This window comes from Apium graveolens, chromosome 2 (genome assembly GCF_009905375.1).
Source record: "Apium graveolens cultivar Ventura chromosome 2, ASM990537v1, whole genome shotgun sequence".
Classification (NCBI taxonomy): Eukaryota; Viridiplantae; Streptophyta; class Magnoliopsida; order Apiales; family Apiaceae; genus Apium; species Apium graveolens.
Window position 1 is genome coordinate 309173735 of NC_133648.1, and position 72089 is coordinate 309245823.

The following is a 72089-nucleotide window of genomic DNA, read 5'->3' on the forward strand; positions in this document are numbered from 1 at the left end:
TCCATATCTAGCTTTTCAGCTTTTTCAAGAAGCTTATCAACCTTTTCTTGAGTAGCATGGTGTAGACCTTGAAGATTCTTGGTAGACATAGTATTAATCTTGAGCTGTGTCTTGATATCAGAATTTAGCATCAGTTCATCAGCTTTAGCAATGTGCTCTGTCAGAACTTTAGAACTTGGAATGAAATCAGAACCATTCCACTTCTTGGTCCACTCTACTCCTCTATGAGTTTCAACCCAAGGTACAGAAGCATCATGTTCAACAAATTTCTTGACCAATGCCTCCTTTCAAAGTACAGGAGCTGGAGTATGTACTGAGACACTATCTCTAGAGCTTGATGAAGACTCATTATCCTCTGATAACACAACAGTGTGTGAGGCTATAGGAGTTTCTGATTTATCTTCATTTAAATTCTGATCTTCAGGTTCTTGATCCAGAATTGGTGTAAATGGTATCTCAACATTTAAGATTGGAGAGTTGACTTGAGATGGCTGAGCTGCTGTAGGAGCTTCCAAATACAGAATAGTAGGAGTGTGCAACCTGTTGATGTCAATTTCAAGACTTAAGCCTGAATCTTCAACTATAACATCTTCATGAAGAGGAGAGACTAGAGGTGTAACCACTGTATCCTGAACAATGTCTTTGTCTTTAGCTGGAGGTGGCAGAGATTCAATGATAATTGGCTCTTTTGAGATCAGAGATTCATGATCTCCTTCCTCAGCTTTTTCAGTATTCTCTGATGGAGGCTTAGCCAAATGCCTCTTAGCCCTCATTTTCTTTAATCTCCTTGCAAATGAAGGAGTTGCTTTATCATCAGAGTTTACAGTTCTCTTTCTCTTCAAGGTATCAGAACCTTCAGCTACAGTTGCTTTCTGAGAATCAATAGTTTTAGCTTCAACTGTCACAGGTTCTGATGCATGAACCTGTGCTTCCTCCTCATCATCAGACTCATCCCTTAGAAGCATCCTTCTTCTCTTTATTGGAGAGTTAGGAACAGATTGAGCCCTTTTTGGCCTGGAAGATGAAGCTCTGATGGTATGTGCTGATGGTTGAGGTTGAGATGATTGTTTTGGTTTGAATTATGTTCTGATGGAAGGTTGAGTTGGTTGAGGTTGAGAAGTTTGAGGTGTTTGTGTAGTGGTGGTAGGTGCAAATGAAGGTTGGATTGGTTATATATCAGTATATATGGAGGCGTACGTGTTTGGGTCAGAGTTTACTAAAACTGTTTGACAGATGTCGGAATTTGGAGGGGTCTCAAAAAAGTTTTCTTATTATCAGTAGATAATAAGTCAGTAAATGCTCTCTTAGCAAGTTTAAAAGGTGAAATTAACTCACTTGCAAGTTATGGTGCATCAGAGCAACAAAAACTGTATAATAGCTGACAGAATCTAGCAAAATAGACTGTGTTTCTGTCTTCTGTCATTCTATCACCAATAAAACCTAGTACAACACTAACATAGTCAAAATAAGATTGAGTAATTAGAGCATACCCAATTTGCTGACTGAGGATAGGAATTGCATCAAAATTTGAACACTTATTTGTAAAAGTCTTGGTGATGCAGTCAAAGAAGAAACTCCATTCCCTCCTTATGTAGGGTCTCTTCAACTGTCCCAGCTTTACCAGAGTTTTCTCATAGCCCAGATTGGCCATTAGCTGTTGAAGAACTGGCTCTTCAACTGTTGAATATGTGCAGTTTTTGGGTAGATGAAGAGCTTGTCTAACAGTGGCCAAAGTCACCACATGGGCATCCTCCCCTGTAGTAAAGATAATACTTGGGGACCCATTGGCACCACCATCATCATACACTCCTGACCTCCAGAACTCCAGCACTTGAGTTCCTGAGAATTTGTCTGGTTGGGTCAGTGCATAACCTATCTCAGAGTTAGCGAGAAAGTCCTGAATGAAATGAAGATCTGATGGGGCTTCACTCTTGCTAAGAATAGCCAAGTAATTGTTGGGGACAAACTCAGCTCCATTGAAAACTATGTCTTTTGGTGCCATTTCTGTAAGAAATAAGTGAGAAAATATATTGTGCACAAGGTGTTTGATAAAAGTCATGTATGAAAAAGTGTCAGAGAATATTAGATAGAGAGAGAATAAGAAAGAGTAAGAATAGAAAAGTAGGTAAAAATTAAAAAAACTTTTAACTCCCATATATATACTCTCTCCACTCAACAGTCCTTTTTAGAAGTAAAACATATACTTGTACACCTGTCAGCCAGTAAGTAGTTAAAGCAGAGTTAGTAGGCACGAGAAATAAACAATAATTAACTTGCACATGCAATTTTTCAAGACAAACACGTTTACCACTAATCCAATTGATTATGACTATTTTTATCTCACCTAATTATATTTTGATTAAATATGACCGTTACAGTATTTACCATAAATAAGTCAAGTAAAGAATAATGCCACGTAAGCATCAGAGTTTCCATCAGGATTTAATATCAGAACTTGACTATTATCAGATTTTAACAGTCATCTGAACATGGCTTCTGTACTCAAAAAGTGAATGTTTGTATCTGTGATTCTTCATACAAATACTGACTTGTTTCTTCAGAGTTTAATCATCAGAACTTGTCCTCAGAATTTATACATATGACACTTAACTGTTTATCTAAAACAACTTGATCACCACAGTAATTTTTATCATTCATATGGAGTGAGAGTGTACGCATTAGCAATATATCAGATAAAGATTAAAGTCTGATAAACTTCAGTACATCTTAGAAATAAGGCATAACTAAGAAAAATGCTTAAAATCTGACATTAATAATGAAGTATACTATAGGATAAATTTATGCATGAGTCCACCTCAACTGTTTGTGCTCATTTTATGCATCTTTTAGAATTCTTTTTCACAGTGGCTCCTCAGTGTAAATGATCACAACTACTTATCAGAATTTATGCTATTATCAGAGTATTTCTCCAGTAATCAAAGAATGTGAAAAGTCACCAAGAAAAATTTATTTGATTTTCTAATGCATATAACTTAATACTAGCAATGCACTTGGGTCTTCCCTTCCACATATTTACTCTAGATCTCAAAGGAGTACCTGACTTTAATTTTCTTTTCTTTTCTTTTCTTTAGATAAGTGAGGCTTATCAGCATTTAGTTCATCCTTAAGATTTACTGACATCAGAATTTGACAGATAAGAAGCAAGAATCTAGTTTGTGACTTAGTAATAAGATACACAAAGTAAATTTGACTAAGCTCAAAATCAGAATTTGTTTGTATTAAAGAATTTCCACATAAACAACTAATTCAAACATGGGATTTTAAGTATGTTTAAGACTACTAGGTGAGCATCTAGCACAGTAATCCTCATTGGATTGAATAGTCACAGAACATTCAGATCACTATCAGAGTATATAGATCCACATCAGATAACAATCAGCATTTAATGTATTTTAATTTAAGCACATATTACATGAAGATAAGACAATCTGTAAACACTGATCATAAAGTTTGATGCATGAGAACAAAAACTAAGAAGATTTATAGAAAGAACCTGAAACCATTTCAAGTTCATCTACCACTCTTGTAAAGGTAGCTTCACATAGTGGTTTTGTGAAGATATCTGCTAGTTTTTGGTCTGTTGGAACAAAATGCAATTCCACTGTACCTTCCATCACATGTTCCCTTATAAAATGGTACCTAATGCTTATGTGCTTTGTCATTGAGTGTTGAATTGGATTACCTATCATAGCAATAACACTTTGATTATCACAGTAAATAGGTATTTCTAGAAAATTCTAACCCATAATCCAGTAACCGATTCTTCATCCAAAGAATCTGTGCACAACAGCTTCCTACAGCAATATATTCTGCTTCTGCAGTTGATGTGGAAATTGATTTCTGATTTTTGCTAAACCAAAAAACTAATCTGCCTCCAAGAAATTGGCAGCTTCCACTTGTGCTTTTCCTATCTATTTTGCATCCTGCAAAATCTGCATCTGAGTAACCTATTAGCTTAAAATCTGATTCTCTAGGATACCACAATCCTAGATCAACTATACCCCTGAGGTACTTGAAAATTCTTTTCACAACTATTAGATGGGGTTCTCTTGGATCAGCCTGAAATCTTGCACAAAGACAGGTAGCATACATGATATCAGGTCTACTTGCAGTTAAATAGAGTAAAGAGCCAATCATACCTCTATAGTTAGTAATATCTACTGATGAACCATTATCTTTATCTAACTTGGTTGCAGTGGCCATGGGAGTGGATGAAGTTGAACATGCTTGCATTCCAAATTTCTTCAGTAAATTTCTGGTGTACTTGGATTGATTGATAAAAGTACCTTCTTCATTTTGCTTGAATTAAAGTCTCAGAAAATAACTAAGTTCTTCCATCATACTCATTTGATATCTTGACTGCATTAGCTTTGCAAATCTTTCACAGAGTTTGGCATTTGTAGAACCAAATATGATATCATTAACATATATATGTAAGAAAAGTAAGTCCTTTCCCTGGTTGAGGTAGAACAGTGTTTTATCAATTGTACCTCTGTGAAATCCACTTTCCAGAAGGAATTGAGCTAAAGTCTCATACCATGCTCTTGGAGCTTGCTTAAGGCCATAAAGTGCTTTGTCAAGTCTGTAGACATGATTTGGAAATTTTGAATCTACAAAGCCTGGAGGTTGTTCAACATACACCTCTTCTTCCAATTCTCCATTGAGAAAAGCACTTTTCACATCCATTTGAAAGACTTTAAACTTTTTGTGAGCAGCATAAGCCAAAAAGATTCTTATGGCTTCCAATCTAGCAACTGGTGCAAATGTTTCATCATAATCAATACCCTCATGTTGAGAGTAACCCTTAGCAACCAGCCTTGCTTAGTTCCTTGTAATTATGCCATCACTGTCAGTTTTATTTCTGAACACCCGTTTTGTGCCAATAATGGATCTGTTCTTTGGTCTTGGCACTAGGGTCCAGATTTTAATTCTTTCAAATTCATTCAACTCTTCCTGCATTGCTTGCACCCAATCAGCATCTTGAAGGGCTTCTTTCACTTTCTTTGGTTCAGTCTGAGATAGAAAAGAATGATAGAGGCATTCATTTGATATTGCAGTTTTAGTTCCGACACCTGCTTCAGGATCTCCAATTATTAAGTCAGGTGTATGTGATTTGGTCCACTTCCTTGCAGATGGAAGTTGATTTATAGAACTGAATCCTCCCCCATGATCCATGTTATCTCCATCAGCATTTTATGATGCCCCCCTGTAGTTATACTCTCTGAAACTTCAGTATTTGAGTTGGATCCTTCAGGACATGCAGTATTAGAGTTTCCAGAATTATCAAAATTTGGCTCATCAGAACTTGATGAATTAGAACTTGAAGAGCCACTGACAGGTTTCGATGCTTCTTGAGAGTCTTGAGTTGTGGTAGGATCTTCAGCTTGCTCCCCCAGGACAGGTGCATTTTCCTTTGGAGTTGTTACCACAGTTTCAATGACATCAGAACTTAACCCGTCAGAACTTACAGGATCAGAGTTTAAGTCATCAGTATTTACAGTATCAGAGTTTAAATCTTCATTTTAAAATCTCAGCTGATCATGATCATTGAAATCTTCAAGTCCAGTAATCTTCTTATCATCAAAAGATACATTGATATATTCCATGACAACTCTTGTTCTTAAATTGTAGACTCTGAAGGCTTTTGTGGAAAGTGGATATCCAACAAAAATTCCTTCATCAGCTTTGAGATCAATTTTTGACAGTTGTTCAGGATGAGTCTTAAGAACAAAACACTTACATCCAAATACTTTAAAGTATTTCAGATTTGGCTTCTTTTTCTTCACCATCTCATATGATGTTTTCCATACTTATTTATGAGTGTAGCATTTTGTGTAAAATAAGCAGTCTGCACAGCTTCAGCCCAAAAGAATTTTGGTAGCTTTGCTTCATCAAGCATTGTACATGCAGCTTCATTGAGAGTCATGTTCTTTCTTTCTACAACTCCATGTTGCTGTGGAGTTCCAGGTGCAGAAAATTCCTGTTTGATTCCATGCTCTTTGCAGAACTCTTCCATGATTGAATTCTTGAACTCAGTGCCATTATCACTTCTTATAATTTTAACAGAATCTTTGAACAATTTATCCAGCTGTCTGACATGATCAGTTAGAGTAGATGCAGTTTCATTCTTCTTGTGCAGGAAATACACCCAAGTGTACCTTATGAACTCATCCACTATAACCATAGAATATTTCTTCTTTGCAATAGATATGACATTGACTGGACCAAATAGATCAACATGTAGTAGATGATAAGGCTCAAGAATTGAAGATTCAGTTTTGCTCTTGAAAGAATATTTTCTTTGTTTTGCCTTTTGACATGAATCACAAAGGCCATCAGGAGCAAATACTGATTTTGGCAGTCCTTTCACAAGATCTTTCTTTACAAGCTCATTTATGTTATTGAAATTTAAATGAGAGAGTCTTTTGTGCCAATTCCAGCTTTCTTCAATTGATGCTCTACTCAACAGACAGATAGCAGAACCATCAGAACTTGTTAAAAGTCTGGATTCATAAATGTTACCATGCTTGTAACCTTTCAGAACCACTTTGCATGTAGAATTACTTACAACTTCACAGTGTTCTTCAAAGAAATCCACATGATAACCTCTGTCACAGATTTGACTTACACTTAGCAGATTATGTTTAAGTCCTGAGACAAGAGCTACTGTTTCAATGATGACATTCCCAAGATTGATATTGCCATATTCCAGAGTTTTTCCCATGTTGCCATCTTTATAAGAAACTCCTGGGTCAGCTTTCTCCACAAAGTCTGATAGCAGGGCTTTATTTCCAGTCATATGTCCTGAACATCCACTGTCCAGTACTAGGATGTTATTCTTGTTGCCCTGCAATCACAAAGACCACTAATGGTTAGTTTTAAGGACCCGTACTTGCTTGGATCCTTTGGCCTTTTTAAGTTTGTTAGCATTTGTAGCGGATTTAGTTTCAGAGTTTATGCGAACATGCTATTTATCAGAATTTATATCAGTCTTTGCATCAGACTTAATACTAGAATGAATTAAAGTAATTTCTTCAAAGAAGGTTTTATTTGATAATAATCATAGTACAGATTATAATATTCCTTACAAGTATAAATGGAATGCCATAAACTACCACAATGAAAACAAGGATTTTATGGTTTAAACCTAACAGACTGACTCTTAACTCCTGATCTAGGAGGTAAAGAATTTATATCTTTATTTTTCCTGCAAAAATAAGCAAGATGGTTAGAGTTTCCAAAGTTATAACATTTCTTTCTAGGAGCATTAGGAACATGCATATAATTATTGCTTTTGTTCACACCTTCCTTTCCATTCCTATTTTTCCTAGCTTTCTTTACCTTGTTGACATTCCTAATCTCTTTCAGCTTATGCTTAAGCTGCTTCTTTGTCATTAAGCCTATGTTGACTTCAACTAGTTTATCCTGTTTTAATTTATCAGAAGTTGACTTATCCTTAACTTCTGTCACAGACTCTTTCATCTTTTCAGAATCAGACTTTACAGTTTTTGCTACAAACTTAACAGGATTTACCTTTGGCTTAGCAGTCTATTTAACAACAATTGGCTCAATTTGTTCAGTTCCATTTTCACTTTTATCATCTCCATAACCTAAGCCCTTTTTCCATTTTCCACTACTTAATAAATTATGAGTTGTTCTGCCAGAGTTAGTCCAAGTTCTGATAATCTCTCTTTCCTTTTCTAAGTCAGCTTTTAGAGATGCATTCAATTTTAACACTTCATCTTTAACATATAAAGCATCATCTTTTTCTTTCTCAGTTTGATGAAGAAAAACTAACTCCTTTTCTAAATAATTATTTCTCTTTTTATAAGCTAGATTTTCAGATGTTAATCTTTTACATGTTAAAGTCTGATCTCTATAACTAATGAACATGGTTTTAAGATATAATCTCAACTCAGTAATATTATCAGTATGGAAGGCATAAGTTGTTTGAGGTACCTTCAATTCAGCAGTTTCAGGACTGCTGTCAGCATTTGCCATCAGGGCATAGTTCACCTCATGTTCAGAATCTGAAGTGTCTGTCCAGCTTTTCTTCTTTGTGACAAGTGACTTACCTTTGTCACTTTTTCCTTTCTTGCAGTCAGGAGATATGTGGCCTCTTTCACCACAGTTGTAGCATTTTACATTTGAGTTGTCTCCTCTATCAGACTTTCCTCCCTTGCCTTCAGACTTTCTGAACCCTTTCTTATCAGAACTTCCACTTTTCTTGGAAAACTTCTTGCCTTTTCTGAATTTCCTGTAGGCTATCTTTGTGATACCCTTTACCATAAGAGCACACAATTTCATCATCTCTTCATCAGCATCTATTTCAGGTAAACTTTCAGTTTCTGAATCATCATCAGAATATGATAACTCTGAATCAGACTTTATAATGAGAGCCTTTCCTTTGCCCTTTTTTTGAGGCTGCCATTTTAGGAGATTCCTCCTCATCCTTAAGAGCAATTGTCCTTGACTTTCTTCCATGCCTCTTGCTCCTTTGATCCATCTCAAGTTCATAAGTCTTGAGCATACCATAAATTTTATCAAGAGTAGTTTTAGTAAGGTCATAGTTGTCTCTTATGGTAGTAGACTTCAAATCCCAATTTTCAGGAAGAGCTATAATGAATTTTAGATTTGAATCTTCAAGATCATATTCCTTGTCCACCAGTGACAGATCATTCAAGAGTTTGACAAACCTGTCATATAAGTCAGTTAAAGACTCATCAGCTTTTGAGTCAAAGTGCTCATATTCTTGAGTAAGTATTGTCCTCCTATTCTTCTTGATTGCATCAGTTCCCTGGCATCTTGTCTCCAAAGCATCCCGTATCTCCTTTGCAGTTTTGCAATAAATTGCCCTGTTTGACATGAAATTATCAATGGCACTATGCTGCAAATGCCTTACCCTTGCATCCTTGGCAATAGATGAGATGTCTTCAGCTGTGTACTCACATTTCTCCTTCGGTATGGTCTTTGCTGGTTGATCAGCAACTACAACAGAGAGCTTGGTAGGATTATGTGGTCCTTCATTAATTCTGTCAAGGTATTCTGGATCTGTAGCTTCCAGAAACATAGCAATCTTCACTTTCCATATGGGATACTCAGAAGGTCTCAGTATGGGAACCCTAATAGTCTCATATCGACTATGGGTTTTAGTCTTTTGAGTTTCTTCAGTTTTGGTAGACTTGTTGGAGTTTGTGCTTCTTCAGTAATGATTGTTTGGATCTTTACTGTATTTGTGTTAACTAGAAAAGCTCTGATACCAATTGTTAGGTCACACAACACTGTAGAAGGGGGTTGAATACAGTGTTTTCACAATCAAATCGATTTAACACAAGTATGTAACAAAGATCAAGAATATTGAATAAACTCTGTTACAATATGAACTGTTGTTCTCTCTCAGTGATGAACAAATATCACTAAGAGCTACTAGGTTACAATGTATAATCTTCTCGATAATGATAACACATATAATGTAAACCCTAAGTCTGTGTTTATATAGTACACAGTTACAAGATAACTTCTAATTGATATGGAATACAATTCTGTCTCCTAAAATATATCAATCAGATATCTTCTACAAGTCTTCCAATCTTCTAACTCTTTCCATGCCTATCTTCTTTTGTTTCAGTCTCGATCTTCTACTGTAAATAAGCTTCCTTCCTTATATCAAAGTCTTCCCGCACTTAAGTTCTGATATGACCTTAAGTTCTGACTTCCAGTAAGTCCTGATTTCAGTAAGTCCTGATATGTCATGTTGTTAAGTTCTGAAAACTAAACACAAATCATATTAGACATGACATCTCAAATATATCTAACAATTTATTCTATAGTAGACTTCATTATTAATGACATATTTTAAGCACTTTTCTTAGTTATGCCTTATTTCTAAGATATACTGAAGTTTATCAGACTTTAATCTTTATCTGATATTTTGCTAAATGCACACACTCTCACTCCATATGAAAAAAGAAAATTACTGTGGTGATTAAGTTGTTTTAGATAAACAGTTAAGTGTCATTTGCATAAATTCTGAGGACAAGTTATGATGGAAGTTCTGATGATTACACTCTGAAGAAACAAGTCAGTATTTGTATGAAAAATCACAGATACAAACATTCACTTTTTGGGTACAGAAGCCATGTTCTGATGACTGTTAAAATCTGATAAGAGTCAAGTTCTGATATTAAATTCTGATGCAAACTCTGATGCTTACGTGGCATTATTTATTTATTTGACTCATTTGTGGTAAATACAGTAACGGTCATATTCTATCAGAATATAATTGGGTGAGATAAAAACAGTCATAATCATTAAGTAAGTGGGAAGCGTGTTTTCCTTGAAACACTGCATGTGCACATTTATTACTGCTTAATACCCGTGCCCACTAATAATGTTTTGACTAATGATATGCTGCCATGTGTCTAAAGTCTGTTCTGCTTCAATCATAACAGTTGTCAAAAAGAGAGTATTAATATGGGAGTTAAAAGATTTTATAATCTTTTACCTACTTTTCTTTCTCTAATCTCTCTTATTTTCTCTCTCTAATATTCTCTGAAGCCTTTTTCTTACATGACTTTTATCAAACACCTTGTGCACTCTATTTTCTCACTTATTTTTCACAGAAATGGCACCCAAAGATATTATTTTCAATGGAGCTAAGTTTGTTCCCAACAACTACTTGGCTATTCTTAGCAAAGGTGAAGCTCCATCAGAACTTCACTTTATTCAGGATTTCCTAGCTAACTCTGAGATTGGGTATGCTTTGACCCAACCAGAAGCCATCTCTGGAACTCAAGTGCTGGAGTTTTGGAGAAGTGGCATGTATGATGATGATGGTGCTCATGGGGCCCCAAGTATTATCTTTTCAACAGAGGAGGATGAGCATGTAGTGACTCTGGCTACAGTTCGACAGGATTTATATTTGCCAGAAAACTATGTCTACAGTTCAACAGTTGAGGAGCCAACCCTTCAGCAGATGATGGCTAGTTTGGGCTATGAAAAGACATTGGCAAAGTTGGGTCAATTGAAGAGACCTCACATATGGAGGGAATGGAGTTTCTTCTTTGACTGCATCACAAAGGCCTTTGCCAACAAATGTTCTAATTTTAATGCAATCCCAATTCTCAGTCAACAAATCGGGTATGCTCTTATTAATCAAACTCATTTTGATTATGCAAGTGCTATTTTAGGCTTTATTGGGGATAGAATGACAAAAGATAGAAATACAGTTTACTTTGCTAGATTTTGTCAGCCTATTTATAGTTTTTGTTGCTCTGATGCACCCCAACTAGCAAGTGAGTTAATTGAACCATTTAAGCTTGCTAAGAGAGCCTTTACTGACTTATTATCTACTGATAATAAGAAGACTGTTTTGAGACCGCTACAGATTCCTACTTCTGTCAAACAGTTTTTGGTAAATTCTGATCCAGCCACATATTCTATCATATATCCTGATGTCCAACCATCCCAACCTCCATCAGCACCTACACAACAAACCACCTCTCAACCTCAACCAACTCAACCTACCATCAGAACTTACTTCCAACCATCAACTCAATCCTCACAACAACAACCATCAGCACATACCATCAGACCTTTATCTTCCAAGCCTAAGAGGGCAAAGTCTGTTCCTCAACCCTTACAAAAGAGAAGAAAGATTATTCTCATGGATGAATCTGACAGTGAAGAGGAACAAGTACAGGTTCATGCATCAGAACCTGTGTCTATTGAAGCTGAAACTGTGGTTTTTCAGAAAGAAACAGAAGCTGAAGGGTCAACCCAACAGATAAATGCTGAAGCTCAAAGTTCTGATACTTTGAAGAGGAAAAGAACTGCTAGTTTTGATGCTCAAGCAACTCCTTCATTATCAAGGAGATTGAAGAAAATGAGGGCAAAAAGGCACATGGCTAAGCCTCCATCAAAAGATATTGAAGAAGCTGAGGAAGGGGATCAGGAATCTCTGATCTCACAGCCTATTGTACTTGAAGCTTTGCCATCTCCAATTCAAGCTCAAGACACTGCTCAAGATATTGTGCTCACCCCTCCTGTCTCTCCAATAAAAGCACCAGATGATGCTGAAGAACAAGCAACAAATTCTGAAATAGATATTCACAATCTGAATATACCTACTGTTCTTTATCTGGAAGCTCCTACAGCAGCTCAGACATCTCCAACTCATTCTCCAATCTTAAATGCTGAGATACCATCCACACCAATTCTTGATCAGGAACCTGAAGATCAGAATTTAGAAGAGGTAGTTCCAGAATCTCCCATTGCCTCATATACACTTGTCTTATCAGAGAATGATGAGTCTTCTTCCAGTACTGGAGACAGTGTTTCTATTGATACTCCAGCTCCCATTCTAGGAAAGGAGGCACTAATTGAGAAATTTGTTGAGCAGACAGCACCTATTCCTTGGGAAGATACTCACAGAGGTGTGGAGTGGACCAAGAAGTGGAATGAAAGTGATTTTATTCCAAGCTCTAAAATATTGATAGGCCATATTGGTAAAGCTGATGAGTTGCTTACAAATGCTGATTTCAAGACACAACTCAAAGTCACAGCTATGTCTACCAAGAATCTTTAAGGTCTACACTATGCTACTCAAGAAAAGGTTGATAAGCTTCTTAAAAAAGCTGAAAAGCTGGATATGGAGACCAAGCTTGATAAAAAGAGGTTTATCAGTCCTATTTCTGAAAAGGTTGAAGCCATTGAGAAGATTCAAGAGAAGCAACAGGCCCAAATTGCTGAGGTCCTGTAAAATCAAGCTTCTCAAAAAGCTCAATTGGAACTCCAATCTCCAGTCGAACTTCTTCTCTCTCTCTTATTAACTGATGATGCCAAAAAGGGGGAGAAGATAGTTAAGTCCAAATGCTCTAATGATCAAGTTCTAAAGAAGAAAGATGATGAAGCTGATGACCAGGGAAACCCTAGCAAGGGTAGAGGTCAAGTTCAAGGTAAAGAGCAAAGCAACAAATTTTCTTTTAGGAAACTAATTACTGATGCAAGTCAAAAGAAGACAAGTTCTAAAGCTGTTAAAACTCAAAATCTGATAGCAAGTTCTGATACTCAAAATCTGATATCAAGTTCTGATGAGCAAAGTCTGATGACAAAGCCTGATATTCTGATACAAGGTGGAAGTCAAGACTCTCAAAAGTTTATGCAAACTCTGAAGCTAAAGGGGAAGCAGACTACAGTCTACTACAAAGATCCTAAAATTCAGACACTTGATGAGGAAATTGCTAGAAGATTATTTCTGAAGCATAATCTAGGAATGGATTTAGAAAATCTCAAGGAGGAAGAAGCTAGATTTAAAGCTGAAAAGACAAATCCAAGGCAAAAAGCTTCTGTTGCAAAGAAACCTCTAAGGCCTAAGGTAAAAGGCATTGTGATCAAGGGGAAGTCACATACAGAGGCATCAAAGCCCAAAACAAGATCACAACCTGAGATTGATCCCAAAGACAAAGGGAAAGGTAAAGTTGATGAACCAACCAAGCCACTGGAGATGAATATTCCTCAAATTCTGATAAAACCAGTGTGTAAAATGGTTCAAGTTACTGATAATACTCTTGCTGAAGATGAAGATGTTCAAACTCTGAAAAGAAGGAAGATTTCTGAAGATTCAAAGATAACCTCTGACAGAGCTCAAGTTGTTCAGAGTGATGAACTGTGAGCTATAACAAAATCAGCAAGTTCTAATAGAGTTATCAAAACATCAACCTCTGACAGTGCTCAAGTTGATTTAGACAAGATGGAAGTAGCTGATAAAAAGAAACTTCTGTGGAAAAATGTCAAACCATCAGATCCAAAGAAAAGCCAATTGTGGTCTACTTTCATGACTATTGGGTTAAATGCTAGAGAACCAAGAGACAGGGCTGGACTAGGTTCTGATGAAGCTAAGATCAAGACAGGAGTTGAAGTTGCTACTAAAGATCCATTTATGTTGACTGACAAACCTCTTGAAGATGTTACACAGAAACACCTTGATAAGGTTATCTCTGTTCAAGTGGTACTGGATGCTCATGACAAGCACAATGTCAAGGAAAATCCGATTCTATTTCTTGAAGATGGAAGGACATATCAAATGTCAGAATCAGATGTGCTAAACAAATCACTGAAAGAACTTCAATTCTTTCATTACCTTTTAGAGGTAAAGTTTGATATTATCAGGAGATGGTCAAATTTCATATTAAAGACCATTAGAGATAAAGCAAGAATTTCTGGTTCAAGAGTTACAGAATTCATTCCTAGTATTGTTGAAGATGATGGAAGTGAAACTCTAATGAAGAAGGATTCTGCTAAGCTTGAAGTGTTACTGAATGAGAAATGTATGTGCTACAATGAAGATTCTTCTCATCCTAGGGTAATAAGACTGAATGATGGTTTAGAAAGAAACCATATCTCTGCTTTAAGGACTGCAATCTACCAGATTGGGAGTCAAGAGTGATGAAGCAAGTTAAAGCTACAATGTCTCAAGTCCTGAGGAGTAAAGAAGAAAAGCTGATATCAAGCTTTGTCAAAATCATTATGGATTCAGATTGACTCAGTGAGATTGGTAAAAGCTACAAGGACTGTAAGTTGTAGTTAGTTATCTAGTTAAACTCTTATTTGTATTTGTACTTAAATGTTTTTGACATCATCAAATCTATTAACTTGTATATTTTGCATAATTTACAAGTTGGGGGAGATTGTTAGATATATTTGAGATGTCATGTCTAATATGATTCATGTTTAGTTTTCAGATCTTGACAAACAGGATATATCAGGACTTACTGAAGTCAGGACTTACTGGAAGTCAGAACTTAATATCAGAACTTAAGGTCATATCAGAACTTAAGTGCGGGAAGACTTACAGTCATGGAAGGAAGTTGATTTACAGTAGAAGATCGAGACTAAAATAAAAGAAGATATGCATAGAAAGAGTTAGAAGACTGGAAGACTTGTAGAAGATATCTGATTGATATATTTTAGGAGACAGAATTATATTCCATATCAATTAGAAGTTATCTTATAAATGTACTATATAAACACAGACTTAGGGTTTACATTATATGTGTTATCATTATCGAGAAGATTATATATTGTAACCTAGCAGCTCTTAGTGATATTTGTTCATCACTGAAAGAGAACAGCAGTTCATATTGGAACAGAGTTTATTTAATATAATTGATCTTTGTTACATACTTGTGTTAAATCGAATTGATTGTATAAACACTATATTCAATCCCCTTCCATAGTGTTGTGTGACCTAACAAGAGTATTGTGGAGAAACCCAAAGGTTGAAGAGTCAACCTGGGAATTAGAAAGTGATATGCTAGAAAAGTACCCTATGTTGTTTACTTAGCAGATTCTGAGGACATAATCCTTTTAAGGGAGAAGGATGTAATATCCGGGATATCGCGTGTAATTATTTTATCAATAAATGATTATTATATGATTATTAGGTGATTTTTGGTGAATTATATGTTGATTGATATTGATAAATAGATGTATATATGTGATTAAATGTGAGTATATTAATTTTAGTATGTCCAGAATAAAATATAGATAATTGTGATATTTTTCTGGTAATTTTTGGATCGATATATGATTTTATAATGATTTACCAATTTAATAATTATTTTCTGAATAATTATCAGGAATCGTCCAACCTCAACCGTTTTTTTATATTTTTATAACCCGAAACTCTTCCGAAAACTCCTTCCTAACCCAATCTGGTAATTCCAGACATTTTTCGTGTTTTAACTTTTTCAATCCGGATTACGGTTTGACCCATACGCGTCCCGGCGTACAATTTTCGATACGATAATTGTTTCGATTTATCCACAAAACCTGTATTCTCGAAAGACGAGATAATATTACATTATTTTCATATAAAGTGTTTTATAAAAAGCCCGGTTGGGATAATTATCCAATACGGGTATTAAATCGGATCATTTTTGCAGTTACTTAGCGGGTAAGTAACTAATTTATCGATCCAAAACGATCCAACACGAACCAATATTTCATAAATATATATAGCCCTTTTATTATTTCATTTTATTCGTAAAATCATAATCAATCAGTAAACATATAAGAAATACAGAGAAAAACCCTAAAAATGTTACGTTCTAGAGAATCAACCGTACAAACGGAGGCGTTATCGAACTCCGATTCGGGCGTGCAATATACCAAAACGAAGCTCTCGAAAACCTCTTTCTAAATCAATCATCTGTTTTTGTGCAAGAATCAAGGTATTCTCCTATATTTCGAATTTATTAAAGATTAAATTATGAAAATTTGTTCTTGATGTTGTTGATATGATTTGATGATTCCATCTTGTAGATAATATTTTTCTAGTCAATTTGATACATCATATGTCAAAAATAGAGTTCAATAACATAGAGAAAATGATGTTTGATTCTATAAAACTAAAATTAGGGTTTAAAATGATGAATGTTTTAATCAAAATTGGGAACTTTTGATTCGTTGATGCTGGGTGGATTTGAAGGTTACAGATGTGTAGATCGTGAAGTTTTGAGTCGATTAATGTATTCGATTGTTGTGCTAGTTGTCTATATTGAACTCGCTAGGAAAACGCTCGTGGCGACGTCGGAAAACTTCGGCGAAGTTTTCCGGCCAAACCATGAGTTATTTGTACGTTTTATTCGCAGACTTGGAATCTTGGAAAGAAGAGGTACGAGTCTGCAGTTTTTCAGCATTTTCTGGGCAAGGGGGACGACGGCCGGCAGTGTCGCCGCCACCGGCGCCGCCAGGTCGTCGAAGAAGACGACGAATTTGCAAGTTGGCCCCCGACGTTTTCCATAGTTTGCGTTTTTAGTATTTTAGTTATAAAAACTTTTAAATCAGATTACTGTTGTAATTATTTTCAAAAATAATATTATGTTAATTTTAAAAATCGAAAAATGTATATTTATTTATTATAAATTCAGAATATATTTATTTAATTATTTTAAATTCAGAAAATTGTTTTAATAATTTTTTTATTCAAAAATAAATCAAAATTATTTTATTTATTAATTTTAGTTAGTTTTTAATTATTTTAATTAATCGATTAATTAAATATTAATCGATTAATTATTTAATTAGTTATTAATTAATCTTAATTAATTTAATAATTAGATTTAATTATTTATTTTTGATTTAAAAATTCCGAAAAATAGTTTTGAGTTTTAAAATATTATTTAAAATTATTTTCAAGACTCGATAATTATTATAAAATTATTTTAAAGTCAGATTCGGGTGTTCGAGCCCTATTATTTAATTATAAAATGATTCGGAGAACCGTTTTAATTCCGAAAAATGTTCAAAAATTCGTAATAAATTTCTGAAAAATCATTTTAACCCCGAATCTTCTTCGAATAATTATTTTAACTAAATATCTTACGTGTTACGTGTTGTATGTGATATGATTGATGCGTAATATGAGTGTACGTGCATTGTTTGACTGTTTTATTCATAACTTTCAATCCGTACGTCGGATTTGGGTAAAACGAATGGTAGTTAGAAGCTTGTAGCGAATAAAATGTAATGAGAAGTAGTATTGATAAGTACATGCGATGTTTAACAGAAGAAGCGAGACGTAGAAAAGGAAAACAGGTAGTCAGTGAGTGGGAACCATTTGACAAGTGCGAGTAAAGTGAAAGCGAATTGACAAGGCAAGTGTTTCTATTCTTCTTGATTATATTGCAAGTGTTTTGAACCCCCTTCATTATGTTGCAATTATTCTAAACAGTTCTTATTCTTTATTGCAAGTACTTTGAAGTACTTAACCCAAACCCCGATTCTTATTGATCTTTGGCCATAAGCCTGATTCTTCATAAAACCATTGATTGTTGAATTCTCAAATACAAACCACACCTATACGATACTACTTTACAAATACATATCTACCACATACTGATTCTCGATACGAGATTGCTTAACATACCAACCATTATATCTTGTGTAACAGGAGACCAATTCTTGTCACTCTTGAACCCATGGGTCTTCTGCTTTCTGATTCTTTCCTTGATTAAAAACCCAACCTTTATGATTTCCTTGTTATTTCATGGAATTACAGATCATCCTGCACTTCAAGATAAATGTGGTTTATGATTCAACTATTGATTTACATTGCTTATCATATTGTGATTCTGGAATTGGATTGTTTCTTTAAAACATGGACCAGATTCGTGGTCATAATAGGCCAATGTGTGCCTTGAATCCAATATGTTGAGCAAAGCTGGGAGCCTTGCTCGGGGATAGTGCGTGACTGATCAGTAGCCTAACCTTGGTTTTAAAAATGAAAATGAATATCCAATTCTAATCATTGCTTATCAGTAAACTTGATTTCTTATATCATTTCAATTGATCATGGTTAATCTCAGTTACTGTCATCGTGACTTGCTGAGCTAGTTAACTCACTCTTACAAATCTGTTTATATTATTTTCCAGTGAAAAAGGAAACTGGTGGCAGCGAGGATCCCCAGACAAGTGTGCGAGTTAGGTATCCAGGTTGAGGTGGAGTAAGCTAGCAGATGATGTTTGGCTTAGTTTGTGTTGATAGTTTGTAATAAAGTTTAAACTTCCGTTGTAAGATAAATAAATTGGGATTTGGTACGTTTATTTAATAAATAAGATTGTGGCTTCTGGACATACTTTAAACTGCGTCGATCCATGGATTATGGTAAGTAGGGTCATTTCATATATATTATTATATGCATAAACAGGTTTAAATATGGTGTGTGTTTGTGTGTGTTGTGGGCCCCAAACTTCTGACTCATCTAGCCGTTGGAAGCTAGTGTTTGTTTTTATTTATTTGTAATCTAGCCGTTGGAAGCTAGTGTTTTTTATCTTTGTAATCTAGTCGTTAGAAGCTAGTGTTTGTCTTAAAATAAATTCTCTTTTCCCTTCTATATAAACTAGGGGAGAGCATGGGCCGGTTCGGCTCGGTTTTTGGATAAAACCGGAACCGGAACCATGCATCTCCGGTTTCTAAATTTGAAAACCGTAACCGCAACCACAACCGCCGGCTCGGTTTTGGTTTTAAAAATCCCGGTTCGGTTGTAATCGGTTCGGTTTCGGTTACAAACCGATAAATAAAAACTAATTAATATTACATTGTAGTTTAACACAAATAACCGGAGAGTGTACTTTATGTTCCAACTAAAGGAATCAAGTTAATCTTTTACAAAACATGATATAAAAAAAGGCTCCTGACTAGCATACACAAATCACAAAATGCCTTCTGTAAATTCATTGCAACAACCAACAGGACAAGGCAGAAGGCAACAGACAGCAAGTAGCAGACAACAACAATATAAAAAAGTAGTAGTCCAACTGATAATCAATAAAGCAATAACACAACCTGCTTAGAAAAAGATTAAACAAAATGAGGATTTAGTGATTAAACTACAAGACAAAAAGAAAAGAAAATACTGAAGGCAATTAAAAGATACACCCTGCTAGATTGAGGGCCTATATGATCTGTAACTTTTGTTCATAGTTTGGTAATATGTAGGGAATGATTCAGAGATACAATTCAATGGCACTTCAGATGATCAGAGCTGGTTTTAAATAAAATTAAGGGTAGATTTTCGACGAATTGATTGTGCCATATGGTTAACTAAATAATGGCCTTCACCTCATTGAGATCCAGCCTGAGAAATAATGAACAAAACGCATCCATTGACCATGAACTGGAGTTACAATGCAAAACGCCTGTAACTCATTACACTACTCAATTATTGAATTGAAGCATTAATCCAAAGAATTAGACTTGAGAAGGCTAATTAGATCATTATAGTTGACATAAAATCAAGTGACTCAATTATTGACAGATGCACAATGGTGATATAACAACCTCAGATAATCAAATAGAAATATGCACAACAGAGGATAATAGCAACATAAATGAACAGACTGCTACAGACTAGCATTTTCAGTAAACAAGTAGTAACAGACTAACATGTTAATTATCCAGGGACAGAGTGTAACCTTCAGTCATCAATATCCAGCTTCTCAAACATGGTTTCAACTTTAAGTTCGTCTGCAAATTAAAGGGGTCACATTAGCACATAAACAGACTTAGCAATAACAATCAGACACAATAAAAATGTTTTACCATTTTCCATCTTTTCAAACTGCAGATATTCTTCCGGTTCCCCTTTAAGATCAGTAATAGTTCCAGAGGTTCTCAACCAATCTTGGCTGCAAACCAGTGATTCAGCAGTTTTCGGTGAAAGTGAACTCCGATAGCCATCAATAGTTCGTCCACCAGTGCTAAAAGCTGCCTCGGAAGCAACTGAAGAAACAGGCATACCTAATACATGCTTGGATAACTCGGAAAGTATAGGCAATCTTGTTGAATTTGTTTTCCACCATAGTAAGATATTAAAACCCTCACTTTTTCTTTCCCTTTCATCGGCCAAATATACATCAAGTTCAGACTTTCCTATTCCCCCTTTTTCCTGATCTTTCATATAATTTTCATAATCTTCGTCCCATGTATCACCACCAGCCTGGTTTGTCTTCGAACTAGAAGAATCAGCATGCCCTTTCAGCCCCTTATAATGTTCAAAAAGTTCGAGTAATGTCTTCATAACTTTCTCACACATCATAAAACATCTACTAGACCCTCTCCCATGAATTTTGGCAAACGAAAACTCAATATAACTCATTTTATACCTAGGATCTAACACAACCGCAACATATAACAAAAAATTTGTGTTTTCCATGTTATCCCAATATTTATCGTATTTATCCCTCATTCTATTAGCCATATCTCTCATTAAAATATCTTCATTGAAGCACAACTTAATAATTGCCTCTTGCACTTTAACAAGCTCAATAAAGAACACATTAGAAGTGCAATATTGAGAACCCGACAATTTTAGCGTGACATCATAAAAGATTTTTAAAAACTGAATGAAACGAATAACATTATCAAAATCAACAAAGAAAGGAGCACCTTCCACAAATTTCTTCTTCTTTTTCTTAGCCTTGTCTCTCGAACCTCCAAAATCAGCCCCCATTTCAAAATTTGCCCTCATTCCAAGATCAGCCCCCTTTAGAGCAGCCCCTTTAAAGAATGCTTCGTACTTGGAATCTTCAGTGATCATTCTAATAAATGCCCCTTTATACTTGATTGCAACTTCCAACATCATGTACGTTGAATTCCACCGAGTGTCGACATCAAGGCATACCATTGCATGACACTTTATTTTCTCCCTTTCAACATATTTTCTGAATTTTTCAAGCCTTGCCGGTGAAGATCTAACGTATCTAACGGCATTTCGAATTCTCATAATTGAATCATGTTGCTCTTTTAAACCGTCCTTTACCACTAAGTTCAAAATATGAGCACAACAACGCATATGAAGATATTTGTTCTCCAAAATAGCTTCCGGTCCTCTTAGAAACTTTTTCAAATGTGAGATTGCGGTGTCATTTGAACTAGCATTATCTAGTGTTATGGTGAATATGCGATCTATACCCCATCTTCTAAATAACTCAACTAACATCTTACCAATTGCATCCCCTTTATGGCTTCCGATTTGGCGAAAGTTCAAAATTCTTTTACAAATCTTCCAATCTTTATTAATCCAATGAGCTGTCAAGCACATGTAATTGATATTTTGAACGGATGTCCAAGTATCCGTTGTAAAGGATACCCTTCAGAAACCAAGCACTTCTTTAATTTCACCAACTCCTCACTGTATATCTTTAGGCAGTCCCGTGCAACAGTCCATCTGCTGGGCATCTTAAATTTTGGCTCCGCTTCGTTCATTAATTCTCTAAACCCCTCATGTTCCACTATCCGGAAAGACTGATTATCTTTAATACACATCAATGCAAGCTTTTTCCTCAATTTCAGTTGATCAAACGTATGAGCCTTGAGTGTTTGAAGACTTTCATCATTGGACATTTTTTCAAATTTTAACGTCTTCTGCAGTTTATCAAGATTGGTGCGTAATGGCGATTTAGCGCACACCGTCTTTAAATGGTTCATCATACCAGATGTACCATTTCTGTTTGTGTTGCAACCTATAATCACCTTACAGAACTTGCATTGGGCTTTTTTAAAACCTACTGGGCAGCCTTTAATTTCATCGAAATAATCCCATGCCTTTGAACTCTTTTTGCCCTTTCTATCGCTTTTTCCACCTTCTTTATCATCCTGATCAACACCTTTCACTTCCCCATCTTCCAAGTCCACATGAACCTATAATTAAAAGAGAATAATCAACAAATAAATAGGCATAACGTACAGGAAACAAAATAACTAGTAAATGCAATCCTCAATCATATAACATATAACAAACGTACAGGAAACAAAATAACTAATAAATGCAATCCTTAATCATATAACATATAACAATTAGACACAAAATATACTTAATTTTAATCCCCATTGTCAATCATATAACTAGTAAATGCAGGGCTTATTAGCTAACTAGTAAATACAATATAATAACAGAATAACAAATTATTCATATATATATATATATATAGTGAAAAGACTCATACCACTTCTTTCATGACTACATCTTGTGGAGGTGCTTGTTGAGGAACATCTTGACTAGACATGGTTAATGATGGAATGAACTTCTCCTACGACTTGAGATTGAGAGGGATGATTGATGTTTAATGAGAGGGATGGGTCACCGATTGTAATCGACTAATTGTAACTTGTACTAACCCTAGACTAATTCGTGTGAATGTGAACTGTGAAGTAAGAAGACTGAAGAGTGAATGCGGAAGGATAAGCCCATATCCAATTAGACAGTGGGTTAAATGACAGTGGATTACTGGGTGTTATAGGCCCAAATTAATAAATATTGGCCCTTATTATAAAATAGCATATATTTATTAATTTGTAATTTTTTTAAAATTCATATATATTATATATATTATTTATTTAATTATTTATTTAAATAATCGGTTCGGTTCGGTTTTTTTCGGTTCGGTTTTAATCAATAACCGGAACCAAACCCATGAAGTCGGTTCGGTTTTTAATTTTTCGGTTTCGGTTTCGGCTCGGTTTTTTTCGGCTCGGTTTTTATCGGTTTTTACTGGTTTCGGCTCGGTTTCGGGTTTTTTTCGGTTTTTTGCTCAGCCCTAATATAAACTACCTTTCTCAGTTCTTTGAAATCATTTTCATATGGATCAAACACTAGAAAATTTAATAGAATACTTTATTGATGAGTTTTGCTTCGACGATACTGAAGATAATTGTCGTCTCGAACTCTATCATGAAATTTATGGTCAAAGCTTAATATCTGTGCCTCGGAAAAGTATATTCAGAAACCGTGAAGCGGGCATCAACGTCTAGAGAATGATTACTTTTCAGCAAATCCGGTATATACTGAACAAACATTCTGACGAAGATTTTGTATGGGAAGGCATATTTTTCTACGTATTGTGAATGCTATGTCAAATTTCGATTCATACTTTCAACAAAGGGTCGATGATGTGGGAAGAAAAGGTTTAATACCATTATAGAAATGTACTGCGACAATGTGCATGTTAGCATATGGAATATTCGTTGACGCTGTTGATGACTACGTTCGTATTGGAGAGAGAGAGAGTACTGCGATTGAGTGCTTAAAAAAATAGGATACTTGCGAAAGTGAATACTTGAGAGTGAATACTTGCGAAAGCCAAATTCTGATGATGTTCAATGCCTATTACAGATGGGTGAGGCTTGCGACTTTCCTAATATGATGGGAAGTATAGATTGCATGGTGGCAATGAAAAAAATGTCTTAAAGCCTAAAAGGGAATGTTTATGAGTGTCAAAAGGAGTTGCAACAATTATACTGGAAGCGGTTGTTTCATCTAATCTGTGGATATGGCATGCATTTTTGGAGTTGTTGGATCAATAATGACATAAATGTGTACGGTCTCAAGTATTTGATGATGTGCTAGAAGGTCGTGGTCCAAAAATAAATTATTCTATCAACGGAAACAATTATAACATGGGATACTACTTAATATATCCAGAATGGGCAATATTCATAATAACGATAGCACGTCCGTAAAGTGAGAAAAGAAAACTATTTTCAAAATATCAAAAAAGCCAGCGAAAAGACGTCGAACAAGCTTTTGGTGTGTTACAGTCTCGTTTCACAATGGTACGTGGTCCTGCACGTTTTTGGGACAAAACATATCTTGAAAAAATTATGAGAGCATGCATTATAATGCATAATATGATTGTTAAAAATAAGAGAGACACTTATGCCACACAATTTGGTCATTTATCAATTTATGATGATGCAACAAATGGTTTATCGCAATCAAATTTAGGTGAAGAACCATTTATCCCGTATAAAACGTATATTCGAAATATTTTACATATGCGTGATAAACAGACACATTATCAGCTACAAAATGACTTGGTTGAACACATCTCACAATTCCATAATAGTCGTTAAATTCTTATTATACTATTTTAAATTTAATGTTTGCTCGTGTAATGTTTTTAATTCATTTGAATGTATTTTGTTTTAATATTATTTTTTTAACAACTAATTATTTTAATTTAAACAATTATAATTTAAATATTATTTAATAAATTAAAATTAAAATATAAAATATTATTTAACTTAAAATATAATATAATATGAGAAAGAAGGACCCCGCAAAATGTGGCAATTGGGCTTGCCCAACTTTTTTTATCGTGCCCTGCTTTTCCACATGAACAAGATGAATTGACATAAATATAGAAGGGGCTGCCAAGATGAATTCAAGATGAATTGACATAAAAAAAAGAAGGGGCAGACATAGGGCTGTACAAATAAACCGCTCAACCGCATCCAACCGCTCGCAACCGAACCGTATTTGCCGATAATCGCCAAACGCGGGTTGGTTGTGGCGGTTTGGATGCAGTTTTAAATTCTTAAAAATCGCAAAATTGCAACCGCAACTCGCAACATATATTTATAATACAATATATTTCCAAAAATGTAGTTGATATCATATAAATTAATAAGTATACACATTTATCAACTAATCTTAGGTTAATGTTAAGGCTTTATTCATCAAATTCACAATCATTATAAGATAAATAACCAAACAAATGAAAAATATAATTAACATGTAATTTTTTTTATCATTTTCCTTTTTTTTCTCTCGCATCCACATTTTTGTATGTTTTTAATATCCTTACTTCACTCGGAGCATTAATTTATATTTTATTTTTGAATATAATTTATCACGTAACTTAAACTTCAATTTATTAATATTCCAAATTTATTTTTTTGCAAATTATTAATTATTTTAAAATAAGTGGTTGAACCGCAAACCGATCCGCAATAACCGCAAATTCGCAACCGCAAATGACGCGGTTAACCACATCCGCCGATCCGATCCGAATCGCGTATTGCAGCTGCTCTTGCAGCTATGGGGGTCCAGAGTCCAATGGGGTCACTGGCATCCCTAAATTTCTGATATAAGCCGAGTAGACTTCCCCCAGATAGCATAGGCTAGGGCTGTACCGCTCAACCGCATCCAACCGCTCAACCGCTCGCAACCGAACCGCATTTGCGGATAATCGCGAAATGCGGATTGGTTGTGGATTCAAATTTTAAAAACCGCTCATTCGCGATTTGGATGAGGTTTTAAATTTTTGAAAATCGCAAAATCACAACCGCAACTCGCAACATATATTTATAATAAATTATATTTCCAAAAATATAGTTGATATCATATAAATTAGTAAGTATACACATTTATTAACTAATCTTAGGTTAATGTTAAGACATCATTCATAAGATTCGCAATCATTATAAGATATATAACCAAACAAATTAAAAATATAATCAACATGTAATTTTTTTTATCTTTTTCTTTTCTCTCGTCTCCACATTTTTGTATGTTTTTAATATTCTTGCTCTACACGGAACATTATTTTATTTATTTTTTTTAATCTAATTTATCACGTAACTTAAACTTCAATTTATTAATATTCCAAATTTAATTTTTTGCAAATTATTAATTATTTTAAAATAAGTGGTTGAACCGCAAACCGATCCGCAATAACCGCAAATTCACAACCGCATTAACGCAGTTAACCGCAACCGCATGAAACGGATGACAATTTTCTTGCGGTTGCGAATGAAACGGATGACAATTTTCTTCGCAGTTTGATTCGACTTTTACCCTAAAACCGATCCGATCCAAACCGCGTACACTCCTAGCATAGGCAGTGTTGCCCATTTGGTAATTGTGTTCTGCCTCGAGTCCGAAAGGTCTCTGCACTGGGAATCTATTTGTTTCCAATTTAGTAGTTTTTGTTGATTTTTAACTCATAATTAGTTTACCCCTTTCTCTCTGAAAATTTTTCTTTTCATATATTCTTCATAAATTTTTTACAAATCTAAGTGTTTCCAATTATTATTTAATTAAGTTGTTAGTAATCTAGTGATACGAGTAAAATATTTAAAAAAATATTCAATTTATCGTAGAGTGACTGTGTGAGTAAACTTTTTATTTTTTATTCTTCTTACTATATACACAGAGGAGAATGACAGTAAAATCGGGCTTTGACAAGTAGTTGGCCTCTCCGCGTTGTTGTGCTACTGCCCAACTGGGCTTTTAGATGAAACACATAAGTAGTTGGATATAAATATGAGATGTCAATTAATTAGAAACACTCTGGAACTCAAGTCATTTGTTTTTTCGGGTAAATTTACATTATCATATTTCTTCTCACTTAAAGATTAACAGCAAAAATTAATCGCAAAATGAAGATTAATCGCTCAGTTCAGCGGGGTTTTCGACACGCATAAAACTTCTCATAAGAACAAGAAACTCTGCAATCCGGTCTGTTGAGCTTGAATTTATGTAGTCATCCTCACGATCCTTTTTCTTCACTTAATTAATTTAATTACATAATTTCAATTAATTAAAAAACCGAACACAAAAACAGATTCATAATCATCAGAAAGATATGCTTCTCATCCACAACTACTTTCAGTTGTGTCCAATGGTGTCCTAAGATTATTTTATCTTTCATCACTTGAATTGAACCCTATTAAAACAAGATTATTAAACAAAAACCTAAAAAAATTATCAACAAATAATAGTAAACACTACGATTCAGCATGAAGTTTTAACATCACTTGAAATTTAACAAATTTCTCAGTCCAAGTGTTGGATAATTAAACTATTATGCTTCATCATCATCGCTCAAATTATGAAAAATATATTTTTTTTTAAAAGAAAAATTAAAAAAGGAGAAGGTGAAGATTACTCAGTGTTGGCAGATATTATATGGTTCGATTCAGCCAGCGAGTGTCCTCAACATTAATTAAGAAGAGGGAGCTTAGCTATCATCATCGCAATCTTCTTCGACATACACAATAAAAAAACATAAATCAAACAAAATAATAATTGATTAAAAGAGAGTCGAATCGCTCAGTTCAGCGGGTTTCTCGACACGCATAGAATTTATCGTATTGAGAAATTCCTGCAATCCGGTCTGTTGAGCTTGAATTTATGGAGTCATCATCACGATCATCTCTCTAATTATTCAATAAATTTAATAAACAAGAATTAAATACATAACATATAAATAAATTTACAAAGAAGAGATAGCAGATGATGAGGAGACTATTTACGAGTGATTAAGATGTGAGGGAGAGGCGCTATTTATAACATAACTCGTAGCTTCATTTTAGGGTTTGGATGCGGAAGACTTACTGGGCCTGGGCTTCGGCTTGTTTTTAAAACTCTGTTTTACTTAGATGCTCGTATATGGTCCAGTGTTTAAGTATAAAATATTGTAAAAATGATTCATATTACAGAAATAAAACAAATTAGGTACTCGGAGGAAGAGATAAATCATGTTCATGCTTATACATAAAGTAAGGTTAAAATTTTCCAATACATTTATGACTGGTATCATTATATTTATTTATATTTACTAGTATTTTTGCCTACTACACTCTGGTTTTGTAATTTTTTAATTTTTTATATAAATATGAATAAAAAACATGGAATTTCATTTATATGTAATAATTTATATGACTAAAGTATTTCATTCACTCCCAATCTTTATCACTAATAGAATGGATAAAAAAATGACATTTATTTTGATTTATTTGAAAAGAATTGTTTTTATGTATTAATTAATATAGGTTGCTGACAGCTAGTGAGTTCAAATTTTGTTTTGTAACTTGTGCCCATTAAATGTTAAAATTAAAGCAGGGTAAAACATTATTTTAATTACATGTCCTCCTTGTCATGTGAGAGATATGCCTCTTTTCTATGTTTCATTCTCTTCAGGTATGTACTGCTTCTTTCATAAAAAAACTATAATGCATGTTGTGTTCTTATTCTTCTAGTAATATGAGTTCATAATCTTGAGAATGAGTGTAATATATGACCGACATTTCGACACTGTCGACACACTGCCAACGCATCTTGAAAGTTCTGCTGCATGTACCTTTTTGAACCCAAAAAATTTGCTGGCAGTATAAAACCTTTGTCGGTATTAGCTGTGTCAGAATTGCCATTCTCAACATTCTTCTTTATATTGTTGTACAAATCACTCCTTAGATTTGTTTGGTGTGTTTTTAACCACCACAAACGTGATTGTTCAATGCACGAAAAGGCATCAACAATATATTGTTGGAACAATCTTCCACCCAAACGCGCGGTCATTCCTAACAAATTCAAGATTTCAAAATTTTATAAACATAACAGCCAACAAATGATAGAAACAAACACAAAATAATAAAACTAATAAATTAAACAGACAGCAAAGTACAGAAATAAACACAAAAGAAACAGAACTAATAAATTACCTTTAATTGGCCGTACGTGCTGTGACGTCCTCAGCAAGTAACTAAATGACAGTTCTATGATGCAATAATCAAAATCTAATCACAATACTTTTAAGGCATTCTCTTTTAAAACTCTAGGTGGCAGATTTCTATATTTGGGCTAGGAAAGGTTTATGAAGAAATAGTTGGGTTTTCAAGAATCAAGGTTCAAGATAAAGCGAAAGCCGACATTTATCACAAATCATCAACATGATCTCAAGGATCTTTCAAATGGAAAGCGAGAATCTTTTCTACTATGGGAATCAATTATATGATTGATAACAATATCAGAATCAAAATCAGGGTTCTCAAAGTTGTATGCTAAACAATAACACAATCAATTCATTTTGAATCATTATAAACCATTTCATTTTCAAAGAATCAATTTGCTAAAGCAATGCATTCAATATCCTTTATAAAATGATATGGAACCCTTCATTGGACTACTTCAACTTTTAATTCATAATAATAATACGGGTGATCATCTCGTACCGACCTCCATCTGGTCGTTAAGGTACCTATGGCATAATTTCAACCTTAAATTGGACTAGCCCCGCTAGTCTCTTATATGACTGGACTAGTCCCACTAGTCTCTTACGTTTCAATCCAATCCATAAGGAATTCATTTAGAAAACCTTGTGTTGGAAAAGAAAGGTTTTACTATGTTCATTTTATCATTACCAAGAATATGAAATCATTCAGACTCTTTCAAGTCGAAACTCATTCTTAAGTTCAATTTCAAGAATTCAAAGAAAGTGAATGAATCAAAGGTAAGCAAAGTTTAATGCTAAGGATCTTGATCAAATGATAACAAGGTATACAAGTTAGGAAATCAAAATAGTTCCAAGGATCATCATGGTAAGGTAAACAAAGGAATGAAGGATCACTACGCAAGGGGGTTCATAAAGGTTCTTATAGGGTTTACAAGAATTCAAGGTATCAACAGGTGATCATGATATGAATAAAAAGGTTACTATAAAGGTTTGAACAATAATCATATCAAGTCATTACAAGAATAATAACAGGGTTTCTCAAGAATCAATAACAGGTTCACAGGGATTAATAACAGGGTTTCTTAAGAATCAATAACAGGTTCACAAGTTTTATAAAACATCAATACTCTATCATGGCATCAACAATATCCTTTCAATACACAACTTGTACAAGGAGGCAGAGTTACTTGCGTGAATTCGCTTTCCTGTTTTACAAGGGTTGAACTACTGCCACCTTGTACACCTTTCCCTTTCCTAGCCTGAATGCCCTCACGCTCTGAATCTACAATCCAAAAATCAAAACCCTAATTGGATTCCCATTCGACGTTTCCGGAACGCTTAACAATTTCCCTTTATCGCAATACCCTAAAAGTATATATATTTACTCAATCATATACACAAAGCACGTTTATACCATAAATCGTATACTTTAACCAAATAGCCATCGAATCACATATTGCGATGTAATTACAACACATAACATATAATCCTTGTATCCAAACTCTATACTCGAGTTAAAATAATAATTATACAATCTCATATCAAGACGACTCAATCCTTCCTTTTATTTCACATTAATCGAACCAAAATCACCAAATAAACCAATTAATCCCTAGTAATCTTACATGCATTTACTTTGTGAAGTCCTATGATCAAATCAACCTCTTTTACACCCTTAACTATTCGGCCCTTACAACCAAATACAGTCAAGTGTACTCAATTACAATCATACATAATCAAACACAAATAAATCTCTTTTAGTAACATGCAAGTACAAGAATCACTTACACAATCAAGTCTCATCCTTTTTAATCTAAATACCGAATCAAAATCATAATCAAAACCCTCTTTTAACTATCAAAAATTCGAACCTAAAATCAACACAAACACCATCCAAAATTGACATGCAACCAAGTACTCATTTCGATTATCACTAGTAGCTAAAGCAATTAGCATATAAGCCCACCAAATCAACTTAATCTTTTTCCAATTATAAGACCCATTCGGGTTTTTCAAAAAAACACACATGCATAGATCAATTTTGACATGCAAGGCTTTAAATCACAATTTCAACTCATTTTAACCCTTAACTTAACCATTCACCTCATTTTCTTTACAAATCAAACTAAACTCATTTGATTATACTCAAATCTTACATGCATGCCATGAAACCTTCTTAGAAATAAAGATTTATATTAAATATCAAGTTTAACACTAAAACAAATAAGCAACTCATCATTCAAAATCAAAACCCCCCTTTTTTAACAACAAAATTCGAACTAACACCAAACAAAATCAAAGAAAATACCACATATCATCCGCTATACTTCTTCCATGATCATACACTAAGAAATTGAGATTTTCTTAGGTAAAATCAAAAGAAGTTGATTTCAAAACTAGCTTAAACACTTACATGCAAAAGGTAAACGGAGAGAGAATGAGAAATAAGGAAGATTGATGGTGAAAACTTTGATTTCTAACTAGAATTAAGCTTTGCATGTAAGAGAGAGAAAAAGGGAGTGTTTGAGAGAGAGAGAGAGGGGGGGGGGAGAGTGAGGGAGGGAGAGAGCCGAGAGGGAGAGCTCGCGAGACAAGAGAGAAAAGAGATATGAGAGAAAATAGAGAAAGAGAAAGGAAAGAGATAGAATGAAATGGAAATGACCAAACTTCTCTCCTTTTATACTTACAAGTTAGTGGAAAAGAGAAATTACTCTTGTACCCTTCTCTCATTATTAGCACAAAATGCATGCAAGGATAGTATGGTCATTTGGTTAAGTTGAATGGAGATAGTGGGGTAGGAAATCACACATCTAACCTACTCTCATGTTGTGAGTGGAAATGCATGTAAGGGCAAGTTGGTAATTTAAAAAGAATCTAAATTCTTAATTTCCTTTTATCCTTAATCAAAAACAAATTTGATTAATATATTTTTGAATCAGAAAAGATAAACATGCCACGAATATCACTTTTAGAATATAGATCTTGAAATTAGATTTTTAGCCATATTTTTAAAATAATTTTTGAGAGTACGGTTTATTTGTTATGGATTATAAAAGATTGCGCTCAAAATAGAATTATTACTCAATAAAATCATTTTAAAATACACCGATCATGAAAAAAATCCGTCTATCATTTTTATAAAGTCTCTAGGACTATTTTGAAGATAACCAAATCAACTTCACACCTTGAACATACTCGGATAATTTTATAAAAACATTTAAAGGTTCAATAAACCTTATTTTAAATCAAATAAATACTTTAAAATCATTTAAAATTATCCAGATCACGTAATCATGCATACAGACAAGCAAACACATATATTCACACATCATAACTCATACTTGATCATAAAATTTTCCTTTTTATCATTACTATTTCCCTTTTTCACGTAACGGGTCGCGTCCTGTCCGACGGCCCGACGCTGAGCGTTTTCTATCACGCTTCAACAATCAATCCTTTATACCAATTGACACGCCACTTGTAATAAATATAATATTCTATTAAACTTTTCTACTAAACACAATAGCACATAATTCACATTTAAATACTTTTAATCTCTTTAAAATGGGTCCCGTTCTACCTAACGGCCCGACACCACAGCTTATCCCCTAAGCTGACTCATCAAACATCCCTTTATATAATCACATAATTTATAATTACACCATAAATTATACTTTATTCACTTAATCATGTCGCGAAATTCCCAGTCGTCACAATCTACCCCCCTTAAAAGGATTCCGTCCTCAGAATCTAGTCTACGCAAATAGATGGGAATACTTTTCTAGCATTTCACTCTCTAATTCCCAAGTTGACCCTTCTACTTTAGGATTTCTCCACAACACTCTAACTAGAGGTACAACTTTATTTCTGAGCATCTTTTCTTTACGATCTAAGATTCGCACTGGTTGCTCCACATAGGACAAATCTTGCTGAATTTCTACCGGTTCCGATTCAATCACATGGCTTGCATCAACATTATATTTCTTTAGAAGAGAAACGTGAAATACGTAATGAAGATGTTGCATCTGCGGAAGTAACGCTAATTCGTATGCCACTTTTCCAACTTGTCTAAGTACTTCGAATGGTCCAATATACCTAGGACTCAATTTTCCTTTCTTCCTGAATCGGGATATACCTTTCCAGGGAGATATCTTTATCAACATTGTGTCCCTGGGCTCGAATTATATATCATTTCGGTCTCGATCCGCGTACTTCTTTTGTCGATCCTGAGCATCAATTAATCTCTTACGAATCATTTCCACTTTCTCTTTTATTTGTTGAACTAGTTCTGGACCAATTAGTTTGTGCTCACCAACCTCGTCCCAATATATAGGGGATCTGTATTTTCTTCCATACAACGCTTCATAAGGCGGCATGCCAATACTCGCGTGATAACTGTTGTTGTAGGAAAACTCAATCAATGGAAAATGATCGTCCCAATTTCCTTTGAAATCCATTGCACAGGTTCGCAACATATCATCGATCGTTTGGATTGTCCTTTCATGTTGTCCGTCAGTCTGCAGATGATACGTCACGCTCATTTTCAATTTAGTTCCCAAATGATCATGAAATTGTCGTCAAAATATCGAGTTAAATCTCGGATCTCTATCAGACACGATAGATACTGGAACTCTGTGACGCATCACAATCTCGTCCAAATACGATTTGACCAACTTTTCCAATGAAAATCTTTCATTGATAGGCAAGAAATGCGCTAACTTCGTCAATCGATCAATTATCACCCAAATCGCATCATGATTAGACTTGATCCTTGGCAATCCTACCACGAAATCCACCGCGATATATTCCTATTTCCATTCAGGTATGTCTACTGGTTGATGCAATCCATTTGGTCGTTGATGTTCCGCTTTTACTCTTTGGCACATATAACATTTACTTATCCATTCCGCAATTTCCTTTTTCATGTTTGACCACCAATAACTCTCTTTTAAGTCCTTGTACATTTTCGTACTTCCAGGGTGAATTGAAAATCTTGAGTTATACACTTCGTGCAAAATCTCATGCTTTAGCTCCACAATGTTAGGTATCCAAATGCGCGAGTCAACGCAATATATTCCCTTTTCATCCTTTTGAGCTTTAACTTCCTCTCCAGTCAACTTATCTTTCTCGTGGTTTATCACTTGTTCTTGACAATATCGAATCTTTTCAAAAATTTCTGGTTGAAATGACATTGCACACATGGCTCCTCTTTCTAGCTCTGGAATCTGCACTTCTATTTCCAGCTTTTCAAAATCTCTGATTAATTCTAACCACCTTCTCTGTCTCATATTCAACTTCTTTTGAGTAAAAAAATACTTTAAACTCTTATGATCCGTATAGATCTCACATTTTTCTCCATATAAGTAATGCCTCCAAATTTTAAGAGCAAACACAATCACTGCTAATTCCAAATCATGCGTGGGATAATTTTGTTCATGCGGCTTTAGTTGCCTTGACGCATATGTTATTACTTTTCCGTGTTGCATTAACACACATCCTGACCCTTTATACGAAGCATCGCTAAAGATCACAAACTCTCCGTTTTATCAGGTAACACCAAAACTGGGACGGTTACCAACCTCTTCTTTAATTCTTGAAAACTCTCTTCGCATTTATTCGTCCACACAAACTTCTCGTTCTTCCTTGTCGACTTAGTCAAGGGAACAACAATCTTAGAGAAATCTTGCACAAATCTTCTATAGTATCCTGCTAATCCCAGAAAACTTCTGACCTCCGTAGGGGTCTTGGGCCTTTCCCAATCCATTACAACTTCTATCTTGGCTGGGTCTACTTTAATTCCTTCACTATTTACTACATGTCCAAGAAACTGTACTTCCTTCAGCCAAAACTCCACACTTTGAAAACTTGGCATATAACTTTTCTTTTCTCATAATTTCTAAAGAAATCCTCAAATGTTCCACATGGCCTTCCTTCATCTTGGAATATATCAAAATATCGTCGATAAATACTATAACGAACTTATTCAAATACTGCTTGAACACTCTATTCATAAGATCCATAAATGCGGCTGACGCGTTCGTCAAACCAAACGCCATTACCAAAAACTCATAGTGCCCATATCTTGTTCGAAATGTTGTCTTGGGTATATCTTCCGCTTTAATCTTTAGCTGATGATACCCAGATCTTAAATTAATCTTGGAAAAATAAGTAGCTCATTTTAACTGATCAAACAAGTCGTCGATTCGCGGTAGAGGGTACTTATTCTTAATCGTCAACTTATTCAATTTGCGATAATCAATGCCCAACCTTATACTTCCATCTTTCTTTTTCACAAATAACACCGGTGCACTCCACGGGGATACACTTGGGCGTATTTGTAATAACCCCAATTTTTGAAAATTTTTGAAACCCTGATGAATAGTAATTTTTTTTTCTTATTATGCTGATTAAGGAAAATTATCAGACCACACTATATAGGAGTACTGTTATGGAAATTCTGAGAATGTATTAGTATTCCATAAAGTAAATGAGTATATGTAAAAATCGTCAGAATTCGAATCCGGACACTTTGATTTTTCCCGAAAATCCACCAGATACCGAAAGAATTGAGTATAAGGTAACAGGATTAAAAGGACTTTTATTTAAGGATTATAGCAGAGGATCATTAAAGGAATATAAGATATTAATAAAGGTTCAGGGAAGCCCTAGTAATAAGATCCCAGATATGATCCCTCAAACTATTAACGAGAACGAGAGTTAAGCGAACCGTAAAACAAATAAGTGACCAAGAGACAAGCTTGTACAAGAAGCCAAGGATTATGACATCATCAAACCACAAGGGATTGACACATGGCAAGAAATTGATGCATGATGGATGATGTCATCAAGGGAGAAGATATTTATGCAAGGAAATCAAAGAAGCTTTTCCATTTTTTTCCATTTCATCTTTTTGCTCTCGGCCAAAATGATACCCATAACTTCAAACTGCCATATCTCCTTCAATACTCACTCAAATATTGTGTTCTATAGCTCGTTGGAAAGGTATTGAGATGGCCTACAACTCTTGTTCACAAGTCTCGTCAAAATAATCATGGTAAGACCTTCATTTTATAGTTCCTTAAATCAGACTTTTAGAAACTTTAAAATCTAACTTTGTGTTTTCTTGATTGTTTATGAGATCCAAGCTTGTATAAGGATTGATCAAGGTTTTAAGGATCCCTAGAAACTTTTCACTCACAAATCAAGGTATAAAAACTTCTTGACCTTTAGTACTAAGCTTGATTGTTTGAGTTTTTAGATGAATTGGTAAATGTATAGTTAGATCCACGCTTAGTAGTGATTTTTGTGAAGTTGTGTTGATTTTGAATGGTGAATTTGTAGTGATTGAATGAGTTGGTAAAACCTTGGAGTGTGGACTGATTTTTCAGTGGTTTAAGTTGTATTTGTTGTATTATTGATTGTTGGAGGATGGGAGTGAATTGATGAGAAACTAGAGTGGTACTTATTTTGGGAATCACGTAAACATTGTTGTCATAATGCCCAATTTACCTTAAACTATTTGTGTGCTTAGCTTCAGGACCCGTGAACTCACTGTAAGATTCTGAACTTTTCCATATTTAGCTAGATCATGTCGTAAGATTCGTTTTGGTATATGGTTCGCTTAGATCCGATGTACGGTTTAGGAGAAACGACCGTTTTAAGTAACGGCGTTTTGCGAGTGAACCATTACCCCTCGCTTTACTTTGAAACCTTGTTTAAGGCCCTTAAAAGACTAATTGGATTACGAAACAATTATGTAAGGTGGATTAGGAAGTTGGTAAAGTATTCGCGAAAGAGTCGCCTTAAAATTCGTAACGGTTAATTCTTTAAATTAGTGGAGTCGAGGGTACGCGAGCAATTAATGCAAATCGTTAAGCGTATAAGCAACCGTTTGGGTATGAGTGAGTTTTGACTAGTTTCTTAAGCGACCGTGGTCTAATTCTGGCTTATGTTGTTGTTCATAGGTTACTGGACTCACTCTAAGCTTAAGTCTACCCCGGAACACTCAGGCAAGTTTTTTACCCGTTATAGTGTTGTTCTGATGTAATATATATTCACTATCTTGCGATAAGTGCATGATTGTTATTAGCAAATCTTGCGATATATTGGAGCATGTCAATATGATATATATATATATATATGCATGCCTATTTCGTAATCTTGATATCTCATTATTGATTCAATTGATTATAAACTGCATAATACTTATGCTAATGATAAGCAGTACTTGCGTATACCCTTAGTATAAGGGACCTAGAGTTGAACATTTTTCTAAACCGAGAGGCGATGTTCCCGAGTATATTATACATATATATAAATAGTTTTCAAAACTATTAATTGAATAATGTTTATTCGATAGATTTATATTATAAGTGAATATTAATTTTTTGAATATTCATTTAAGATTCCTATTACGATCAAAGACTAATTTAATCATTTGAATAGAGTTTCTACTTATGAAACTTATTTTATTTCTATTAATAAATGAATATTAGTCTGAATATTCATTCGAGGACTTATGACTCCGCTTATTCTATATTAATGAATATTAGTTTGAATATTCATTCGAGAACTTATGACTCCGCTTATTTTATTAAAAAATATTCTTTATTTTTTTAAAGAATAATGTTTTCATATTCGCCAAGTATTCGGAAAAAGATTGATACTATCAAATCATTCTTACTTTAAATATTTCCAAAGATTATTTTCAAACTTTATCAAAACTATTTTTGAAAGTTAGAGCGGATCCAAAACTCGTTTCCAAATTTAAGATCTTCCTTTCGAAGGGGATTTAAACACTCGCTCAAAAAATCTGAGGGATCCGGCTCCGTGATGTATTTTTATATTCGCAACAAGGTTGTTGTTTTGATAAAAGAGTTTTTGATTACTTACCCAACACTCGGGAAGTAAAATTCTTGGAATAAGTTAATCCATTAACAGGCATCGCCTGGGAAATATCGGTGAGTTTTTCTTTCCAACTAGATGCAACTTTGTGGTGGAGTCGTATTAACAAGTTCCTACTTGGGGAAAGGGGAGACGAGCTTTACGTTTCAGAGTCATGGATTTCATCTGAACTAGGAGTGACGTAAGTGGTCGAGTGGCGCCGGCCCAACCTTATTTATTGGCCCAAATGGCCCGGAAGTTCCGCTAAGATGGTCCATTCCTTATGAGTCCAGCGTTCGGTCGACATGTAAATCCGACTGTTCTCCTCTACATGTAGAAAATTGTGGGGTTGCACTACTGCGACTGATCATCGTGAGTGGTCTTCCTGGCGCGACAAACTCCCGTAATGAGTTCATCATCCAGTTGGATATTTCTGCAACACTACCCAGAGCACTTCGATAGAATGGCTACGGCTGGGCGATTGTTGAGTGTTGGCAGGGTCGAGTTTTGAAAATGATGTTTTTATCAAATGAAGTATCTCGTAACTTCATTTCATTTTGATGATATTTCAAAGATTGATTCTATACAAGTTTTGTCTTGTAGCTTCATCTATGGGATGAACTATTTATACCTTGAACGGTGGTAGTTCAAGTAGTATTTGAAAAAGATATAAGTATATTGGAGTATCTCGTAACTTCATCTTTTCAACTTATATCTAGTTATGATTATCTTATGCATGACAAACATTTTCAGAAAAACGTTGAGACAAGGTAAGATATATGAGATCACCTTGCAATGATATTTTCATACAGTTATAAACTGGAACTCTGTGTATATTATACATGTCAGAGGATTTCAAAGATTTTGAAAAGTATATATGTGTACATATACTGAATATTTTGGCGACGAATTGGTTCATTTCTTCTTGACCAAGACTTTCATGAGTACTATGAGAATGCTCATATATTGTTAATTATTATACATATTATTTCGGTGGGCTTGTTGCTCACCCTTGATTTCTTCTTTCATCAAACAACAACAGATAGACAAGATGAACAAGACCAAGCTCCCAATTCGCAAGCGGATAGGAAACGTTTTGCAGTTTCCTGTAGGCGTTGATGCCGCTGTAGCTGAGGTAGGAACTACCAATAGGCTAGGTTCTCAACTGTTGATGTACCAGACTTATGTATATTATGAATTGTAATAATGGCAAAGAATATGTAAATTTATTCAGAAACCCCTTTTAGGTGTAATGACTTATAATTGTGGAATAAAATGACCTGTGTTATTTTGTTATTCATCTCTGAGACTATAACTTGTGGTGTGTGTGTGTATATTGTGGGGTCACAGTACGCAGTAATTAGTTGTTTATTTAGATTAAGTATTGTTAAGGGAAATGGAACTTGTGACAACCCAGATCCCCGATCCCGGATTTGGGGGTGTTACAGAAATGGTATCAGAGCCCGGAGTTATAAATCTCAGAGATGACGCGTCGTTAAAAAGGATAAGTTCACTAAGATAATAAGAACTATTTCCAAGTTCATAGTCGTACTACCAAACGTAGTACTGACAGTTAAAACCCTTATGGGAACCCTTATAAATATCATGATAGTAATATAGTTCATAATCGTATAGGGCAGCGGAGCACCGAACCCTGAGGTTCAAGAGCATCAGCATGAGGATGTTTTATTACATGTTGGAGATCAGATTATGAATCTGATAGAGTACCCTAACGAGAGACCGGATGAGATTCATATTAAGAATGTTGCGGTTGAGGATGTTATCCCAAAGGGATTGTTGCTGAGGAGGATCTCGTGGAGGATCTTGACGAGAATAAAGAGAGTACCGCTGAGGAATTGATGACCGTAGTCAGGGCGACTACCAGAGCTAGGATGGCCGCGAGGGTGGCACTAGAGGATGACGAGTTACCAAGGGCACAGAGGATAATGAGGGCAGAAGGAGTGGGGTCTTCCACAACACCAATTATACCAATATTAGACCCTCTCCCAGAGGTTCCTGTAGACATCCATGAGGTTCCACCAATTCCTGTTCCCTCCCCTGTACAGAGCCCATCACCTACTGAAGAAATATCACCTTTATCTCCAGCACAATTGTCACCCGATACTGTGCTTGGTTATCCATTCGGATATCCTGGGTCTGTACCACCTGCACCCGATGGACTGCTAGGTGCTACCATTCAGGCTTCTCTTATTTCTGATTATCATATGACTTTGGGTGGCCTGTCTGAGGCCCGTAATGTTAGGAGTGATCTGTTGGATCGACTTACTGCACCAAGGAGTGAGGGCGGGGTACTTCCGGCAGGATTAGCTTATAGCATGGAGAAGATTGAGGCTACAACCCGAATTATAGCTAGAGGCCATCTTGAGGGTCAGATTGATCCAGCTCTACTTGTGACTATCATAGACCTCATCACCTCCTTGATGGATCAGGTTAGGGATGTCGTGCGTGCCCACATTTCTTGATCCATAATAGTGTACAGAGTCAGAGCGATCAGACAAGGATTTTCATGCAGCACCGCTTTTGGAGGATTAGCCTAAGTTATGAATGATTAGTTTTTAATGACTAGATGATTATCCGTGGTAGTACTTTTGGGATAGAATCGATCAGATCAAATGATGTAATTCTTTTTCATGTGTTTAGTTGTTGAACCCTCGAACAAATGGTTATGTATATATTCATTCCTTTCAGTTCAGATCAGTTTGTTTGTGAAAAGTTCATATTGTTAATTGCATTATTAACACTTAAGAATGTCATGAAGTTTATAGAACTTGAGAATTCATAATTTACGATCATATAAGGACCGTACGAGGGAAAGACTTAAGCAAAGTAAGTAAGACAAATATAAAGAGATTCTCAAAATTTTTCTTTTTTTCAAAACATTATGCCCCCACGAGGAATAAGATTTGGGGCAAACCCTGAATGTGATAATCAGGGAGGTCGCAATCAAGATATAAGGAACCCAGAACATAATGAAGTGGAAAATGGGGATTTTAACGTATAAGATAACCTCGATTATGGGAGAAGGATGAAACATTTTATACTGAGAAAATAGAAGTCGAGCAAGGTAAGGAGAATCAGGACTGTACTCCTATGGGGCAATTCATGGACCTGCCTAAACAAAACTTATACTTTTACCCCAACCACCACCTTGAGGAAACAATACGGCGGGAAATTCTTTTAGGACCTTTAATTCGCTAAGCTCTCAGAGTTCCAAGCGACAAGCTGACCCAGTCGAGGCAAGAGCCTGGCTAAAGGAAATATAGGAATCATTTGAGATTCTAAATGATTGACGAATCATAAAAGACTGTTTTTGTCACTTACCCTCCTAAGAGAGAGGCCACCCGTTGGTAAAAGGCCAAGAAAGACACGGAGCTAGAGGTTATAATAAACTGATTAAAGTTCAGTCAATTATTTTCGGGAAAGTACTTCCCAAGGTTATGGAGGTAGTGTAAAAGCTTTAGAGCCAGAACAAAGGCGGACGAGTATGATGAATTATGAATCTAAGTTGTAAAAGTTGTCAAGATTCGTTCTGAGGACAAGAATCCCAGAATGACGTGATGTTTGAAGTCAATAATTAGTGTGTTCATGAAATGATTTTAAGAGAAATGAAAATAAAAAGAAACTGAAGTTGAAAGGAATATAAAGGCAGTAGAGTTTGAGGAATGATAAGGGAGATAAATGAATAGTTAGAACTAAAAGTTCACGTTGAACACTACCAATATCTTCTAGAACATCCCTGTTATCATTACTAAATCAGGCAAGAAAAGCGGATAACCGTTGTTATCTTTTGGAGGCCATATTAATTGACCTCATTTTGAATACATATGTTATTATGAAATTAGGCATATACTATCGAGGTGGGAATGATTGAATAAGATACCCTTATCAGGGATATATGACTTGATTTATCCATGTAAGGATGCAAGTACCTTTTTAAAGGTGGAATTAAGGATATAACCTCGGTGAGGGATGCATAAAGGTTGGCATTTCACCCTTAATAGAGACATTATGAGTATGGGTAGTACAGAATGAAGGACTAAGGCAACAACAACCTTTAAAGATCAGTGGAGAAAGTTTTCAGAACTATATAGACAATGATTCTGGTATTAGTAAATGGTATTTTGATATGCCCTGTACCTAGGGTATACCTGATGAAGGATTTATGGATAACCTTAGAGGTTTTACAAGGAGAAAGGTTATATTCAAAGTTCTCAATAATAGAAATTTTGATAAAGAAAATATGACGTAATTATAATAATGCCAGGTGGGAACATGTTGAACCATAAGAAAGTATAAATTGACCCAATGAAGGTCGAGATTGGTGAAAACAAGAAGGACCCAAGATAAGAGACGTCCTAAGTATGATCGAGAGTCAGTCGTGACAATGTTAACCTCTAAAGACCAAGGCAATAACACATGAAAAAATGGTGATATTTTTTTTCCTCACCAAAGCTTAATGAAGAGTATTTTCACACAAGCAGTGATTGGAAATGAGGTAGAAAATTTAGTTGAAGATCATTCAAAAGTCATTGATTGTAAGGAACTATTACTATCTGGAAAGGCCAATGAGGTGGCCGACACTCTAAGTGTAAGAGAGCAATTATAGGCGCTCGTGCCAGAGGAATACAGTAATGATGGTTAAAGTCGTGAAGGTTGTATTATGGTGTAAAAGATTGACATTCCTTCTGATGATTGTGTGATACTCAACCGTAATAGTAGTTTGGTAAAAAATTAATTCATGTTATCGCCGTGAGCGGGCTACCTATCGTAGAAGGTCCTATCTTGAGATAAGCTAGGATCATGTTACGAAAGGACTAAATGAACCTTATAGCTTCATGTCTCATAATAAAGACACATGGTTAATAATGGTATTAAACTGCTGTTATGGATTAAAAACTAAGATATATAATTATTGTATTTATTACTAAGGAACGTGAGCTTCGAGGCTCAATTCGACTGCTCTTGTGTTTCGTGACTCAATCTGCCTTAACAAGATTACGTACCTTGCTGATTGCCAAGGATTAAGTCAAAAAATATAGTTCTGATTTGTGGGGTGAGACCCCTTATATAGGTGTTGGGAGTCCTAGAATTGGACTTGGGTTAGGAGACTTGGTGGGCAAGTCTCAGAATTAGAATGGACTTTGGAGTCCTAGGAAGTAGGAAGCTGATTCCTTATCCCATGAGGTTCCTTGGAAGCCAATCTACAAGGATTTATGTCCTTATTGGGACTTTTCTTAACAGCTGATTTTTCCCATATTAATTAATTATGAAAATAATTAATATTCAGGGTTTTGGGCCTTCTTTGTTCCATCAGGCCTGATCTGGTCCATCAGGCCTGATCAATGTGTTAACCTTTTTGGTATGAATATCATACATCTTCTTATTGGGCCTTACAGCCCAAATCATGTGTAATTAATACAACATTAACTACGTAATCAGGATTTATTTATTCCCAATTATTTGCCCCCCAACTTTTAGGAAACAGTGACTAGGTTTCGCAGAAGTTAAGTTCATTCGTTCCCTTACAGGGTATCGTTTTTGCGTAAAGTGTGGAGCGACCTACACATTTACAACGATTTACTTTAATCCCTTTTATTTAGGAATTATCTTAATTTCCAGGAATTTTTTCCCTTAATTCTGGGATTTTTTCTTAATTTTCAGGAATTTTTCCCTTAATTCTGGGATTTTTCCTTAATTCTGGGATTCTCTTTAATTTCCAGGAATTTTTCCCTTTATTCTGAGATTTTTCCTTAATTTCCTGGATTTATTCCTAATTTTCTGAAAAATATTAATATTTTCAAAAAATATTTTAAGGAATTTTCTTAATTTTCTGGAAAGATTCAGAATATAAAATTCTTTTTTCAGAAAAATTTTTTTCTTTTTTTTTCTCTCTCCCTTTTTCTCTTCTTTTTTTTTATAAATATTTCGACCAGGAATCCCATTCAACAAGGATCCTGGTCGAATTATCCTTCATTGTGCTTTGCTCAACAGCATTTCGAGGAGGGCACTTTCGAGCAGGAATCCTGGTCGAATTTCGGCCAGGATTTTCATATATTTATTTTATTTTTATTTTTTTTGTCGAGCAGGAAATTTTCGGTCAGGATTTTGGGTCAGAATTTCTTGCCTTGACCGAATTAGCCATCCTTTTAAGCCCTGATCGAAGGAATTTCGACCTCAAGAATTTCGATCAGGATTTCTTTACAGTTCCCGGTCGAATGGGTCTTAATTCTGGTTGAATTAAGCCTTTTATTCAGCCCTAATCGACAGGATTTCGACCTCAGCTCATTTGATTAGGAATATGATATGAACCCTGATCGAATTGGGTCAAGAATTTGGAGTAAATTTTTTTGTAACTCCATATATTTGATTTGGGCCCTAAATTTGGGCTGGATTCCTTTGGGCTCCTCATTTGGGCCTGGATTCCTTTGGGCTCTTGATTGGGGCCAGGATTCCTTTGGGCTCCTGATTTGGGCCTGGATTCCTTTACTGGGCCTTTTCTGGACTATGCCTTCTCTTGGATAGCTGGGCCGTTTTCTAGGCTTCATTTACCTGGGCCATTATATTTTCTATCATGGGATCTTTTTTTTCTTTTTTTATACAAGTTTTAATATCCTAGGCCCATTTAAACTTGGGTTGGGCCTTAATCCTTAAGCCCAACTTCCAGAATATTCTGGAATTTCTAGACTATTCCAGGTTTTGCCATAATTATCTAAAAAAATTTCCAAAATTTTCTGGAACATTCCTGATTCTTCCATTTTTGGGCCAAAATGGGCTTTTTGAGGCCCAATTTGCCTACCATGGGCTATATAAGAGTGAGGTGTGGAGGGTGTGATTTCAAACTTCTCATTTCATTCCTCAATCTCTTCTATCCTCCCAACTCTCTACACCCTTCTTCCTTAATTTTCCAGCCTCCCTTCCTTCCAAGGTTTCCAGGTCCTTTCAAGCTTCATCAATGGCTGATAAGAATTCCGATAGAGCGGCGAAGATAGCCTCGGCTTCAAAACGAGGTAAGGATATCGAAATCCGCTCTTCTTACATATCTCTGATCGATATGATTAATACTAGGGGGGATGAATATCCCTCCACTGCACATCTTGATTCTTTTAATCATTGCAATACTTGGCACAACATAGATTATGATAAGTTAAATGCACGTTATAACGTTCTTCCTTCTCTTAGATTAGTTCCAGTTTCTGGTGGTGACCGTACTTGCCACTGGAAACCCGACACTCTTTTTATTTATACAGATGCCCTCGATGCTGGGCTTAGGTTCCCTTTTCATCCCTTCATTCCTCATCTTCTAGCTGATTTACAAATCAAACCATGTCAGCTTCCTCCAAACGCTTGGAGGAAACATTTTATATTTTATGGTTTGCTGCCTTAGGGAAGGTTTTCCCCTATCCGTAGCTGTCTTTAGGAAAGTTTTTCAATGTTACAACATTTCTTCTGGTAATTGTGGTTGGGTCTATGTCAAACAAAGGCCCAAGTGTAAGCATTTCTTTAATGGTGCCTCCATTCCCGATAATAACCAAAATTGGAGGAATAGTTTTGTCGGGTTAAGTTGGGAGAATGGCGACTGTGGCACACTCTTCAGACCTTCCTTCGGGAAGGTTAGTGATGGTAGCCTCAAATCCATTCACTTAACCCCCGAGAAAACTATCATTTATAATGAGCTTACTCGGGATGACGGTACTACTACCAGTTGGACTCTCTTAGAGGAGTTTTCCCTCATCCATGTGGGGCTATCCTCTGTTTCTCAACAGGGTATTTTTCTTCCCTTCTCAATTTTATTTCATTTCATGCATTATTGACACCACTTATTTTGTTTTTTTATCTTGTCTTGCAGCTGCCAAGGAGATCAACGAGGATAACGTGCCCCTCTTTGAGGAAACTGCTAGAATGAAGAAGGCTCGTCTTGCGGGCCTGGACACTCGAGGAAAGGCCACGGAGCCTATCTTCTTAATGAAACACAAGGAGCCCATGAGAGAGGCTTCAGCTGAGGTAATTCCAATAACTAGAAAAAGAACTTTCTAGTTCTAAAAATATCCAATTTAGATATTTGTGCCTATCACTACTGCTGCCCCTGTCCATGCTGCTACGGGCACTTTTCAGCCTCTCTGGGGATTCCGCCGAGGGGATACCGTGGTTGGATCCACGAAGCACGCCTGGGATTGGTCTTACCACAACGTTACTCCCAAAGATTTCACGGATGTGGTGGCTACTCCTGACTTGGAGAGGATCAAGCTCATGGGAGCTCAGTCCTTAGCCTCAGTATGATTATTTCTTGGAATTTATCTTTCTTACTTGTAGCATTCACTTGCCTTACACATTCATTTATTGTTTCATTTCAGTCTAACGCCTATTTTCAAGGTGCTGTGAGGCAATCCGAATCATGGAAGAGGGCTTCTGACAAAGCAGACAATGCCCTCAAGAGGCAGTAGAAGAAGTATGCTGCTCTAGAGAAGAAGTTCAAGCGTAAGGAGGAAGAGCTCGGAGAGTCTAACGCCGAGCCGGTGGTGCTTCGGGCCGAGAAAGATAAGGTGATTGATAACTATCTAGACTCGGAGGAGTTTACCCAGTCCATGAGGGTAAGGGATGACTCAGTCTTTCCTGGGTTTTTCAGGACTGGTTGGGACAAGGCCCTTGGGACCATGAACGAGGCTTGTCCTGATATTAACCCAGCAGACTATGTCTGCCCTGATGACAAGACTTTGCTGCAGAGGTTTCGTACCCGAGTAGTTGTCTCGGCTCACATCCCTCGCTTCTTCCTCCTCCCGAGTCGTCTTCCAGGCCTGCTGAGGATGACAGGTCTTCCTCCTCCTCCGCGACGACATAGACTTCTAGTGAGAGCGGAGGGGATGACGATATGGATGCCGAGGGCACCTCAGCTCCTTAGAGCTTTTCCAGCCCTGCGTGGCTTATTTACTTTATCTTATTTTCGAGACTTTGTTTATCAAACTTTTGTAATATTTATTTGATCCATATCTATTTATCTGATTTTATGCTTGCATTTCATGAATTTAGTTTACTTGCCTTGCCATAGAGATTCAAATATATTTCAAAAACTTTCTGAACTTCACAAATTATTGGGATTCATCCATTACACAAGTCTTAATAAACCTCAAAATAAAGCTAAAACATGTAAATCCTAAGCAAGCAAAGCTTCAAGGTGCTTTTTAACCTACTTGTCACCTTGACAAGTGAGAATCATGTTCAATTGCTTCACACATAGTAAACCTTCAGGTTTTGCGCATGCCAAGTTCTCGGGACTTCAAAACCATCCATAGTCTCCAGTTTGTAGGTTCCTCTACCTTGAACACTCTTGACCTTGTATGGCCCTTCCCAGTTTGGGGCAAGCTTCCTTTTCTGTCCTACACCAGAAGCTTCCACCTTCCTCAAGACTAAGTCACCTTGTTTGAAAAACCTTTCTTTAACCCTTAGGTTGTAGTAGAACGAAGCCTTTTTCTGATATTCCACTATCTTCGCATGTGCCTCATCTCGCACTTCGTCAATTAGATCCAGGGCTAACCTTTGCCCTTCCTCATTTTCCTCAGCATTGAAAGCTTGAATCCTGGGGGAGGAACGTGATATCTCTACAGGAACAACTGCTTCTGCCCCATATGCTAACATGAAGGGAGTTGCTCCAGTCGTGATTCTACAGGTAGTCCTATAGGCCCATAGTATTGGGAGTATTTCATCCACCCAGTTATTCCTCGACTTCTCGATCCTCTTCTTTAGTCCATCCAGGATTATCCGATTTGCCACTTCCGCCTGCCCATTGGCTTGCGGATGAGCCACAGAGGTGAATCATAATACGATTTCATTCTCCTCACAATACTTCTTAAATTCTTCATTGTTGAATTGTGTCCCATTGTCAGTTACTAGGATGCGGGGAATTCCATACCGACACATAATATTTTCCCACAGGAATTGTGCAACCTGCTTAGTTGTGATCTTGGCCAAGGGTTTGGCTTCAATCCACTTAGTAAAATAATTAATGGCTACAATCAGGAACTTCCTTTGTGTCGTGGCCATGGGAAAAGGCCCAAGTATATCCATTCCCCACATAGCAAAGGGGATGGGTGAGTTGATAGAGGTCAGCATCTCGGGGGGTTGTCTAACGACCGGTGCATGCTTCTGACAGCGGTCACACTTCTTCACATATTCTTTGGCATCAGCCATCATTTTTGGCCAATGGAAGCCTAAACGGGTTATCTTATGAGCCAAGGCCCTGCCCCCCAAGTGTTGCCCACAAATACCTTCATGTACTTCTTCAAGAGCCAAGCGTGCCTCATCGGGCCTGAGACACCTTAAGTAAGGAACCACGAAAGATCTTTTATACAGAATCCCATCTATCAAAGAGTACCTTAGTGCTCGAACAGCTAACTTCCATGCTTCAGTAGCATCGTTTGGCAACCAACCGGTTTGAATATGGGCCTTAATGGGATCTATCAATGACGTCCCCAGGCCTATAGGAGCTACAAGCTTAACATCGATGCTCCGTGTCTTCAAAACGTGGAAGTATACACTTCCTGAACTTTCTTCTATCTCAGATGAAGCAAACTTTGATAATGCATCTGCCTTGGCATTTTCCTCCCTTGGAATGTGCTCAACATGGCATTCATCGAATTGGGTCATCACAGCCCTTAATAGGCGGACATACTTAGCCATCGTATCTTCCATTGCCTCAAACTCTACCTTTACTAGGGATACGACCAGCTTCGAATCTCCACGGACTTTTAAGTTCTTGACTCTAAGTGTCCCTGCTAGGCCGAGGCCAGCTATCAGAGCTTCATATTCTGCCTCATTGTTCGTGGTTGGGAAGTCTAACTTCATGGCATACTCAATCAAGAACCCATCGTGGCTTTGTAAAACCAAACCTGCTCCACTCGAATTTGTTTTTGATTCTCCATCAAAATAGAGAACCCAATATTCTTTCTCCTTATCATCATTTTCTTTGTCCCCCTTATCAACTTCCTTGTCTTGAGGTATGGTATCTTTCTGCCCCCCGACTTCTTGGTTGGGTATGGTACATTCCACCACGAAGTCAGCTAATGCCTGGGCTTTTATTGCCGTCCGTGGCTTATACTTGATGTCGAATTCTCCCAGCTCTATTGCCCACTTGATCAACCTCCCACTAGCCTTGGGATTATGAATGATATTTCTCAGGGGCTAATTTGTTAGCACCTCAATTTGATGAGCCTGAAAGTAAGGACGTAACTTTCTTGAAGCCATCACCAAGGCTAAAGCAAACTTCTCAATAGTTGAATAATTCAACTCAGCTCCATGCAAAATTTTGCTGACATAATATACGGGTTTCTGGATTTTCAGTTCCTCTTTAACCAATACAGCGCTCAAGGCACTCTCTGAAACGGCCAGGTACAAGTATAAAACTTCATTCAAAGCTGGTTTGGCCAACAACGGGGCCTGGGCCATATATTTCTTTAACTCCTCGAATGCCTTCTGGCTTTCTTCACTTCATACAAAATCTTTAATGTTCTTTAAGGACTTGAAGAATGACAAGCACTTGTCTCCTGACTTGGAGATGAATCGTCCCAGCGCAGCAACCCTTCCTGTGAGCTTCTGGACATCCTTGACAGTTTTTGGTGGCTCCATGTCCAGGATTGCCTTTATTTTATCGGGGTTGGCCTCGATCCCTCTCTTGGAGACCAACAATCCCAAAAAATTTCCAGATGCTACTCCGAAAGCACACTTCGTAGGATTTAACATCATCTTGTGGTACCTAAGGACCTCAAAAGCTTCCCTCAAATGGGTTATATGATCAGTCTTTACTAGACTCTTGACTAACATGTCATCAACATAGACTTCCATAGTCTTGCCAATAAGATCCTTAAAAATTTTATTTACCAACCTTTGATAGGTGGCTCCTGCATTCTTAAGACCAAATGCCATAACAAGATAACAATAAACACCAAAGTCAGTGATGAATGATACCTTTGGAATGTCATCCTCATACATCTTAATCTGATTGTATCCACTAAATCCATCCATGAAGCTCAGCATCTCATGCCCAGCAGTGGCATCTATCAAAGTATCAATCTTTGGCAACGGAAAACAGTCCTTAGGGCATGCATCATTCATATCAGTGAAGTCTATACACATCCTCCATTTTCCATTGGCCTTCTTCACCATTACAGGGTTTGCTAACTATACAGGAAATTTTATCTCCTCAATGAAACCAGCCTCTAAGAGCTTCTCAACCTCCTGTTTTATAGCTTCTTGCCTTTCTGGAGCAAAGTTTCTTTTCTTTTGCTTCACTGTCTTCCGATTTGGATCCACATTCAACTTGTGAGTAATCAGTTCCGGGTTTATGCCTGGCATACCGGCTGTTGACCATGCAAACACATCGCTATTTTCTTGCAAAAATTTCACCAACTTTCCTCTAAGGGGCTCCTCGAGTGTGGCTCCAATAAAAGTCATCCTCTCAGGATTCTCGGGGGCTAAAGAAATCGAAATCAAGTCTTCTACTGGCTTTCCTCTTTTCTCATCATTCTCTCGGATATCCATATCTTCAATAGGAAGAACCTGCAACCCAACTCCATCTGCCCTCAAAGAGGCTACATAACAGCTTCTAGCCATTTTTTGATCTCCTCTCTCTTCTCTAATCCCATTCCGGGTGGGAAACTTTATAACTGAATGGTAGGAAGAAGGGACTGCCTTGAAGGCATGTATCCCTGTTCTCCCCATGATAACATTATAAGTTGAACTAGCCTTTACCACCACAAAGTCCAACATCTGTGTTGCTTGCCTTGGTTCCTGACCTATGGTGGTTGGCAACTTGATTATTCCTTCCACGGGGCACTCTACTCCCGCAAATCCATATATCGGCATGTCGGTTGGGGTCAATTGGCAGTCATTATATCCCATCCTTAGAAAGGTGTCATGGAGCAAGATATCCACTGAAGCACCATTATCTACAAGGACTCTCTTGACTGGGCTATTTCCTATTATCGGTGTTATGACCAGCGGGTCGTCATAAGGAAATTTCACACCCTCTAGGTCAGAATCATCAAAAGCCAATGTCACTTCTGTCCTGGCCCTCTTCGGGGCTTCTCCAACAATATGCATAACCTCTCTAGTATATACTTTTTGGAGTTCCTGGATAATCCAGCAGCAGTTGGTCCTCCAAAGATTGTGTTTATCACAGGCCCTCGAGGTCGCGGCCCTCCAAAAACTGCATTTAAAACCGGTCCTCTAGGTTGGGGATTCCGCCACTGATCGTCTTGGTCCCTCCTACGATCTTCAAAGTTCTTTCTTCTATTGTTATTCATATCCCCTCCTTCTCTAGTGTATTTGTTCAATCTTCCTTTTCGAATGAGGAACTCAATTTCATCTTTCAGTTGTCTACACTCATCGGTGTCATGACTAAATCTTTATGAAATCTGCAATACTTGCCCTTATCTATCTTGGCAGGATCAGCCTTTAAGGGCTTAGGCCAATGAATATCTCGATCTTTCTCGATTTCCATCAAGATCTGGCTTCTAGGAGCATTCAGCTTAGCGTATTCAGTGAACTTTTGCCCAGTTCCTCCCTCCTTGGGGGTTGAATTAGGGTTTTGCTCGATTCTAGGGTACTTGTCCTTAACGATATATTCCAGGTCAGTTTTCCGCTTCTTGCCTCCAGTGGGTTCATTATTCACTACGGTCTTCCTCATGCTCTCTTCCACCTTGATGTACTTCCCTGCCCTATCCTGGAGTTACAACATGCTTTCAGGGGGGCGTTTAGCCAAGGACATCTTGAAAAACTCATCCCTAATTCCTTGTTGCAGTGCTATCATAGCGACCTTTTCATCAAGGTCCGGGACTTTTAAAGCTTCCTTCGTAAAACGATTCAAGTAGTCTCTTAAGGATTCCTTCGCTCCCTGCACAATGCTCATGAGGGATGCTGAACTTTTCTCATGCACTCTCCCACTGATGAACTGTTTAATAAAAGCCTGCCTTAATTCTCTGAACGACCCAATAGAGTTAGGGGGCAAACGACTATACCACCTTTGAGCCATACCCGACAGGGTTTGAGGAAAGGCCCGACACTTAATAGCATCATTCACGGGCTGTAACAGCAGTGCATTAGAGAATGTCCTACATGATTAGCGGGATCTCCCGTACCATCATAAGCTTTGATGGTTGGCATCTTGAACTTCCTTGAGATATGGGCATTCATTATTTCTTCAGTGAAGGGCGGAGTAGGATCATCAGGATCTCCAAGAGGAAGAAGATTGCTTGGATCAACCCTTGGGACAACATCCCTTCTCTGTATTGGACCATCCAGGTCTATGATAGGAGGAGGATTTCCCCCCAGGAGGTTGTGGAGGTCTGGTGGTCTGGTGCGCCTCCAAGTCACGCCTCAGCCTTTGAATCTCAGCCTCGTGAGCCTTGATCCTTTCCTGCACTTCTTGGGGATTTGTCCCTTGGGCGCTTCTAGGACGTTGGCTACCATCAGCCATCGGCTCTTTTTTATCACGTCTCCTTCTTGGGGCTACTTCATCATCCGAAGATTCGGAGTCTCTCTCAGTGTAAGGACCAAAAAATTCCTGATCCTCAGGGATAGGAGCCAAACCTCGTATGTATGGGGGCGATCGCCCTCGTGCTTCACTCCGTCCAGCGTGTCCACTTCCTCCAACCTCGGGGTAAAGGGGCATCCCATAAGGGGGGTTAGTAGTCACAATAGTTGAATACTCGTACCCGATGGGTCGAGAATTCACAGGTGCATGTAGTTGTTGAACTTGGGGATTCGTACCTTGAATAGCCGAGGGAATCGTCCCTTGTGGCTGAGGTTGAGTTACCCTATTTGGGCTTCTCCTTGGGTGGCTGCATAAGTTGAATGAGGAGGTATCTCCACGGTTGACGAAATTACTTGGGTTGTCCCCGAGGTGTTCCTTCCTCAAGAGCTCTAATTGTTCTTCGTGTTCTCGCCATGGTTGTTGTTGTGTTTTCCCATAAACGGCACCAAATATTATGGATTAAAAACTAAGATATATAATTGCTGTATTTATTACTAAGGAACGTGAGCTTTGAGGCTCGATTCGACTGCTCTTGTGTTTCGTGACTCAATCTGCCTTAACAAGATGCCTACGTACCTTGATGATTGCCAAGGATCAAGTCAAAAAATATAGTTCTGATTTGTGGGGTGAGACCCCTTATATAGGTGTTGGGAGTCCTAGAATTGGACTTGGGTTAGGAGACTTGGTGGGCAAGTCTCAGAATTAGAATGGACTTTGGAGTCCTAGGAAGTAGGAAGATGATTCCTTATCCCATGAGGTTCCTTGGAGGCCAATCTACAAGGATTTATGTCCTTATTGGGACTTTTCTTAATAGCTGATTTTTCCCATATTAATTAATTACGAAAATAATTAATATTCAGGGTTTTGGGCCTTCTTTGTTCCATCAGGCTTGATCTGGTCCATCAGGCCTGATCAATGTGTTAACCTTTTTGGTCTGAATATCATACATCTTCTTATTGGGCCTTGCAGCCCAAATCATGTGTAATTAATACAACATTAACTACGTAATCAGGATTTATTTATTCCCTATCAACTGCTATCGCTGCTTTGATTGAAACTCCTTTGCAATTCTATTTACTTCATGTCATATGAACGTCAAGTTCAGGACTGTTCTTCATGAATCATGAATGGTGATTATGTAATCTCCTTTGAAGAATTCGATATGACATGTATGGACTCCTTATGGTTAGCTATTAAGATTTCAAGGAAAATGAATGACTACCGTAGGTCCGCGGTAGACTATAGTAATGCATAAATGATTCTTTGAATAATGAGACGATAACAACCTTGAGAGTTGTATCGTAACGGATGTTAAGATTGAGTACCACTAATCAGGTCATTGTGATGTAAAAGCTATCATTGATAGACTAATTAAGTCAATTATCTACCTATTAAATATTTATTCCTTCTTATTGACAGAGAGTCATATTACCATAGGAGGAAGGTTGTGGGGTAAGCGTAGAATTCTAGTAAAGACGAAGTCTAGAATGAAAATCCCATATTCGATTTTCGATGTCGAGGGAGTTTTAAAGGTGATTGTTTATAAGCTCGCAAGAGCATGGATCTATTGAATGATGGATGGAATAGCAAAAATATTTAGGCATGTGAAAATGATGCAATAATACTTGATGTTGATATATATATATACATCTATATGTATTTTTTTCTCCGGTGATAAACCTCTATAGTGCAGAGGTAGATTCCAAGCCACATATTTTGTGACCATATATTTTTATATATAATTCTCTTATATTCGTTCTTTTCTCTTCTTTTCATTTTCGTGTAAACTGAGAAGAACAACCCTTCCAAAAAGGGAGGTATAGCCGAATGACTATCTATCTGTGTGATAGAAGCCTAGTAGGATACCACATATTGTTTAATTATTTGTCAAGTACTAAAGGCTGGCCACCTTCTCTACTAACTATGTAATAGAACAAGTGTTCATGATCATAGTGATCTCTCAATAAATTTCTTTACTTTTATATGATTGATCAAACTTTGGAAAATAGAAGCAGCTGAAAAAGGAGTAGTAAAAGTACGATGGTATTCGGAATGGAAACATGTTCGTGATACTAAGGTTGACGCATTTATTAAAAGGTTATAAAACTCTAGCGAGTAAAGGTATATTTAGAATAGTATTATGTACGGAAGATAGTAACGATTACGAACTGGAAAAGAGTGGGTATTGAGAAGCAAAAGCTATAATGCTAAAAGCTATGATGAGAGTCTGTGCAATAGACTTGAAAGAATTTGGAATGATCACTTAACGCGGATTGAGTTTTCTTATGACAATAGATCGTATGTCAGTATCGAGATGTCACCTTATGAGATCCTTGAGGGAAGACAATGTCGATCTCCCTTATGTTAGGATGAAGTTGTAGAGCGCAAGATGCTCGGACCAGCAGTGGTCCAAAGGACCAAGGATATAATAAATCTAATCAGAGGACGGCTGGTAGTAGCCCAAGATGGACATAAGAAATATGCTGATTTGACAACGAAAGGACAAAGAGTATGAAATACGGGACCTAGTGTTGTTAAAGGTATCCCCTTGGAAAGCCTTGGAAAGAATTGATGAGGTTCAGAAAGAAAGGGAAGCTAAGTCCACGATTTATTGGACCCTTGGAGATATTAAGACGCATTGGGAAGTTAGCATATAAGCTAGCCCTACCCTCGAACCTGTAGCAAGTTCATAACGTGTTCCACGTATCAATATTAAGGAAGCATAATCCGAATGTCGGACATATAGGAGAATACGAGCGCATAGACATGCAACCAGACTTGACCTATATGGAGCAACCAGTAAGGGTTTATGGATTGAAAGGAGCAAGTGCTTAGGAACAAGGTTATCAGACTAGTCAGAGTTTTGCGGTAAAACCACAATGTGGAAAGAAAAATTGACTTGAGAGTTAGAAAGCGCAATGCTAGAAAAGCATCCCCAACTGTTTTCTATCTGATTCCGGGACGGAATCCTTTTAAGGAGGGGAGATTGTAATAACCCCAATTTTTGGAAAATTTTGAAACCCTGATGAATAGTAATTTTTTTTCCTGATTATGTTGATTAAGAAAAATTATCAGACCACACTATATAGGAGTATTGTTATGGAAATTCTGAGATCGTATTAGTATTCCATAAAGTAAATGAGTGCATGTAAAGGTCGTCATAATTCGAATCCGGACACTTTGATTTTTCTCGAAAATCCACTAGATACCGAAAGAATTGAGTATAAGGTAACATGATTAAAATGATTTTTATTTAAGAATTATAGTAGAGGATCATTAAAGGAATATAAGATATTAATAAAGGTTCAGGGAAGCCCAAGTAATAAGATCCCGAATATGATCCCTCAAACTATTAACGAGAACGAGAGTTAAACGAACCGTAAAACAAATAAGCGACCAAGAGACAAGCTTGTACAAGAAGCCAAGGATTATGACATCATCAAACCACAAGGGATTGACACATGGCAAGAAAGTGATGCATGATGGACGATGTCATCAAGGAAGAATATATTTATGCAAGGAAATCAAAGAAGCTTTTCCATTTTTTTCCATTTCATCATTTTGCTCTCGGCCAAAATGATACCAACAACTTCAAACTGCCATATCTCCTTCAATACTCACTCAAATATCATGTTCTATAGCTCTTTGGAAATGTATTGAGATGGCCTACAACTATTATTCACAAGTCTCGTCCAAATAATCATGGTAAGACCTTCATTTTTACAGTTCTTTAAATCGGACTTTTAGAAACTTCAAAATCTAACTTTGTATTTTCTTGATTGTTTGTGAGATCCAAGCTTGTATAAGGATTGATCAAGGTTTAAAGGCTCCCTAGAAAATTTTCACTCACAAATAAAGATATAAAAACTTCTTAACCTTTATTACTAAGCTTGATTATTTCAGTTTTTAGATGAATTGGTAAATGTATAGTTAGATCCACGCTTAGTAGTGATTTTTGTGAAGTTGTGTTGATTTTGAATGGTGAATTTTTAATGATTGAATGAGTTGGTAAAATCTTGGAGTGTGGACTGATTTTTCAGTGGTTTAAGTTGTATTTGTCGTGTTATTGATTGTTGGAGGATGGGAGTGAATTGATGAGGAATTAGAGTGGTAATTATTTTGGGAATCGCGTAAACATAGCTGTTCTAATGCCCGATTTACCTTAGACTGTTTTTGTGTTTAACTTCAGGACCCGTGACTCACTGTAAGATTCTGAACTTTGCCATGTTTAGCTAGATCATGTCGTAAGCTTCGTTTTGGTATATGTTTCGCTTAGATCCGATGTACGGTTTAGGAGAAATGACCGTTTTAAGTAACGGCGTTTCGCGAGCGAATCATTACTCCTCGCTTTACTTTGAAACCTTGTTTAAGGCCCTTAAAAGACTAATTGGATTACGAAACAATTAATTAAGATGGATTAGGAAGTTGGAAAAGTATTCGCGAAATAGTCGCCTTAGAATTCGTAACGGTTAATTTATTAAAATTAGTGGAGCCGAGGGTACGCGAGCGATTAATGCACATCGTTAAGCGTATAAGCGACCGTTTGGGTATGAGTGAGTTTTGACTAGTTTCTTAAGCGATCGTGGTCTAATTTCGGCTTATGTTGTTGTTCATAGGTTACCGGACCCACTCTAAGCTTAAATCTACCCCGGAACACTCATGCAAGTATTCTACCCATTATACTGTTGTTGTGATGTAAATATATATATTCATTATCTTGCGATAAGTGCATGATTGTTATTAGCAAATCTTGCGATATATTGGAGCATGTCAATATTATATATATATATGCATGCCTGTTTCATAATCTTACCTCATTGTTGATTCAATTGATTATAAACTGCATAATACCTATGCTAGAAATAAGTAGTACTTGCGTATACCCTTAGTATAAGGGACCCAGAGTTGAACATTTTTCTAAATTGAGAGGCGATGTTTCCGAGTATATTATACATATATATATAAATAGTTTTCAAAACTATTAATCGAATAATGTTTATTCGATAGTTTTATATTATAAGTGAATATTATTTTTTGAATATTCATTTAAGATTCCTATTACGATCAAAGACTAGTTTAATCATTTGAATATAGTTTCTACTTATGAAACTTATTTTATTTATATTAATAAATGAATATTAGTCTGAAAATTCATTCGAGGACTTATGACTCCGTTTATTTTATATTAATGAATATTAGTTTGAATATTCATTCGAGAACTTATGACTCCGCTTATTTTATTAAATAATATTCTTTATTTTTTAAAGAATAATGTTTCCATATTCGCCAAGTATTCGGAAAATGATTGATACTATCAAATCATTCTTACTTTAAATATTTCCAGAGATTATTTTCAAACTTTATCAAAACTATTTTTGAAATTTAGAGCGGATCCCAAAACTTGTTTTCATATTTAAGATCTTCCTTTAGAAGGGGATTTAAATACTCGCTCAAAAAATCTGAGGGATCCGGCTCCGTAATGTATTTTTATATTCGCAACAAGGTTGCTATTTTGATAAAAGAGTTTCTGATTACTAACCCAACACTTGGGAAGTAAAATTCTTGGAATAAGTTAATCCATTAACAAGAATCGCCTGGGAAATATCGGTGAGTTTTTCTTTCCAACTAGATGCGACTTCTTGGTGGAGTCGTATCAACAAGTTCCTACTTGGGGAAAGGGGAGACGAGCTTTAAGTTTCAGAGTCATGTATTTCATCTGAACTAGGAGTGGCATAAGTGGTCGATTGTCGCCGGCCCAGCCTTATTTATTGGCCCAAATGGCCCAGAAGTTCCGCTAAGACGGTCCATTCCTTAGGAGTCCAGCATTCGGTCGACAAATAAATCCGACTGTTCTCCTCTACATGTAGAAAATTGTGGGGTTGCACTACTGCGACTGATCATCATGAGTGGTCTTCCTGGCGAGGCAAACTCTCGTAATGAGTTCATCATCCAGTTGGATATTTCTGCAACAGTACCCAGAGCACTTCGATAGAAAAGCTACGGCTAGGCGATTGTTGAGTGTTGGCAGGGTCGAGTTTTTAAAATGATGTTTTTATCAAATGAAGTATCTCGTAACTTCATTTCATTATGATGATATTTCAAAGATTGATTCTATACAAGTTTTATCTTGTAGGTTCATCTATGGGATGAACTATTTATACCTTGAACGGTGGTAGTTCAAGTAGTATTTGAAAAAGATATAAGTATATTGGAGTATCTCGTAACTTCGTCTTTTTAACTTATATCTAGTTAATGATTATCTTATGCATGACAAAGATTTTCAGAAAAACGTTGAGACAAGGTTAGATATATGAGATCACCTTGCAATGATATTTTCATACAGTTATAAACTGGAACTCTGTGTATATTATACATGTCAGAGGATTTCAAAGATTTTGAAAAGTATATATGTGTGCATATACTAAATATTTTGACGACTTCATCATATTAAGATATCAAACTTGGTTCATTTCTTTTTGACCACGACTTTCATGAGTACTATGAGAATGCTCATATATTGTTAATTATTATACATATTATCTCGGTGGGCTTGTTGCTCACCCTTGCTTTCCTCTTTCATCATACAACAACAAATAGACAAGATGAACATAACCAAGCTCCCAATTCGCATGCGGATAGGAAACGTTCCGCAGTTTCCTGTAGGCGTTGATGCCGCTGTAGCTGAGGTAGGAACTACCAATAGGCTAGGTTCTCAACTGTTGATGTACCAGACTTATTATGAATTGTATTAATGGCAAAGAATATGCAAATTTATTCAGAAACCCCTTTTAGGTGTCATGACTTATTATTATGGAATAAAATGACCTATATTATTTTGGTATTCATCTCTGAGACTATAACTTGTGGTGTGTGAGTGTATATTGTGGGGTCACAGTACGCAGTAATTGGTTGTTTATTTAGATTAAGTGTTTTTAAGGGAAATAGAACTCGAGACAACCCAGATCCCCGACCTCGAATTTGGGGGTGTTACAGTATTACTCCTTTATTCAATAATTCTTGTAACTGCGCTGCTAACTCCTTTATCTCGAGTGACGCCATACGATAGGGAGCTTTCGATACTGGTTCCGTTCCAGGAGCCAAATCAATCGTAAACTCGATCTCTCTATCTGGAGGTAGTCCAGGTAATTCATCTGGAAACACATCGGGAAAATCTCTTACTACTGGAATATCCTCAATCCTTACGGATTCTTCCACTATATCTTTGACATGAGCCAAATAAGCTTCGCATCCTTGACATAACAATCTCCTCGTCTAAATAGCCGTTAGAAACTTTTTCTCTTATTTTTTCCCCTTATATATCACTTCGTCACCATACTTGGTTCTTAACTTCACCTTCTTACTTTTACACTCGATTTGTGCCTCGTGGTTAGAGAACTAATCCATTCCTAAGATAACGTCGAATTCTCCTAACTTAAAAGGAATTAAGTCAGCGGAAAACTGCTGACCTTCTATAATCAAATCGCAATTGGGACAAATTCTATTAGCAATAACTCTCTCTTGATTTGCTACTTCTATAATCAAATTGGGTTTAAGAGGGTACGCAACACATTTTAATCTATCAAGAATACTTTCAGCAATAAAGGATCTAGTTGCTCCAGAATCCATTAACACTTTTACTTCTACTGAGTTTATAATGAGCATACATGTCACCATATCCATATCTTGCACCGCATTTTTTATTTTCATGTTAAAGGTTCTAGCTCTGGGTTGAGTTGTTTGTGCTGGGAGAAGCGGGGGTTTAGCAATCCTAAGAACATTTGCCTTTTGAACAGGCTCCTTGCAGTTTCTGGCCATATGGCCCACCTTTCCACACTTAAAACAAGTTAATTCAGGCTTCCTTGCTCCATTTGGGCACTCTGACGAATAATACCCTTTCTGATTACACCTAAAACAAGTCACATCCAGCTTATTACATCTCCCCGGGTGTTTCTTCCCATAAACTGTACACTCATGAATTTGAGGTCTACTATCCTTCCCTGTTTGTCCGGTCTTCTGATCTCTATTTTTGAAGGGATGATTTGGTCCATCTTTTCTCTAACCATCCTCATGGTTTTATCCTGATGCCCAGTCAAAGTAATTTGAAGTGCTTTTCCAAAGTTGTGGAAAGCTTTGATTTAAGCTTTATATACTTCATTGACTGCATCATAAACTTCTTGAGGAGATAAGGATCTGGCATTGCTCCCCAAGATAGTTAGGTATTCTTCCCTGAACTGAGCTAATACAACATCCATTTTAATTAAAAATTCCTTGTCCAACCATGCATCACAATTTGCACCATGACCAGCTTCATTAACAATCTTGGCTTGTTGAGCTTCAACATTTGTCTCATAGGAAAGCATGATGGCCTGACAGTCTTGGTTTGACATGTTGGATGTGAAAAGCTGCTGTGATATTTGTGCAAGGCCATCAAGTTGACCAACCACTATATCATCAATAGTGGAGGGTTGAGCTGCTGTTTCTTGTAACCATTGGGAAATAGGATGAGGTTCTTATGGTTGAGAGGTGGAAGGTTGATTGGTTGGGTGTGAAGGTGATAGGGTAACAGAACTACTTGTGACAGGAGTCACAGTTTGACTCACAGTTTGCACTGTGGTTATGACAGGGTGTTGTTCTCCACTTGTGGTGGGAACCTCCAGTTCAATTGGAGGGGATTTGGTTGGGATACTGTCATGTGCACCAGCCTCAAACCCTTGTGCTTCTTGCAGAGCACTGTCACATTAATGTGATGTACTTGCCTCTCCCATAGCAGGGTCATTGGCAATTGAAATCCTAGCTTCAATTATTAGTGCAATTTCAGCTAGGGTTTTGAGGGGAGTTGTTCCTGTAACAGGAATCTCCAATGGAATTGGAGAGGATTTAGATAGCTCCCCCTCAGGAGTACTGCCCTCAAACCTAACATCCTGTGAAGGCTGATTTACACATGAAGGTGCATTAGTAACCACCATGGGCTCTTCCGTGAAACCGATGAATCCCCCATGTTTGTGATGGTATCATCAAGGTCTACTCCATCTAGTAGCCTCTCACCATCTAGATTTGGTATATGGGTGGTGAGCAAGGTTTCTTGAACCAAGTCACTTGAGTGGAATTGCACCTGAGAATTAGATTCAAGTGCTATGTAGGAAGAAGAAATTTTACAGATAAGAACTTGTTGATCAGAAGTGAGTGTTGGCAACTCCCCCTGAGTAAGTGAGGGAGCTTCAAAAGATGTGCTCTCTTTGTGTGTGTCATCCTTGTTTCTCCTTCCATACACTTGAATTGCTTCAAGTGCTTGTGCAGACTCATTACATAATGTACTAGGGAGAGTGCTCTTTTCAATAGAGACACCCAGTTGAGAGGATGTCCCTAGAATTTGTTCATGTCCTTATTTTACAACTACATCCTTTTGGGATGATGCAGAGGTGGCTTGAGTGGTCAATTCTAAGTTTTTATCCTTCTTTGGTTTCTTTTTGACCAAGGGTGACTCAGTTTCTGTTTGTTCCTCACCACTCTCATTTATGATTTTTCGGTTTGCCTGCTTTCTCTTCTTTTTACTCACTTCACCCTTTTTAGAGGATGAGGTGGTTGGCTTCCTAAATTCAAGGGGTATAGAAGAAGTGGTCTCAGCTTGGGAAGGCACTTGTTGGTTATCCTGTGTTTGTACTTTCACAGGGAAGAGAGCCATAGTTGTACTATATTCAACATTTGACCTCATGTCAGGCATGGGGTAAGGGTAAGTCTTAAACCTCTTCATCATGAATGGAGTGATTTTTAGACTTACAGTTACCTTGTTCTTTGTAGTAAGTGAGCCAAATATAATTTTAGACACTTGCTTACTATTGCCTAATTTTGTGTTTTCTATACCATTAAGCAAATGTATGTCTGATACTTTATGATTTAAAGTAGACATAATAAATCTAGGAAAATTTTTTTCCTTACCTCTTGCATCTAGGGGCATTGTGAGTCTGGTGGCAAGTTCTTCCAGGATCAATAAACCAACATTCAAGTGTCTGTTGTGGGCTATAGAGAACACCAACTTCTGCACCACACTTGATATATTGTCATACCCTATCTTCCTGCAGGTGAAGACCTTTACTATAGAATCAAACAAGAAGGACCATACTTTATGTCAGATATATTTGAGATGTCATGTCTAATATGTTTCATATTTATTTTTCAGATCTTAACAAATAGGAAATATCAGTACTTACTAGAATCAGTACTTACTGGAAGTCAGAACTTAAGGTCATATCAGAACTTAAGGTCATGTCAGAACTTAAGTGCGGGAGGACTTACAGTTAAGGATGGAAGCTGATTTACAGGATAGAAGATTGAGACTAAAACAAAAGAAGATATGCATGGAAAGAGTTAGATAATAAGAGGACTTGTATAAGATATCTGACTGATATATTTTAGGTGACATAATTATATTCCATATCAATTAGAAGTTATCTTATAACTGTGTACTATATAAACACAGACATAGGTTTACACTATATGTGTTATCATTATCGAGAAGATCAGACATTGTAACCTAGCAGCTCTTAGTGATATTTGTTCATCACTGAGAGAGAACAGTTCCATTATAACAGAGTTTATTATATTGAATATATTTATTTACTGTCACTTGTGTTCGAAATTGATTTGATTGTATTAAACACTGTATTCAACCCCCTTCTACAGTGTTGTGTGACCTAACAATTGGTATTAGAGCTTATCTGTAAACACACATACAGTAAAAACCCAAAACAATCATGTCTGAAGAAGAGAAAACTCCAACCAAGCCCACCAAAACTGAAGAAACTCCAAAGACATAAATCCATAATCGATATGAGACCATTAGGGTTCCCATACTGAAACCTTCTGAGTATCCCATATGGAAAATGAGGATGACTATGTTTCTGGAAGCTACAGATCCAGAATACCTTGATAGAATTAATGAAGGACCACATAAGCCAACCAAGCTCTCTGTTGTAGTTGCAGATTAGCCAGCAAAGACCATACCAAAGGAGAAAAGTGAGTATACAGCTGAAGATATCTCATCCATTGCCAATAATGCAAAGGTAAGGCATTTGATGCATAGTGTCATTGATAATGTCATGTCAAACAGGGTAATTCATTGCAAGACTGCAAAGGAGATATGGGATGCTTTGGAGATAAGATGCCAGGGAACTGATGCAATCAAGAAGAACAGGAGGACTATACTCACTCAAGAGTATGAGCACTTTGACTCAAAAGCTGAGGAGGAATACCCTAAGGTGGCTGTCTCAAAGAAAGGCAAAGGAAAGGCTCTCATCATAAAGTCTGATTAAGAATCATCAAGTTCTGATGATGATGATTCAGAAACTGAAAGTTTACTTGAAATAGATGTTGATGAAGAGATGATGAAATTGTGTGCTCTTATGGTGAAGGGTATCACAAAGATAGCCTACAGGAAATTCAGAAGGGGAAAGAAGTTTTCCAAGAAAGGTGGAAGTTCTGATATGGAAGGGTTCAGAAAGTATGAAGGCAAAAGTGCAAAGTCTGACGGAGGAGACAACTCAAATGTCAAATGCTACAATTGTGGTGAAAGAGGCCACATATCTCCTGACTGTAAGAAAGGAAAGAGTGACAAAGGCAAGCCACTTGTCACAAAGAAGAAAAGATGGACAAACTCTTCAGATTTTGAAGATGAGGTGAATTATGCTTTAATGGCAGATGCTGATGGCAACCCTGAAACTGCTGAATTGAAGGTACCTCAAACAACTTATGATTTTCATACTGATGATATTACTGAGTTGAGATTATATCTTAAAACCATGTTTATTAGTTACAGAGATCAAACTTTAACATGTGAAAGATTAACTTCTGAAAATCTTGCTTATAAGAAAAGGAATGACTATTTGGAAAAAGAGTTAGTTATGTTCCATCAAACTCAGAAAGAAAGAGAGGATGCTTTTTATGTTAGAGATGAATTGCTAAAATTGAATCAATCTCTAAAAACTGAGTTAGAAAAAGAAAGAGAGATTATCAGGACTTGGACTAACTCTGACATAACAACTCAGAACTTATTAAGTAGTGGAAACTGGAAAGAGGGCTTAGGTTATGGAGATGATAAAAGTGAAAAAGGAACTGAACAAATTAAGCCAATTATTGTTAAACAGACTGCTAAGCCAAAGGTAAATCATGTTCAGTTTGTAGCTAAAACTGTAAAGTCTGGTTCTGAAAAGATGAAAGAGTCTGTGACAGAAGTTAAGGAAAAGTCAACTTCTGACAAATTAGAACAGGATAAACCAGCTGAAGTTAGCATAGGCTTAATGACTAAGAAGCAGCTTAAGCATAAGCTGAAAGAAATAAGGAATGTCAACAAGGTAAAGGCGGCTAGGAAAAATAGGAATGGAAAGGAAGGTGTGAATAAAAACAATAATTATATGCCTGTTCCTAATGCTCCTAGAAAGAAATGTTATAACTGTGGAAACTCTAACCATCTTGCTTCTTTTTGCAGGAAGAATAAGAATATAAACTCTTTACCTTCTAAGTTAGGAGTTTAGAGTTAGTCTGTTAGGTTTAAGCCACAAAATTCTTGTTTTCATTGTGGTAGTTTATGGCATTCCATTTATACTTGTAAGGAATATCATAGTTTGTACTATGATTATTATCAAATAAAACCTTCTTTGAAGAAAGTTACTTTAATTCCTTCTAGTGTAAAGTCTGATGCAAAGTTTGATATAAGTTCTGATAAACAGCATGTTAGCATAAACTCTGATATTAAATCTGCTGCAAATGCTAACAAACTTAAAAAAGCCAAAGGATCCAAGCAAGTCTGGGTCCTTAAAACTAACCATTAGTGGTCTTTGTGATTGCAGGGCAACAGGAAAATATCCTAGTACTGGATAGTGGATGTTCAGGACATATGACTGGAAATAAAGCCCTGCTCTCAGACTTTGTGGAGAAAGCTAGCCCAGGAGTTTCTTATGGAGATGGCAACATGGGAAAAACTCTGGGATATGGCAATATTAATCTTGGGAATGTCATCATTGAAACAGTAGCTCTTGTCTCAGGACTTAAACATAATCTGCTAAGTGTGAGTCAAATCTGTGACAGAGGTTATCATGTGGATTTCTTTGAAGAACACTGTGAAGTTGTAAGCAATTCTACAGGAAAAGTAGTTCTGAAAGGTTACAAACATGGTAACATTTATGAAGCCAGACTTTCAACAAGTACTGATGGTTCTGCAATCTGTCTGTTGAGTAGAGCATCAATTGAAGAAAGCTGGAATTGGCATAAAAGACTCTCTCATTTAAATTTCAACAACATAAATGAGCTTGTAAAGAAAGATCTTGTGAGAGGACTGCCAAAATCAGTATTTGCTCCTGATGGCCTTTGTGATTCATGTCAAAAGGCAAAATAAAGAAAATCTTCTTTAAGAGCAAAACTGAGTCATCAATTCTTGAGCCTTATCACCAACTGCATGTTGATCTATTTGGTTCAGTCAATGTCATGTCTATTGCAAAGAAGAAATATGCTATGGTTATAGTGGATGAGTTCACAAGGTACACTTGGGTGTACTTCTTGCACAAGAAGAATGAAACTGCATCTACTCTAACTGATCATGCCAGACAGCTGGATAAGTTGGTCAAAGATTCTGTTAAAATTATAAGAAGTGATAATGGCACTAAGTTCAAGAATTCAATCATGGAAGAGTTCTGCAAAGAGCATGGAATCAAACATAAATTTTATGCACCTGGAACTCCACAATAAAATGGAGTTGTAGAAAGAAAGAACATGACTCTCATTGAAGCTGCACGAACTATGCTTGATGAAGCAAAGTTGCCAACCTACTTTTGGGCTGAAGCTGCAGACTACTTGTTTTACACAGAATGCTACACTCATAAACAAGCACGGAAAACACCATATGAGATGGTGAAGAAAAAGAAGCCAAATCTGAAATACTTTCGTGTATTTGGTTGCAAGTGTTTTGTTCTTAAGACTCATCCTGAACAGCTGTAAAAATTTGATCTAAAAGCTGATGAAGGAATTTTTGTTGGATAACCACTTTCCACAAAAGCCTTCAGAGTCTATAATTTAAGAACAAGGGTTGTCATGGAATCTATCAATGTATCTTTTGATGATAAGAAGATTACTGGACTTGAAGATTTCAATGATCATGATCAGCTGAGATTTGAAAATGAAGACTTAAATTCTGATTCTGCAAATTCTAATGACTTAAAATCTGATCCTATAAGTTCTAACGGGTTAAGTTCTGATGTCATTGAAACTGTGGTAACAACTCCAAAGGAAAATGCACCTGTCCAGGGGGAGCAAGCTGGAAATCCTACCACATCTCAAGACTCTCAAGAAGCATCAGAACCTGTCACTGGCTCTTCAAGTTCTGATTCATCTAGTTCTGATGAGCCAAATTCTGATAATTCTGGAAACTCTTATACTTCTGGAAACTCTTATACTTCAAATCCTGAAGGATCCAAGTCAAATTCTGAATTCTCAGAGAGCATAACTACAGGGGGAGTATCAGAAAATGCTGATGGAGACAACATGGATCATGAGGGAGGATCCAATTCTAGAAGTCAACTTCAATCTACAAGGAAGTGGACCAAATCACATACACCTGACTTAATAATTGGAGATCCTGAAGCAGGTGTCATAACTAGAACTGCAACATCAAATGAATGTCTCTATCACTCTTTTCTATCTCAGACTGAACCAAAGAAAGTGGAAGAAGCTCTTCAAGATGCTGATTGGGTGCAAGCAATGCAGGAAGAGTTAAATGAATTTGAAAGAAATAAAGTCTGGACCCTAGTGCCAAGACCAAAGAATAGATCCATTGTTAGCACAAAATGGGTGTTCAGAAATAAAACTGACAGTGATAGCATAATTACAAGGAATAAAGCAAGGTTGGTTGCTAAAGGCTACTCTCAACAGGAGGGTATTGATTATGATAAAATATTTGCACCAGTTGCTAGATTGGAAGCCATAAGAATCTTTTTGGCTTATGCTGCTCACAAAAAGTTTAAAGTCTTTCAAATGGATGTGAAAAGTGTTTTTCTTAATGGAGAATTGGAAGAAGAGGTCTATGTTGAACAACCTCTAGGCTTTGTAGATTCAAAATTTCCAAATCATGTCTATAGGCTTGACAAAACACTTTATGGCCTTAAGCAAGCTCCTAGAGCATGGTATGAGACTTTAGCTCAATTCCTTCTGGAAAGTGGATTTCACAGAGGTACAATTGATAAAACACTGTTCTACCTCAACCATGGAAAGGACCTACTTTTGGTACAGATATATGTTGATAATATCATATTTGGTTCTACAAATGCCAAATTCTGTGAAAGGTTTGCAAAACTAATGCAGTCAAGATATCAAATGAGTATGATGGGAGAACTCAACTATTTTATGGGATTTCAAGTCAAGCAAAATGAAGAAGGTACTTTTATCTGTCAATCCAAGTACATCAGAAATTTACTGAAGAAATTTGGAATACAAGATTGTTCAACTGCATCCACTCCCATGGCCACTGCAACCAATTTAGATAAAGATACTGGTTCATTAGTAGATATTACTAGCTACAGAGGTATGATTGGTTCTTTACTCTATTTAACTACAAGTAGACCTGATATCATGTATGCTACCTGTCTTTATGCAAGATTTCAGGCTGATCCAAGAGAACCTCACTTAATAGATGTGAAAAGAATTCTCAAGTACCTCAAGGGTACAGCTGATCTAGGATTGTGGTATCCTAGAGAATCAGATTTTAAGCTAATAGGTTATTCAGATGCAGATTTTGCAGGATGCAAAATAGACAGGAAAAGCACTAGTGGAAGCTGCCAATTTCTTGGAGGCAGATTGGTTTCTTGGTTTAGCAAGAAACATAAGTCAATTTCCACATCATCTACAGAAGCAGAATATATTGCTGCAGGAAGCTGTTGTGCACATATTCTTTGGATGAAGAATCAGTTACCGGATTATGGGTTAGAATTTTCTAAAATACCTATTTAATGTGATAATCAAAGTGTTATTTCTATGATAGGTAATCCAGTTCAACACTCAATGACAAAGCACATCAGCATTAAGTACCATTTCATAAGGGAACATGTGATGAAAGGAACAGTGAAATTGCATTGTGTTCCAACAGATCAACAACTAGCAGATATATTCACAAAACCACTATGTGAAGCTACTTTTACAAGACTGGTAAATGAACTTGGAATGGTTTCAGATTCTTTCTTTAAATCTGCTTAGTTTTTGTTCTCATGCATCAGACTTTATGATCAGTATTTACAGATTGTCTTATCTTCATGTAATCTGTGCTTAAATTAAAATTCATTAAATTTGATTGTTATCTAATGTGGATCTATATACTCTGATAAGTATTTTGAATGTTTTGTGACAATTCAATCCAATGAGGATAACTGTGCCAGATGCTGATCTAGTAGTCTTTAACATACTAGAAATCCCATGTTTGAATTAATTGTTTATGTGGAAACTCATTAACACAAGAAAATTCTGATATTGAGCTTAGTCAAGTTTACTTTGTGTATCTTATTACTAAGTCAAAAACTAGATTCTTGCTTCTTATCTGTCAAATTCTAATGTCAGTAAATCTTAAGGATGAACTAAATGCTGATAAGCCTCACTTATCAAAGAAAAGAAAAGAAAAATCAGGTACTCCTTTGAGATCTAGAGTAAATATGTGAAAGGGAAGACCCAAGTGCATTGCTGGTATTAAGTAATATGCATTAGAAAAGAAAATAAATTTTTCTTGGTGACTTTTCACATTCTCTGATTACTGGAGAAATACTCTGATAATAGAATAAATTCTAATAAGCAGTTGTGACTCACTTACACTGAGAAGCCACTGTAAAAAGTGAAAGGAATATGTCTTAAGTCCAATCATGTATTAGGATTTAGGAATAACTTTTTATGTAATCTGTTTTGATTTCATTGATATTAATAAAAGACTTGTTTTGTTTTTATTACGGGCTCTATCTATTTAAGTGTTTAAATAAGATATACCATAGTTTAGAGTAAAGCTTTTTATGGATTATGATGAGATCATAATAGTGAGACCTAAAAAGATGATAACTCTAAACTTAAATAGTTCCTGGTCATAGGATTACTAACTGATAATTAATAATCCGTAAAGATCGGTACATACTATGCTTGCTTCATTATGAAGGATGTCTGTTCTCATAGACATTTGTGTGGTGACACTATAGCTAGTATGTAGGTGCTTATTATAGAATAAGTTCACTGAACATGACTTGCACAGCTGAACAACTGATAGAGTTCACTCACGTGTCAGCAGTTGTTCACATAGTGATAGTTGTACAAGTATCCTTAGACTTGAGGTCATCATAGTCATCTTGCGTACACTGAACTATGCTTTGGTTTAATTCTTAGTCTCCAGGGACAATTATTAGGGCTCTACTGGGTATAGGAATTTGTACACGAAGATAGTGTATGATCAATAAAGGATCTACCCCTTTCAGTGAAGGAAGCGAATGTTCAAGGCTGATCCACTTATGCTAGTTCAGGAATCTCTGGCCAGAGTGAATGAAATTAGAAAAGAGTTTCTAATTTGCATAGAACTACGCATAGTAAATGGTAAGCAAGTGATTAAATTAGATAGACTTGACACGAGATCCATGCCTTGTATTTAATCGGGACATTGTAGGGTAGAAGGAGTTTATTGTACGGTAACTATTCACTGAATAGGTTCTTGGTATTCTAAGCAGTGAATTCGTATTATCCGGATAGTCGCGATATGCTGAGAAGTATCCCTCACGATGTAGAATAAATGTGATTAATTAATTAATCATATTTAATAAATTAGAGAATTTATATAAATAATGATAAAATAGTTTTATTATTATTTATTTCTACTACCGGCTTAATATTGAACCTACAGGGTCACACCATAAAAAAAGAATGATTTAATGGTGGAGGAATTAATTAATAATGACTAATAATTATTTATTTGTGAAATAAATAATTAATTGGCAAATTTAATAATTGATTAAATGAGATTTAATTGATTATAAATTAATTAAGAAAAGTTCTTAATATTATTAATTAAGGATTTAATTTTTGGAAATTAAATCAAGAGAGAGAATTATTTCTAAAGTGTTTAGAAAAAGGATTAATAATTAAAAGGTGTTTTAATTATTAATGAGAATAATAAAAGGGATAATAATAATATTTATGGGAAAATTTCAGCTGAAATTTTGCCTATAAATACACTATTATAGACCCTATTTTTATTCGAACCCCAAAACCGAAAAAGTTTGGAAAACCCAATTCTCTCCACCTCCTTCCTCCTCCTTAACATCGTTTTCTTGGTGGATACCGGTGGAGTGCTTCACACTTGAGGAGCAACTGCTAAGGATCTCTGATCGTTGTCTCCGAATTATTTTAAAGGTTAGATTTGATCCCTATATTTTTTACCACGATTTATATGCTTTTATTTGGATTATATATGTGTAAAAGTGTTTTACCATGCTCCGCTGCGATTAAAAATCCAACAATGGTGTCAGAGCATAGGTTGTATTCATATAGATCTGTGGTAAAAATTTCAGAATTTTATGTGCTTGTATGAATTAATTATGATTTTTACAAGTTATATTATGGATTAATTTTGTCTGATGAGAAATCGTTTCTCATAATAATTTTGAATGTTGATCTGGGTTCTACAAGTGTTGTAGATCGTCTGGGTATTTTTTTCATAATTTTATGATGTATAGATTTTTTATTATGAATTTTTGAAGTTCTTGTAATTAAATTCGTAATTAAATTAGTATAAATATATGTATATATAGTATATATATATATATGTTTGTATTGTCTGTGTTGTTACTGTACTGTCTGCTGTGTTGATTGCACGGAAAGAAAAGAAGGCAGACAAAGGTACAGGTTCTGTCAGGCTCGTTTTCCGAGGAAAGAGAAAAGGCGGCTGCTGCAAGAAAAAAAATAAAAATAAAATAAAGGGTGTCGCGCATTCCGGGAATGCGTTACACCCTGTGGCGCATTCACGGAATGCGTTACACCTTTTAATTGGTTAAAGGGTTGTAACGCATCACCGGAATGCGTTACAGGGCTTGCAACGCGTTCCTGTAATGCGTTACAGTCCGACTTTCCATATTAAAATTGATTTTCTGGGAGTTTCGTAACTCCGTTTTGGGTGTGCAATATACCGTTGGATTCGTTTTTCCGAGACGGATTTAATGGAGTGATCAATTTTAGTTTATATAAAAGTTTTGAACTTTTTATATTCCCGGAAGTGTTTTAAAGCTGTTTTTAACTGTTTTAACTGCTTTTAAATGCTTCATGTGATACATAGAGACGTATAATGCTTAGACTAATATGCTAGATGATATAAAATGCCTACCTTGATGTTTATTCATGTTTATATATGTGATATATGCTTAGTTTATCATGCGATGATAGATTTAGGTGAACTTAAATGAACATAAGGCGTTTGTTAGACAACCTAGTATAGTGAAATTATTTCATAACCTTAATAATAATATTATGAATATAATCATGAGATTCTTGTGTTTATGAAACACGTAATTGAATATGAATTTTCGATATGAGAGAAAGGATGATTCTGTCAACAACAGATTTCTATCTGTAAGAAAGGGTTATTAAGTGACGCCTCTTGACAATGCTCCACCCGATCTGGGAATCATCTGATTATTGATTTGAAATATTTAATTTAAAAGGAAGAATCTCTTTATAATATGATTATGATTGTAACGTAATATAATCCCTCTAAATTTAAATAATATCAAGTAGTAATTGGCCAATAATACAACGGGCTTGTGTCGGTCATAGCCTTCCAACATGATAG

General features: G+C 36.3%; 4 non-coding genes across 4 annotated transcripts; all 4 read right to left on the bottom strand.

Annotated features, from left to right (window-relative positions):
* Positions 1 to 26755: 26755 nt before the first annotated feature.
* On the bottom strand, positions 26756 to 26864 carry LOC141709971 (small nucleolar RNA Z107/R87). Its single transcript, XR_012570518.1, has one exon. It is a non-coding gene; the product is annotated as a small nucleolar RNA Z107/R87 (small nucleolar RNA).
* A 231-nt stretch (positions 26865 to 27095) lies between these two features.
* On the bottom strand, positions 27096 to 27191 carry LOC141709978 (small nucleolar RNA snoR31). The gene has a single exon (XR_012570525.1). It is a non-coding gene; the product is annotated as a small nucleolar RNA snoR31 (small nucleolar RNA).
* A 60-nt stretch (positions 27192 to 27251) lies between these two features.
* Positions 27252 to 27351, bottom strand: LOC141710013 (small nucleolar RNA R30/Z108). Its single transcript, XR_012570557.1, has one exon. It is a non-coding gene; the product is annotated as a small nucleolar RNA R30/Z108 (small nucleolar RNA).
* A 62-nt stretch (positions 27352 to 27413) lies between these two features.
* Positions 27414 to 27520, bottom strand: LOC141709970 (small nucleolar RNA Z107/R87). Its single transcript, XR_012570517.1, has one exon. It is a non-coding gene; the product is annotated as a small nucleolar RNA Z107/R87 (small nucleolar RNA).
* Between the last annotated feature and the right edge of the window lie 44569 nt (positions 27521 to 72089).